Here is a 71,204-nt window from a genome sequence, read left to right on the forward strand (position 1 = left end):
GATGACACCAGACAGTAATTCAAAGCCACATGAACGCAGACAAATGTGAAAACCAGTATTACTATAATTTTGATTTGTAACTACACTTACGGGTGCTGAACACATCAATGTGGTGGGAGGGTGGCATGCCTAAGAGAGGGCATGGAAGCTCTGTACCCCTCCCACCCTCCCATACTTTGCTTTTTGGCTGTTTTTGTTTTATTCTTTAAAATAAAACTGTAAGGCCAGGCGCAGTGGCTCACGCCTGTAATCGCAGGACTTTGGGAGGCCAAAGTGGGTAGATCACGAGGTCAAGAGACAGAGACCATCCTGGCTAACATAGTAAAACCCCATCTCTCCTAAAAATACAAAAAATTAGCCAGGCATGGTGGTATGCGCCTGTAGTCCCAGCTACTCAGGAGGGTGAGGCAGGAGAATTGCTTGAACCTGGGAGGCAGAGGTTGCAGTGAGCCAAGATCACGCCACTGCACTCCAGCCTGGCAACAAAGCAAGACTCTGTCTCAAAAAAAAAAAAAAAAAGTCCAATGAGGACAGGTGTGGTGGCTCAATGCCTGTATGTAATCCAGCACTTTGGGAGGCCAAGGCAGGAGGATCACTTAGAGCTCAGGAGTTTGAGACCAGCCTGGGCAACATGGCAATTCCCCATATTTATTAAAAATAATTATTTTAAAAGTCTAATAAATGTTACCTATAAAGGTTATATTATATCATTATTAATAAAGAAAACTTTGTGGGGTTGATAGAGAGCATGAGGAAGAATAGCTAATGGATGCTGGGCTTAATACCTAGGTAATGGGTCAATCTGTGTAGCAAACCACCATGGCACATGTTTACCTATAAAACAAACCTGCACATCCTGCACATGTAGCCTGGAACTTAAAATAAAAGTTGAAGGAAAAGATAAAAAAAGAAAGAAAACTTTGTGCCAAGACTACCTGGTGCTAAACCTAAATCACAGATAATACTCTAGGTAAATATTTCTGTTTCTTCTGAAGAATGAATAAGAACTAGAATGCATACTTTAGGAGACTGAGGTGGGAGTATAACTTGAGCCCAGGAGTTTGAGACAAACCTGGGCAACATAGCAAGACCCTATCTCTAAAATTAAACATAAAAAAAATCAGCTGGATATGGTGGCACATTCCTATAGCCCTAGTTATTCAGCAGGCTGAGATGGGAGGATTGCTTGGGCCCAAGAGTTCGAGGCTGCAGGGAGCTACGATCGTGCCACTGCTCCAGCCTGGGCAACAGAGCAAGACCCTACCTCTAAAAAAACAAAACCAGAAAAGAAAAAAACCCAAAAAACTGGAATTCAAAAAAATAATAGGCCGGGCATGGTGGCTCACACCTATAATCCCAGCACTTTGAGAGGCCGAGGTGGATAGATCACTTAAGATCAGGAGTTTGAGACCAGCCTGGCCAACATGGTGAAACCCTGTCTTTACTGAAAGAACACAAAAATTAGCTGGGCATGGTGGTGGGCACCTGTAATCCCAACCACTCAGGAGGCTGAGGCAGGAGAATCGCTTGAGTCCAGGAGACAGAGGTTGCAGTGAACCGAGATCGTGCTACTGCATGCCAGCCTGGGCAACACAACGAGACTCTGTCTCAAAAATAACAAAAAGAATAAATGAGAACTACAAAGCATAAGGGCTTATGGTATTGCACAATTATCTTTTTTTCTCCTATGTTTCTAGGTCCCAAAACTATTTTGTAAGCTCTCTAGCTGAAAGATTCTGTGGCTTTATGAAAATATCTAGGAAAACTAGATAAGTAAACCTTTTGGAAATACTGATTTGAGCCATTGCTTAATATTTTGTCTGTTTTAGTGCATTCAACAGCTGAAATCACTGAGTTTGCAGCTAAGAATTCTATTAGTCCCTTGGGCTGTTTCTGAAATTGTTTCCACATGTCCTCTATGGCACAAATGAAAGAGTCCTCAGATCCCTGCAAGATCAGGAAGCAAGAAATCAAGGAATATGGAACAACAAACACCCTCTGAATAAAAGGTTTTATTTGCTCATGAAGCTTACACAATTGCTCTTTCTCTGCAGTTCTTCAGGCCTCTCTTCATTCTCCAGAACCACCTGGACTCAGTTGAGTGCACTGCCAAGACTGAAACGTGCCTGCCTGTACTTTGAAATGTTATCAATGCAGTCCTGAATTGTAAACACCACTTTTGTAAAACGTCTTTACTCAGTTCTAATCTCTGTAAGTTACATAAGAATGGTCCCTTGTTTGTGTATACCTTAGCTTAGTATCATAAGTTTATCTTTAACCCACTTTGAACGTCATGGTGAGAGCTTACGGATACCTATGTCCTGGCTATTAGCTCACCTAAACTAATATTTGCTTATTTGCTTGTTAGAGACAATGATTTGCTTCAAAGAGACTCAGGGCAGGTGGGATCTCAACAAAAGTTTCCTGGCCATCCCCTAAAAGCTTGAGGCTGACTTAAATTATACAAAAAAAAAAAAAAAAAAAAGGGTCAGGACGCTGTGGCTCACGCCTATAATCTCAGAACTCTTGGGAGGCCAAGGCAGGTGGATCCCTTGAGTCCAGGAGTTCAAGATCAGCCTGGGCAACATGGCAAAAACTGTCTCTATGTAAAAAGCAAACAAAAACAAAAACAAGGCCTTCATTTAGAAAGAAAAATATGAAAGGCAAGGATTAGAGCTGACTAAAATGTAAGATAAGAGTTGGAGAGAGATTCCAAGCAAATATCCAAATACATCCTAAAACCCCCAGAAACTACTCAGTCACTATCTCTGAAACAAGGCTATAAACACTCTAAGATACACATTCTTTTTTTTTTTTTTTTTTTTTTTTTGAGACAGTTTCACTCTTGTTGCCCAGGCTGGAGTGCAATGGCGCAATCTCAGCTCCCTGCAACCTCCGCCTCCTGGGTTCAAGCAATTCTCCTGCCTCAGCCTACCAAGTAGCTGGGATTACAGGCACATGCCACCATGCCTGGCTAATTTTGTATTTTTAGTAGAGATGGGGTTTCTCCATGTTGATCAGGCTGCCTTGAACTCCTGACCTCAGGTGATCCGCCAGCCTTGGCCTCCTAAAATGCTGTGATTACAGGCATGAGCCACCACACCCGGCCCACTCTTTCCCTTTTTAAATTCTCTTGCATCACACAGGAAATCCTTGTTCATTTTATAATGGGTAAAATGCACATAAAATATTCTATTTTAACTATTTGGGGATGTATAGTTCAGTGGCGTTATATACATCCAAAGTATTGTGCAGTCATCACCACTGTTCCTCTCCAGAACATTTTCATGTTGCAAACTGAAACTATGTACCCATTAAACAGTAACTCCCATTTCCCCTCCCCCAGCCCTTGGTAAACTCTATTTTAATTTATTAGTTATTTATTTTGTTTTTAATAGAGACAGGTTATTACTATTTTGCCCAGGCTGATTTCAAACTCCTGGGCTCAAGCAATCTGTCCGCTGTGGCCTCCCTAAGTGCTGGGATTACAGGTGTGAGCCACCATGCCTGGCTGGTAACTTATATTTAAATTTCTGTCTCTGTGAATTTGCTTATTCTGGGTACTTCATATGAGTGGAATCATACATTATTTATCCTTCTATATCTGGTGTATTTCACTTTACATAATGTCTTTAAGTTTCATCTGTGTTGTATGTAGCATGTGTTACAATTTCCTTTCTTTTTAAGGACGATTAATTTTTTTTTTCTTTTTGAGATGGAGCCTCACGCTGTTGCCCAGGCTGGAATGCAGTGGCATGATCCTGGCTCACTGCAACCTCCGCCATCTGAGTTCAAGCAATCTCCTGCCTTAGCCTCCCAAGTAGCTGGAATTACAGGCACGCACCACCGTGCCCGGCTAATTTTTGTATTTTTAGTAGAGAAGAGGTTTCATCATGTTGGCCAGGGTGGTCTTAAACTCCTGACCTGGGCCACTCACCTCAGCCTCCCAAAGTGCTGGGATTATAGGCGTGAGCCACTTCACCCAGCCTGATTAATATTTCTTGTGTATACCACATTTTGTTTACCCACTCATCTGACAATGGACATTTGGGTTGTTTCCCCCTTTTAGCAGTTGCGATAATGCCGTGATGAGCATTAGTATATAATTATCTGTTCAAGTCTCAGCTTTCAATTCTTTCGTGATATACCCAGAAATGAAATTGCTAGATCATGTGACCATTCTAGATTTCTTCATTAAAATTTACTTTTATTATTTAAAAAATTTCTTAAAACTCTGAAATTACCTTAAACAAAAAGAAAAATTTGTCACCAATAATCCCACCACTCAAAGATAATCACTATTAACAATGGTCAGGCATGGTGGCATGCAGCTGTAGACCCAACTACTTGGGAGGCTGAAGGGGATTAATTGCTTGAGTTCAGAGTTTGAGGGTGTAGTAAGATGATCATGCCACTGCACTCCTGCCTGGATGACAGAGGGAGACCCCATCTCAAAAACAAAAACAAAAACCCACAGAAAACAATAGAGTGTTAATCCTTTCAGATTTCCTAATCTATCCAAATATCCATAAGAAAAATAAAAATTTAAAATCTCATCTCTAATTTTCTCAGCAACCCTTTGAGGCAGGTACCATAGTCACTCTCACTGATCGGCAGGGAAACAGAGGCTCAATGAATAGAGGCGGTGGCTGTGACTCAGGGAGTCAGTTGAGTTGGAAGGGGAGGCTGTACATCTTAAAGCTTCTCAGAAGAGCAAGTAACTGGAAGTCAGGTAGAAGTGTAGGCGGTGCTGCAGAAGAGGCAAAGGTGGGGACAGCCCTGGCTCCAAGTCATACCAAAGATTGTTAACAAATTTGGAATCAGAATTCAGACCTCCCAAAGAGACACACTCTGCACCTGGTCCTGCACCTGGATTTCTCAAACTTTAGTGCATTTCAGAATCCTAATTACAGGAAAATTCCTGGGCCAACCCAACCCTGGAATTTCAGAATTTCAGAATTTCAGCAAGTCTGGGGCAAGACTCTGGAATCCGCATTTTAAGCGAATGCTCAGGTGATCCTTGGACACTTTAGAATCACTGTCCTGGACCATGAGCCAAGGCATTTGTTTAATTACAGCCCTCATTTTTTTTTTTTTTTTTTTTTTTTTGAGGCAAGTTATTGCTCTGTTACCCAGGTTAAAGTGCAGTGGCACAATCATGCTCACTGCAGCCTAGAACTTCTGGATTCAAGTGATTCCCCTGCCTCAGCCTCCTGTATAGGTAGGACTATAGGTACACACCACCACGCCCAGCTAATTTTTTAATTTGTAGAGATGGGTCTCCTGTTTCCCAGGCTGATCTTCAACTCCTGCCCTCAGGGATCCTCCTGCCTGGGCATCCCAAAGCACTGGGATTACAGGTATGAGCCAGCACAACTGGCTGACAGCACTAACTTCCATCAGGCTCTCTTGGGGGCAAGGGACTAAGAGTTACCTTTGAAAGAGTTCACCAAGCCTCCACGCCAGGCACAGTCTGGCATTCTGGGAGGTTAGCAGTCCCTCCTTGCAGTCCCACAGTGCCCATCTGCTCTTCTCAGAAGATTCTCTCACTTTCTGTTCTGCTCTGTGGTTATTTATGAACAGCCCTCACTGCCTCCAAGGACAGGGTAGCTTGCATTCTTGGGGGCTTCCCTTAGCATACTTACCTACACCACTCAGCTCCTGCTGGACTGCAGATATCTTGAAAGCATGGACCTTACAGAATCTACAGCCTCATCCACTCAACATTTTATCGAAGACCTGTATGCCAGGTAATATGCTGGGCGTTGGGGACACAGAAGAACCTATCCATTTCTCATCCCCCACACTCTCGTCCAGGCCAATGTTGGACCCTGTTGGAGCCACAATTCATCCTCCTGCAGCCTCCCTTGTACCCCTCCATTCCATCCTCCATACAACAGAATTTAAAACAGGAACCTGATCATGTCAGTCCCCTGCTTTAAGCTTTCCAGAGACTTCCATTTATTCTTAGGATGAAGACCAAAATTCTTACATTCAGGACCTGGCCTGCCTGTCCTGACACTGCTCACCCTGCTGACTCCTGTTTTGCTTAACTATTTGCCCTGCAGTCACTCTGGCCTTCTTGGAGTCCCTCAGGGTCTTCAGTGGTCCCAGACCAGGAAGCTGTCCATCTCACCACTGACACTGAGATGGAATGTGAGGTGCAAGATGGGTGCTAGGGATCAACTTTTGCAAGAGGTAGGAAAAAGTAGGATTGGACAGAGAATGAGAAATAGGCCTGACAAAGCCTCAGGTAACCTGTTGGGGAAGCCCTGGAGCTATGGAAATGGCTGGATTCTTATATGCTGAGTGCCTGCCTCTTCACTTAGGGTACAAGAGCAATCCCAGGCTAGGCGCATCTCCACACTGGCCAGGAGTGATGTCTCTTATCAGCCTTCCAGGGCTGGGGTGGGAGCAGCTCATGGGCCATCTCATTTAGGATATCTTTGCTCAGACATCTGAACTCTCAGAAAACTCCATCCTTTTTCTCTCCAACGGTTATCACAGTTTGTAATCACATGTGATGATGTCTGCCTTCCCTAAGAAACTGTATGTTCTATGCAGGCAGGAACAAGCAGCTCGATTCCTCGTAGTCCCAGAGCTCAGCCTCATGCCTGGCACAGGGTAAATGCCCAAGAAGAATTTGTTAAATTATAGAATAAAGACAGGTATTGTGTCTTTATTCTATAATGACTCTCCAGCTGTGTGGGTTGACAGGACCTTGCTGTGTATTTGAAGCTCTCATTCAGCCTATAGGGAGGGCTTTAATAATTTCAATCAGGTTTTAGCTTTAATATTTAGGAGCCAGCTCCTATCCATCCACACTGGTCTAGAGGGCAAAATAAAAGCAAATCATTAGGCCGGGTAAGGTGGCTCACCCCTGTAATCCCAACACTTTGGGAGGCTGAGGTGGGTGGATCACTTGAGGCTAGGAGTTTTGAGAACAGCCTGGCCAATACTGGGAAACCCCATTTCTACTAAAAACACCTCCCCCAAAAGAATTAGCCAGGTGTGGTGGTATGCGCCTGTAATGCCAGCTACTCAGGAGGCTGAGGCAGAAGAATTGCTTGAACCTAGGAGGCAAAGGTTGCAGTGAGCTGAGATCGTGCCATTGCATTCCAGCCTGGGTGGCAGTAACAAGTCTCTGTCTCAAAAAAAAAAAAAAAAAAAAGAAAAAAAAAATCAGACGAGAACAACAAAACAAAATGAACACACACAAACACACAAAAAGCTCTTGGACTGGGTTAGATATGTAAAAAAAATAAAAAATAAAAGCAAAGTTCATGCTATTGCCACTATTGTCATTACAACCACCACCCAAAAGCTTTTCAAAGGCTCTGTGCATTGCAACAGCAAGCTCAAATTTCCAAACCCAGAGAGCTCTACAAGACTGGTCCCTGCATGCATGGGCTGCAGCACTGGGTCAGAAATCACAATTCCTGCTCTCCATTTAGCTGTACCATCTGAATAACTCACCCAACCTTTCTGAGCCTCATCTATATAGTAGGTATAACACTGCCTGTGCTTTTGGGTAAGAAAGCGCTTTGCAAATTGTACAGTGGTTCACAAGAAACCAAGGATGCTTTTTTTCCTCATATAATCTCAGAGAGATGGGTTGGCAAAGGGCATATCAGGCACTCGACGTGTTTTTCAGTGCTGACGTGGGAGCACACATAAGAAGGTTGTGTGCTTGTTGTTGCTTTTCCCAGTGGTGGAAATAGATTTATGACCACCTTTCTAAGCCCCTCCTCCCCTGTCCCTACCGATCAGGGACAGAGACAACAGAAGAACATAGTGTGCTGACCCGTGGGTGGACAGCAAAGGACTGCATGGACATCACAAGCAGGTCAAGGTCAAGCGTGTTTTGGAGGTGGAGGGTTATGTTTCTGTCTCCTCAACTGGGCAGGTGATAATGACGACACTGAAGAAGGAACTAAGCTCACTGGGGGAGATTTTTACCTGGAGACTGAATACCTGGCCATCAAGACCTAGTGTAGACACAGGTGTGGGGGTGGAAGCAGTACATAAGAAGCCCAAATAACTTTGCAGGGCCCTTGGTGGGCCAAGCCAGGTTGCTAACATGGGAATACTCAATGCTATCTTTGGTTTCTGTTGTTCTCCCCACCTCCTTTCCGCCTTTATTGGCAACCAATGTATTTAATCACAGTATGAGGTAGATGTTACCCTGATTTTACGCACGGGGAAACTAGGCTTTATTAAGTCAAGGTAGTACGAAGTCAGATAAACAGTGCATGGCTGTATCCAACTGTGGATATTCTGACTCAGGTCTACCTTCCTCCCTACACTGGGGCTCCCAACTTTAACAAACCTAATGGGTGTGTGTGTGTTGGGATGTGGGAGCTCTGGGCTGTTTTTCTGCTTGAAAACAGCCAGACTCACAGAATTTCCAAGGGAAAGGACCTTAGAGGCTACTTAACCCAATTTATTTTGCACATGGAGAATCTGGGACTGACAGGGGATTTTGTAGATTCTGTATTTGTATTTTTTGATTTTGTAGATTTTGGTGTCTCCATTAGACCTGGAGTCTTCCAGAACTCCGCTTTGCGCCACCCTAGGCCACCTCCAGTCTTGCCCTGCTCTTGCTCTGGGCGAGCCAGGAAGCCTTTCGCTTGTAGACACCGTTACCAAACATAATAGCCCCCTTGTGCTGGGCATTTATTCCTCAACAAATATTTACTGAGTGGCTCCTCTGTGGTGGAAACTGTTGAGGTGCTGCGAATGCCATGAACAAGAAAAACACTGCCCCTGCCCCTCTGGAGCTTGCACGGTTAGTTGGGGGAGGTAAACCATAAGCCAGTAAAACGTAACCAAAGATAATTTCAGATGCTAGGCAGGAATTAAAACAGAAGTGATGGAGGTCGGGGGGTTAGATGGAGCGGTCGGGAAAAGCTGACCGCCTGGCAGATGGTTCTTGAAGTCTCACAACAACCCTCAGAGGCAGTGGGCAGATCCCCGTTTTGCTGAGAAGGAAGCTGGCGTTCGGGAGTCGGGGCGGCATGACCAAGTCCCAGACTCCTCACCCACCTTTCAGCCAGCCCGGGTGGGCGGCGCAGGCACCGTGTGGCCCTGAATGATGAAACTCGGGGGAAGACTGCACCATCTAGCATGCGGCTTCCTTGCAGGTGCTGGCACTGAGAACGGAGGGGGCGGCGGACACGCCTCTGGGAGAGAGGCTGCAAACAGCTCTTGCTTCGCAGACCTGACCGAGAGCACGGCCACCGCCCGGCCCCTCCGGTCTCTCCAGTCCCTCAGCTGGGACAAAGAGCCCGCCCAGCCCTGACCACGTTCCGCCAAGCTCTCCCGCCTCCTGTCCGGCCCCCGTCCGGCCCCCGTCCGGCCCGGCGCGGGGCGTTGTGGGACTTGTAGTTCGCGTCGCTCTCCGCAACCTCTCCGTAGCGGCCAGGAAAACTTCAGGACCCAGGAGGCAGCGCGCAGGTCCGGGGCGGCCCCGACGGCGGTGGGTGTGCGAGCGCAGGGGCCGGGCTGCACGGGCACTGGGCGCTGGGATGCGGCTGCTGGCACAGAGGCCGGGGATCTGCTCCAGGCGCACGAGCTAGGGCGCGGCGAGGGCCGGTCAGGGGCGATAGGCACGTTGGATACCTGCCCTGGGCGCAGCCTTTGCGAAACCCGGTTGGGTGCGCGTTGGTGCTTTCAGCGGCGCAGTGGAGGGTCCCGGTCGCCGGGGGATGGGCAGCAGCGCCGGAGCCAGGCTGGCACCGCTTGCTGAAAGAGCCCTTGGCTGGGCTTGTGTGGGAGACAACTGCCCGCCTAGGGCAGTTCGCGACGTGTTTGTTCTCTTTCTCCTTTTGTCCCAAGGTTTCCCTCCGCAAGCGCGCGATGCAGCGGGCGGCGGCGCTGGTCCGGCGGGGCTGTGGTCCCCGGACCCCTGGCTCCTGGGGCCGCAGCCAGAGCAGCGTGGCCGCCGAGGCCTCGGCGGTGCTCAAGGTGCGGCCCGAGCGCAGCCGGCGCGAGCGCATCCTCACGCTGGAGTCCATGAACCCGCAGGTGAAGGCGGTGGAGTACGCGGTGCGGGGACCCATAGTGCTCAAGGCCGGTGAGATCGAACTCGAGCTGCAGCGGGTGAGCGCGCGCCGGGCGCCGTGCGCCGCGGCCCGGGGCCCGGGAGGCTGGGGCAGCTGAGCAAGGGGAGAACCGCAGCAGCCCCAGCTGGGGTTCTCCCCACGATGTCCACCTCCATGGCCAGCTCCTCATTAAGCCAAGCTTGGCTAAAACGAGAGAATGACTCCTCCCGCCCCTTCATCCACTAGTGCCCAGCACCCGGCACTCAGTGAGGCCTTTCAATACGGTTCACTTGTTGAATTGTATTCGTCAATTGTTCAGCGGCCCATGCTGCCAGGCACCGCGCGTTGTGTGTTTGCCCTACCCTCGTGGAACCAAGATCCACGGAGGGAGGAACATAAGTGAATGAAGAAAGAAGCAAGAGAGTCTCAGTGATAAGTTGTTGGAAGAAAGCAATAACGAAAGAGGGTTGGAATGGGGATGGTGGGAGGGAAACCATTTTAGGTAGAGGGGAGACAGGGGGCTCTGTGGAAACTTGGGTCTGTTCCCCAGCCTCTTTCTCCGTGTCTTTGGCCTTTAGGGTCTTTGCTAGTCCTGATTCCCAGAGGAGTCGTCAGAATTCCTTCCTTTAGGCCCCTCTGAAGCCTTGGCTGACTGGCCACTTCTCTAGTTTGGGGACAGTCACCGAGGTGGGGAACCAGAGGGTTGGGCCTGTTGGGCTTTGGTAAGGAGGCCTTGGGACTTTCTTCGTCTTGGCGGGCCTGCCTGGCTGGAATCTTGGCTTGAATTTATAGCTTCATGTATGGTGACCCCCACAGCCAGGAGGGATTTCTGCCTCCCTGCAACCAGGATGCCTGGGGGTAGGTGATAGAGGCGTCCCTGTAAGATAAAGTTCTAGCCTGGGTGGAATTCAGGAGGCAGAGCAAAGAGGGGTTATCTTAAAAAGTAAACACTCCTAAGATTTGTAAGAAGCTAATAATCACCCAACTGCTTGCTAGAGAGAATCTGACTGAAAATAGAGGTGGGAGGGAGGATTCCTTGATTTTGCCCTTAGACGGGTCACTTAGTGTCCCATGAATGCATGGCAGTAAGTTTCAGGGGTATCATGACACTTGGCCCCATTCCCGTGGGGATGTGGGGGGTTTAATGAGCTCCTGGTCTCCTGAGACCTTGTTGGGACACCCAGTTCTGCCGACTCAACTGAGCTGGAAAAGTCAAAGTCCAGTGTCTCCTGCCGACTCCTTGCAGGGCTAAGTTTAAAGCTGGCTGGGAGGAGGCTGGCTTTGTTTCTGTGCCTCCCTGGCCCAGAGGTGGGCCAGGCAGAGAACATAGGCTGTTGCCGTCTGGCAGGCCGGAGCTGGCCCTCCTTGAGGCAACAGCGTCCCTGCTAAAACACAGCTGGGATTAACGTGCTCCTGGTGTATCACATTACAGCTGATTTCGCTGGTTCCAGAGCTGGCAGGGATTCCAGGAATTACCTCTGCCTTTTGCTAAATAGCAACTCCTTTGTCCACCCAGTGAGGCTTGAGGATAATGAGGACAGAGGGGCACTGTCTTTGCTTTTGCATTGTTCTCTGAGCCTGAGTTCCCCTCCCCCGATTCTTTAAGAATGTGGTGGGATTTTTTAGCAGGCAGAATATGTGAGAGCCTTCCAAGTGGGAGCAGTGCTGTGAGCAACAGCAGGAAGTTGGGGAGTTGTGGGCATTTGGGGAAGGGGGCTGGTGTTGTTAGTGGAACACTAACAGAGGGATGTGGGAGGTGAATGAGACAGAGAAGGTGGACTGGAGTCTTGTGTGCTGGGATTAGGACTTCATGGTACGTTTTGGTGAGAGGTGGGAACCAGGAAGGGTTTCCAGCAGTGGTGTGGGTTAATGATTGCAGGTGGGCAAATTTCTTGGTCACTGGGCCAGTGGCATCTCTGATTTCTGAGACAGAAGCTCCACATCCCCATATACTACTCCTGAGTTAGTTGAGCAGTTTTTTTGGCCACCTACGTTTTGTGGTGCTTTCATTCAAGTGTGTTCTTTTTCATTCTCTTCTCACTGTGAGTCTCAGTTCCCTGGCTGTGGCTGCTGGCCAGACCAGCTTAGATAGCCTCACTGAAACCCTTCCCTCTTGGGAGACAGCCCCGCTTCTGTTTGCTAGCTTAAACAGTGCCCCTTCTGTGAGAACCACATTTCCCCAGTCTTTTCTTTTTATTTATTTATGGCTTGCCTTAACTTTGCACAGCTTTGGTTTTTCTACTCCTGTATTGAATTGTTGTGATCAAAACTGGTTGGTTGGAGGCTGGCCGCGGTGGCTCACACCTGTAATCCCAACGCTTTGGGAGCCTTAGGTGGATGGATCACTTGAGGTCAGGAATTTGAGACCAGCCTGGCCAACATGATGAGACCCCATCTCTACTAAAAACACAAAAATTAGTTGGGCATGGTGGCACACGCCTATAATCCCAGCTACTCTGCAGGCTGAGTTAGGAGAATTGCTTGAACCTGGGAGGTGGAGGTGGCAGTGAGCCGAGATCGTGCCACTGCACTCCAGTCTGGGCAATAGAGTGAGACTCCAACTCAAAAAAACACAAAAAAACAAAAACCTGGTTGGTTAGAGATGGGATGGGTTATGATTTATAGGGAGTAGGGTGACTTAGGATGAATCCTATATCCATTCTGGGCCTCAGTTTCCCTAAACAGATGTGGCCTGGCTAGGCCAGGGTTCCCTCCTGTCCTCAGTTTTATACCTCCTTGTCCATTCAAAACTGTCCTTGGGGACTCAAGGTGACTCGTAGTGGTACCAAGGCCTTCATGCTGTATATGGAATTCTTTTATCAGGTGCTCTGCAAATAGTACGGGCTGTTTGGCTGGACATATGGCTTTGGTGTTTGACTTTGGGTGGCTGGCAGAGCTGAGTCCCTGTCCTTTATGATTCTCTAGGAACAGAGCCTGAAGGAGGTGGGGAGGTGAGCTAAGGGCTGTGAAAGGGGCCGTTCTCTTGCAGCCCCAACTCTGTGCTCTTAGAGGGGCCCTGCTTCTCTCTGACAGCAGCTCCAAGGGGAGAACCTATCTTAGCTTTTCAGATCCTGGTGTTCACTGTGAGCAGCACTTAAAAATAAGCTGCAATTAAAAGGAGTTTTGAAAAGATCTGACAGTTCTTTCTCAACCTACTTTTTCCCTTGCTTCGTTGGGGGATGGGTGTTGGGGATTGGTACAAGTGGAGACAGGAATGGCTTTGCTTCTAGTTGTAAGGCAATAGTCAGGGCAAACATTCAGAACTGACGGGAAGACTGATGATTACTGGTCACGTCTACGTGTGTTGTATCCAAACAAAAGTAAAAGCAGAGGGTGCAAAGGCACGTGGCTATAGTTAGCTGAGAACTAAGATTGGAAACCCTGGATGTGCCAAGCACAGGTGGTGAATCTCATTCGTTTTCTATGGTGTTTAGATGCTACTTTATTTATTTTTGCTTGTTTGTTTTTGAGACAGAGTTTTGCTCTTGTTGCCCAGGCTGGAGTGCAATGATGTGATCTCGGCTCACTGCAACCTCAGCCTCCCGGGTTCAAGCAATTCTCCTGCCTCAGCCTCCTGAGTAGCTGGGATTACAGGCATGCACCACCACGCCTGGCTAATTTTGTATTTTTAGTAGAGACTGGGTTTCTCCATGTTGATCAGGCTGGTCTCGAACTCCTGACCTCAGGTGATCCACCTGCCTTGGCCTCCCAAAGTGCTGGGATTACAGGCATGAGCCACCCTGCCCAGCCTTTATTTTTTTGAGACAGGCTCTTGTTCTGTTGCTTAGGTTGGAATGCAGTGGCACAGTCATGGCCCACTGCAGCCTTGAACTCCTAGGCTCAAGCCATTGTCCAACCTCAGTCTCTTGAGCAGCTTGGACTACAGATGTGCGCCACCATGCCTGGCTAATTTTTAAATTTTTTGTAGAGACCAGGTCTTAGTATGTTGCTTAGGGTGGTCTCAAACTCCTGGCTTCAAGCAGTCCTCCCACCTTGGCCTCCCAAAGTACTGGGTGGGTGGGTGTGAGCCACCACACTCAGCTACTTTTTCTTGTGTAATTATTGTTAAATAATAATACTAATTATTGTTGATTATAGCTGTTCAGCCAAACAGCCCATACTGTTTGCAGAGCACCTGGCAAAAGGATTCCATAGCTCTGTCGCCCCGACAGGCGTGCAGTGGCACAATCTCAGCTTACTGCAGCCTCGACTTCCTGGGTTCAAGCAATCCTTACACCTTAGTCTCCTGAGCAAATTACACCATGCCTGGCTAATTTTTGCATTTTTTTGTAGAGACAAGGTTTTGCCATGTTGCCCAGGCTATTAATTTTTTTTTTTTTTTTAAGAGACAGGGTCTCGCCCTTTCTCCTAGGCTGGAGTGCAGTGGCGCAGTCATAGCTCACTGTAACCTCAAATTACTGGGCTTAAGCAATCCTCCTGCCTCAGCCTCTTCAGAAGCTAGGACTCAGGCGTGTGCTACCATGTTGGCTACTTTTCTGTTTTTGTAGAGATGGGATCTTGCTTATGTTGTCCCAGCTTGTCTCAAACTGCTAGCCTTGGGCGATCCTCCCACCTCAGCCTCCCAAAGTGCCAGGATTACTTGTGTGTGAACCACTGTGCCTGGTCTAGATTCTACTTTAAAATTTGTAGTGCAGGCTTCCAACAGGATGAACCCTTCACCTACCCAGCCTTTCCAAGTCAGTCACCACACATGTCCTGGGCTCTGCCTTTGTGTGCTATGGGCCTCAGGCAAATCATTTACCCTTCTGCAAAATGAGGCCAGTTTATTTCTCTGAAAGACTAGTTTGAAATGTTAGTGATAAAATAATACACACACAGAAAAATAAAATAAAATATAAAGAGATGTTAGTGATAATGCTTTGAACAGCTGTGAAGCTAATTAGAACTGCCAGGTCTTGGTTCTCAAGCTAATGAGAATGGCCTGGGGATGAGGTGCTGAGGGTCCTTGTCTTTCCTACCTCCTGAGGCTCTGGGTGTGGGAGGTGCTCCGTGGGGTTTGCTTTTTCCTCCCGGGCCTCTGCCTTGCTGTTCAGAGCAACTCCCACTATCCTGTTTGGAATTTGGAGTTTATCCTTTCATCTCTGCTTCTGCCTTTCGAATCTAGGCTTCTATAGTTGACCACCCCGCAGATGCCCAGAGTTTAGGGGCCTGCACCTGGCCTGCCCTGCCTCAGTGATCAGATAGCTCCGCCCTGGGGTCTCTTGCCTGCAGTCTCAGCCACAGATAGTGTGGCTGCAGCTCCAGTTTTTTCTGGCTTCACTTGTCTTTCTGTTTTGGGACCAGATCTTGTGCAGAGTCTCCGCTGTTAAATGGACCTGTTTCTGGGACCAGGGGGTCTAGTTGGCATTTGTCTCTGGGGCCTCTTGCTAGAGCTGTCTGTAGGACTTTCTGCCCATCCCAGCCCCAGTCAGTGCACTTTTTGGGGTCAGGAACCCAGGGGCACTTTCACATCATGCTCCCAGGCCTGGGGCCAGCGGGTCCTCTCTCCCACAGCCTGCCCTTCTCCTTCCGCCCACCCTCTTCTTATTCTTCACCAGCCTAGACTCTGGAGGGTGGCCGTCTCATCTGTGCTGCTCATGGCTGTCACTGGGGCATGGGTGACCAGTATTTGTTGAATGGGAGGAAAGTTCTCTGCCAGCCTTTCCGCCCACAGGCCATATGAAGTGACCAGAGCCATTCCTTGCATAAGGAAATGGCCTTGTGCCTGTTTTTTCTCTCCATTTTTATTGAGGGGGAGACAAATATAATTGACAAAGAAAAATTGTATATATTCAAGGGACACATTGTGATGGTTTGATATTTATGTACATTGTATATGTAATATGACATGGAAATGATTACCACGCTCAATTATTAATATTCCATCCTTTACCACACATAGTCACCATCTGTGTGTGTGTGTTGAGGACACTTACCCTGTTCTCAGCAAATTTCAAGTAAAAAATATAGTTTTTTTTGAGACAGAGTTTTGCTTTTGTTGCCCAGGCTGGAGTGCAATGGCATGATCTCCACCTCCATGGCTCAAGGGATTCTCCTGCCTCAGCCTCCTGAGTAGCTGGGATTACAGGCATGTGCCGCCACACCCAGTTAATTTTGTATTTTTAGTAGAGACGGAGTTTCTCCACGTCGGTCAGGCTGGTCTTGAACTCCCAAACTCAGGTGATTCGCCCGCCTTGGCCTCCCAAAGTGCTGGGATACAGGTGTGAGACACTGCACCTGGCCAAAAATACAGTTTTCTTAACTATAGTCACCATGCTGTACGTTAGATCCCCGGGTCTTACTCATCTTTATAAAAAGTATTTTTAAATTTTTGTGGTTATATGGTAGGTGTTTTTTTGGTTTGGTTTTGTTTTTTGAGATGGAGTCTTGCTCTGTCACTAGGCTAGAGTGCAGTGGTGTGATCTCGGCTCACTGCAGTCTCCGCCTCTCGGATTCCAGCCATTCCCCCACCTCAGCCTCCTGAGTAGCTGGAACTATAGGTGTGCACCACCACACCCTGCTAATTTCTTGTATTTTAGTAGAGTCGGGGTTTCACCATGCTGGCCAGGATGGTCTCAATCTCCTGACCTCATGATCTGCCTGCCTCAGCCTCTCAAAGTGCTGGGATTACAGGTGTGAGCCACCGCACCTGGCTGTTAGGTATATTAATTATGGGGTACACCAGACATTTTGGTACAGGCATGTAGTGTGTAATAATTTCATCAAAGTACAGTTCAAGATGAGATTTGGGAAGAAAAAAACAATAAGTAAAAAAAATAATCCCATCAAGGTAAATGAGGTATCTGTCCCCTCCAGCATTTATCCTTTATCTTACAAACAATCCAGTCATGCTCTTTTAGTTATTTTTAAATGTGCAATTAAATTATTATTGACTATAGTTACCCTGCTGTGCTGTCAAATACTAGATCATTCTCTCTACTTTTTGGTACCCATTAACCATTCCCACTTTCCCCCACTGCCCTTAACAGACTCTGGGAATCATCCTTTTACTGTCCATCTTCATGAGTTTAGTTTTTAAAAATTTTTAGCTCCCATAAATAAGTGAGAACATGCAAAATATGTCATCTTATGACCGAAAGTTTGTACCCTTTGATCAACATTGCTGCATTTCCACTCCCACCACCCCTGCTTTTATTAGTTCAACTTTTTTTTTTTTTTTAAGCAGAGTTTCGCTCTTGTTGCCCAGGCTGGAGTGCAATGCTGCAATCCTGGCTCACCGCAACCTCTGCCTCCCAGGTTCTAGTGATTCTCCTGCCTCAGCCTCCCAAGTAGCTAGGATTACAGGCATGCGTCACCATGCCCAGCTAATTTTGTAATTTTGGTAGAGACAGGGTTTCTCCATGTTGGTCAGGCTGGTCTCAAGTTAAACTTTTTTAGATTCTACATATAAGTGAGATTATACAGTGTTTGTCTTTCTGTGTCTGGCTTATTTCACTTCACATAGTGTCCTCCAAGTTCATCCATATTGTTGCAAATGGCAGGATTTTCTTTTTCTTTTTTTAAATGGCTGAATAATAGTCCATTGTATATAATAGTCCATTGTACCATATCTTTATCCGTTCACCTGTTGACGGACACTTAGGTTGGTTCTATATCTTGGCTCTTAGAAATAGTGCTGCAGTGAACAAGGGAGTGCAGACAACTCTTCAAGATAGTTATTTCATTTCCTTCAGATCTGTACCCAGCAGTGGGATTGCTGGATCCTAGGGTAATTCTATATTTAATTTTTTGAGGAACATCCAAACTGTTTTCCATAATGGAAATGTAAATTGGTGGGAATGTAAATTGGTATGGATTTGCTAAATCCAAGGATGCTTGAGTCCCTGATGTAAATGGTGTAGTATTTGCCTATGACCTATGCATATCCTCCTGTATACTTTAAATCATCTCTACAGCCTCTATAGATTACTTATAATATGTAGTACATACTGTGTACATAATCGTTCTACTCTTTTTTAGGGAACAATGACAAGAAAAGTCGGTGTTGAGTACAGGTGCAGGGTTTTTTCCTGAGTATTTTTGACCCGCGGTTGGTTGAGTCCGTGGATGCTGGATCCACGGATATGGAGGCTGACGGCATCCCCTTCCTAGGGCCGCCTTTTTGTTTGTTTCCTTTGCTGTGCCTTGTACTTGTTAGAATCATCCATCCACCTGTGACCCCCATGCTGGTGCCGGGCCTGTGGGCTGGGGAGGACATTTTTTTCTTCTCTCTGCTATCACTCTCTGAAATATGCCATCGCCAGAGCTCAGGGTGGTTGGGGGGTGTGGCCTCCCCTGATCCCTGCTTGAGCCAAAGTGGCGGGAGGGGACCCTTCCCTGGGAAGGACCTTCCCTCCGTGCTGCACAAGGGAGGCAGGACGTATGCAGGTGAATTCGAAGGCGGCTCTAGAATGCCGTCAGAGGAATCAGGATGCTATGGCTCGTTAGTCCCTCTGAGCTGGCAGGGCCCTGAGGGCAGGGTGGGGATGAGGTTCCCATGGGTGCTGTGCCTGTGGGCCCTGGGCCAGTCACTGTAAGAGTCACTATGAGGAGTCTACCCCAGGCTCTTGGTATTTCCTGCCCCATGTAGATCTTGAGTGCCCAGATGCAAGAGTATGCTCAGAACAGTCTCCTCTGCATGGTGGTCCTTGTCTGGGTGGGATGGTTTCTTTGTCCATTCAGGGCAGCCAGTGTCCTGATCCCCAGCTCATCCGTCATGGCAAAGTGTCTGGGGTCTGCAGGCACCAAGACCCAAGAATGGAGATGCTGCATTCCCAGGTTCCCCAGTGGCAAGCCCTCCATTGGTTGAGCAGTGCAGGGGAGGGCATGGGAAAGGAGCATTCAGGGCTCTGTTCCAGGTGTTATTCTCTCACTGTGTTGGGCTGGCCCAGGGCCCACAGCTGTGTGTTGGTTCCTGGGCCTCACAACTGTGACACATTTACTCCCTATGAAGAATGAGTTGTAGCCACACCCCAGAAATCTCCTAGATTCAGCAAGCTAGGCCTGGGGGCTACAGCAATTTTGTCAGGCTGAGCAAGGGCCTTATTGCCGGGAACCCAGGCCAGTGCCAAGGGGTGGATCGGGCCTGCCTCTTTGCACAGAGAGTCTTGGGTAACTGCCCACACCCTCAGCCTTCTGGGCTCCTGCCTGTGGGATGAGCATGGGGTAGCCTAGAAGCTTCCGTTTCTAGGTAAAGGGGGAAGCAGTGTGGATTCTTTAGTGTGTTCTGATAGCCATTGTCACTATGCACTTCTTTGAGTCTTTACATCTCCTTCTGCATTTTAAAGCATTTTCATAGTAAGTAGTTTGGCCTAATAAAACATTTTTATAGCAAAAAAAAAAATCAGCCAAATGCGGTGGTGGGTGCCTGTAGCCGGAGCCTCTCCAGAGTGCTTGCTCCCCGCTCCAGCCTACCCCTGTGCAGTGGGCAGTGCTGCCCTGGCCTTGACTCTTCAGACATAGTGGCTGCATCTGGATGCCACTGGGAATCTTTATCCATGTTGGTGAGACACTGAAGAACTCAGTAGACGGGGCACAAGGGGCTCAGAGGGCCCCTTCTCCCAGAAACATAGCTTGTGGGACTTATGCCCTGCTTATGAAGGTCCAGAGTCACTTCTGTGGCATCTTCCTCTGTCCCCAGTGCCTCCTCAGTTAGGGCTTAGGGGTGGCACACTAGAGCCAGAAAAGCTGCTTTTGATTCTCAAGTCCACTGGTTTGTTGTTGTTTTTAAGAGCCAGGGTCAGGCCAGGTGTGGTGGCACACACCTATAATCCCAGCACTTGGGGAGGCTGAGGCTGGCAGATCACTTGAGCTTAGGATTTTGAGACCAGCCTTGGAAACATGGTGAAACCCCATGTTTCTATTAAAATACAAAATACCAAAAAAAAAAATACAAAGTCTCCATTAAAAATTAAATTGGCAAGGCATGGTGATGCCTGCCTATAGTCCACATGGGAGGCCGAGGCATGAGATCACTTGAACCCGGGAGGTGGAGGTTGCAGTGACGGAGATCACACCACTGCACTCCAGCCTGGGCAACAAAGGGAAACCCTCTCTCAAAAAAAAAAAAAAAAGACAGGGTCTCACTCTGATGCCCAGGATGGAATGTAGTGACACAATCACAGCTCACTGAAACTGTGAACTCTTGGGCTCAAGTGATACTTTCACTTCAGCCTCCCCATAGCTGGGGCTATAGGCATGTGCCACCATGCCTGGCTACTGTTAATTTTTTGTAGAAATGAGGTCTTGATGTGTTGCCCAGGCTGTTGTTGGACTCCTGGCCTCAAGGGATCTTCCTGCCTTGGTCTCCCAAAGTGCTGGAATTACAGGTGTGAGTCACCATGTCCAGTCACTGTTGTTTTACTTAAGGTGTATATGACTAATTCTGAAAAAGCCATGTCTTCTAAAGTTGCCTTTTTTTTTTTTTTTTTTTTTTTTGAGATGGAGTCTTGCGCCCAGGCTAGAGAGCAGTGGTGCAATATCTCAGCTCACAGCAACCTCTGCCTCCCAGGTTTGAGCAATTTTCCTCCCACAGCTTCTTGAGTAGCTGGGATTACAGGCACCCACCACTGCACTTGGCTAATTTTTTTGTGTTTTTAATACAGATGGGGTTTCACCATCTTGGCCAGGCTGGTCTCAAACTCCTGACTTTGTGATCCACCCACCTCGCCCTCTCAAAGTGCTGGGATTACAGGCGTGAGCCACCATGCCTGGCCTTAAAGTTGCTTTTATTCACACATTGCCTGAAAAGGAGAAAAGACAAGTGTCGCAAGCACAGAGTTACATCTATCAAATTTGTATTTGGGATACCTTTGGGGAAGGGAGACAGGACAATGGCCAGGCCCTCCCACCTGGGCCGTGGCCACCACCTTGCCGAGCTCATTTTTCTTCCTGCTGTGACTCTGGCAACCTTGTTCCTGGGCTGGCTTTTGTAAGATGATATTCATACTTTGCCCAGGGCTTTCACTGTTTGTCTCAGGTAATCCTCTCAGCTGCCCTGGGAAGTCCTTGAACTGTTGTTGACTGCAGTTTTTCCAGTGGCTAATTCTGGATTTGTCAGGGAAATGTTTAGGATTCCCACATTTCCAGGTCCCTGTAATTTTCCATGTCACACTCTGCTTTCACCTTTGCAGCAGCCAAGATATCCTTCTGTCACTTCCCCAGTGACATCGCAAGGGTCTTGGAGTTCTCTCTGTGTTCTCTCTTCTGTGCTACACATGTTGCTCAGGCAGTGGCCTCAATTTTGCTCTTCAATCAGTCTTTTTATCCCTGATGCTTTTTTTAAAAAATGTGAAAATCAGCCCACATTTTTCATTCTGCAAAGCGCAGGTCGCAAGAGAATGACCCTGAGGATTCCCTGCTGATCCGTATCTTCTGGTGGGGAGGGTGTCTTCAGTGTCCCTGGCCATTAACTTAGGCCATCGAGGTAAAGCTGCACCTGGGACAGGGTGCAGGGGAGTCTGGGACCCTGTGTCCCTGACATTTGGCATGATCTACTGCTGGCCCCTGCCTCCCTCCCACACATCTGGCCTGGAGCTGTCTTTTAGATTTCCCTGTGTGGTGGCAGTCAGGCCATGGAGCAGCAGCTGTTCAGGATCCTTGGGCAGCCAGGAAAGCTCTTCCAGCCCTTCTGGAAAGTGGGAGGCAGAGGAGGAGCATAGTGGTTAAGAAGAGTGAACTTGGAATCCGGCTTCCTGTGCTTATAGTCAATCCCAGCACTTAACATTAATCAGTTGTGTGGCTGGGCACAGTGGCTCACCCCTGTAATTCCAATACTTTGGGAGGCCAAGGCGGAGGATCGCCTGAGCCCAGAAGGTCGGGGCTGCAGTGAACCAAGATCACACCACTGCACTCCAGCCTGAGTGACAGAGTGAGACCCTGTTTCTACAAAATAGTAATAATAAGTAATAAATAAAATTATGTTGGCCGGGTGTGATGGCTCATGCCTATACTCTCAGCAGTTTGGGAGGCCGGGGTGGATGGATCACATGAGGCCAGGAGTTGGAGACCAGCCTGGCCAACATGGTGAAATTCTGTCTCTACTAAAAATATAAAAATTAGCCAGGCGTGATGATGCACATCTGTAATCCCAGCTACTCAGGAGGTTGAGGCTTCAGAATCGTTTGAACCGGGAGGTAGAGGTTGCATTGAGCCAAGATGGTACCACTGTACTCCAGCCTGGGTGACAGAGCAAGACTCTGTCTCAAAAAAATAAAATAAAAGGCCGGGCACGGTGGCTCAAGCCTGTAATCCCAGCACTTTGGGAGGCCGAGGCGGGTGGATCACGAGGTCAAGAGATCGAGACCATCCCGGTCAACATGGTGAAACCCCGTCTCTACTAAAAATACAAAAATATAAGCTGGGCATGGTGGCGCGTGCCTGTAATCCCAGCTACTCAGGAGGCTGAGGCAGGAGAATTGCCTGAGCCCAGGAGGCGGAGGTTGCGGTGAGCCGAGATCGTGCCATTGCACTCCAGCCTGGGTAACAAGAGTGAAACTCCGTCTCAAAAAAAAAAATAAATAAAAAATAAAATAAAATAAAATTGGCCAGGTTAGGTGGCTAACAGCTATAATCCCAGCACTTTGGGAGGCTGATGTGGGCAGATCATGAGGTTAGGAGTTCAAGACCAGCCTGGCCAACATGGTGAAACCGCGTCCCTACTAAAAAAAATAGAGAAATTAGCTGGGCATGGTGGCTCGTGCCTGTAATCCCAGCTACTTGGGAGGGTGAGGTAGGAGAATTGCTTGAACCAGGACCCGGGAGGTGGAGGTTGCAGTGAGCCCAGATTGCGCCACTGCACTCCAGTGTGGGCTACAGAGCAAGACTCCATCTCAAAAAATAAATAAAATAAAATTATGTGACCTTGAGCAAGTTTTCTAGTCTTTTAGAGTCTTGATCTCCTTATCTGTCAAATGGGATTAATAATAGTTCTTCCTCATGGGGTGGCGGTGAAGGTTAAACGAGACCAGGCATGTCAGAGGTCTGACACTAAATCAGATACTTGGTAAGGCTCAAAATAGGGCTGTTTATTAATATCCTGCAGGAACCCTGCCTGGCCTCTGGAATCCAGGGTCTAAGAGTTTCTAATAAGTAACCACCTGTTGCTTTTTCTCTGCCCAGGGTATCAAAAAGCCGTTCACAGAGGTCATCCGAGCCAACATCGGGGATGCCCAGGCTATGGGGCAGCAGCCAATCACCTTCCTCCGGCAGGTGAGCCGCCCCTAGGAGCAGAGGCTGCAGGAGGGCAGGGCTCTAGGCTGGGCGGGCCGTCGTGGGGGCTGTCCTTAACCCCCTCTCTGTCCAGGCCGTCCCAGGCCTGATGCCCTCTGGCTGTCTCCCTTAGCCTCCTTCCTGCCTTTCTCAGGTTGTTGGAAATTCCCAGACACGTTTTGGGGTTGCTCTGGTGTAGGAGGCTCCCAGGGAGACTCTTCCACAGGGTGGGGTCCTGGAAGCTGAGTTACAAGCTTGTTGGGAAAAGGCAGTGGTGGGGTAGGCGGCAGCCCAGGGGACAGGGAAAGGCTGGCTGGGCTGGGGGTAGCGTGGGTGGGGGCAGGAGGTGGCTTCCCACTTGAGGCCCTCCCGGGTGTGAGTGTGGACTCTGCTGGGTACCAGCTGTGTGGCTTTGGGCAGGTGGAAGTGGGCAGAGCACTGCCTTGGGGGACTGCTGGGCCTTGAGGTGATAAGTGCAGAGGCCTCCTGGGGCCCAGCACAGGAGCTCGAGGTTGGGGGCGGCCAGTGTGAGCCACTGTGCCCCTGGCTGCCTCTTCAGTGACCTGGCTCCAGGAGAAGGTGGCTTCTGTGTTTCAGTCTGAGCACTAACCTCGAGAGTGCCGCCTGGCCAGGACTGTGGGATCTGTGGGCTGGAGGAGGACGGGTGGGAGATGCCCCAGGGCAGAGGCCTGTTTTGTTTTATTTAGTTTTTTGTTTGTTTGTTTGTTTTTGAGATGAAGTCTCTTTCTGTTGCCCAGGCTGGAGTGCAGTGGCATGTTCTCAGCATACAGCAATCTCCACCTCCTGGGTTCTTGCAGTTTTCCTGCCTCAGCCTCCCAAGTAGCTCCAATTACAGCCATGCACCACCATGCCTGGCTAATTTTTGTATTTTTGGTAGAGACACAGTTTCACCACGTTGGCCAGGCGCGTCTCAAACTCCTGACCTCAAGTGATCTGCCTGCCTTAGCTTCCCAAAGTGCTGAGATTACGGGTGTGAGCCACCATGCCCAGCCTGTTTTGTTTTGTTTTAAATTTTTAATTATTATTATTTTTTAGAGCCAGGGTCTTGCTCTGTTGCCCAGGCTGGAGTACACTTGAAACGATCACAGCTCTCTATAACCTCAAACTCCTGGGCTGAAGCAATCCTCCTGCCTCAGCCTCCTGAGTATCTGGGACTATAGGTGTGTGCCACCACACCTGGCTAATTTTTAAAATTCTTGGTAAACACAGGGTCTCGCTGTGTTCCCCAGGCTGGTCTCGAACTCCTGGGCTCAAGCAATCCTTTCCTGCCTCAACCTCCTGAGCCACTGGGATTGAGGCCCTTTTTGAATCAAAATGTGGTGCTGTGTGTGGTTAAGTTTCATGGGGTGGGGCCATCAGGGAAGTTGAGCCCTGTGAACCTCAATTCCCTGTTCCCCGCCTTGCTCTCTGGGGCAGAGGGCTGGGAGGGGCTGGGAAGGCTCAGCTCACAGCCCCTGAGGGATTTGTCACAGGGCAGTGAGAGAGAGGAGCTGAGTGTGGCCCTGGTCTGGGGGCGCCCACTGTGCCTCCCTCCCATGGCCACTGCTGCTGACCCTCGGAGCAGGCCCATGGCCATGGATGTTAGAGTCCCCATGCTGGGCCCAGGAAGGGGAAATGAATGAGACCACACGGTGGCTCTGCCAGGGAAACAAGGTGGGAGGAGGCCAGAGGGCCCGGACTGCCCTGGAGCGTGCGCATTGGAGGGGAGGGCCAAGCGAAAGTGGCCTCTCAGTAGAGGTCCCTGCACAGGTCTGGGTTGTGGTTGTGGCAGGCTCCAGGACAGGCCTCACTCTGCCTTACTTGCTGGAGATGTGTTCCCAGGTCTAGCCCTGCCACTGTGCATGGCAGGCCCAGCCTCCCCAGCCTGGTGCCAGTTGCATCCGGCCTTCCCATGTCTCCTCTGACCTGCGTAGGTGCCCCTGGGAGGTGGACAGGCAGCTCACTGCTCATTGTGCAGATGAAGAGAAGCCAGGCTCCATGAACCCAGATGCTTGCTGGTCACCTGGCTGGTGTCAGAGCCACGAGCCCTGACCCCCTCAGTGTACCTGGCTCTGCTCCTCTACACCAGCCTCAACTTTCTGGGCGAGCTGGGGTTACTGGCACTTTTGTACACATTTTCTTGCTAATTCTCTTAATGTGTGGGTTTGGGGTGATGTTCTCTGTTACAGAGCAGAGAAAGCTGGCCGTTTTCATCTGGGGAGGAAAGGGGGTGGGGAATGCAGGGGGAGAGGGCCTAGGGCATTGGGGGAGTTCAGGCTGGAAGTCGGAGGGTCTGCAGCCCTGCTCCACTTGCCTTCTGCCCTGCAGACCCCTGATTGTGCCTTGGATGCGTGAGCCCGCTGTCCCTAGTGGAAGAGCTTGGGCCAGGGGCTGAGTAGCAGCCTCACTCTGATCGTTGACTCCTCTTTTAGCAGCCCAGGTCATAGTACATCCCAACTCTCAGCTTCTGTTCTGCTGCAGAGATCCCAGCATCCTCCCCACCTGTCCCCAAGCTCCCACAGGCGAAGTCCTTGCAGAGCAGTTTGTGGCAGCCCCATCCCTGGGAGCTGTTTTCTTTCCAGTGGCCTCTGTGTCCCTCCCAGAGCTCTGGGAGTCGGGCTGCTGGGAGCCCAGCCTGTGCCTTGTTCCCCCAGGTGATGGCACTGTGCACCTACCCAAACCTCCTGGACAGCCCCAGCTTCCCAGAAGATGCTAAGAAACGAGCCCGGCGGATCCTGCAGGCTTGTGGAGGGAACAGCCTTGGTGAGGCCCCAACTTGCCAGGCCCCCGGGCGTGAAATGAATGGATGCTCCCAGCGGCCCTGGCCTCGAGTGGAGGGTCCTGCATGCGAATGAGTGTGTGAACGTGTGTGGGTGGCTGACAGCACGCAGAGTAAACGAAAAATAGCGTCCTCTTCCCACTCACGCCTTGCTGGCCTCCTGTTTATTAAGTGGGCGGTGCCAGCGCCACCTTTAGGTACAAGTGCCTGCATCATGCCAGGTGTGGAGCCTGCCCCTGGCAGCCAGCCTCATTGGACAGCAGCTGAGCCTGCCTTTGTCACAGCAGGTTTCACCCAGCAGTAGGAGGCTGGGTAGCAGTGCAGTGCTCAGTTTTGTTCAGTGTCCTTGCCTCTCAGTGGCCCCCAGCTCTGAACGTGTCCCTGTACCGTCTTGGAGATGGCAGCCAATTGCTGGGGGAAGGGAAGCACCTTGGGACCCCTCCGGCTCCTTTCTGTATCTTTCTTCAGTCCAATGGTGCCAGTTCCCCCTGGTACTTCATGGTGTCCCCCTGGCACTCAAGCCAGCCCTCACTCCCTCTTTTGGCAACCCATGCCCCAGTGTCTGCCTCCTGACAGGGCACCAGGCACTGGGGCTCCGTGAAGGGAACCTGGAACTTGGCCCCTGTGATGTGAAGATGGTTCTCTCCCTCCCCTGCGGGGATGGAGTTCCAGCCTCCAGGGCTCTGGCTCTTTGCTCTCTCATTTTCTTTCCTCTATTTATTTTTGCTGGTTCCTTCATGCAGCTCCCACGCTGGGAATCCAGTTTCCCTCGACCTGAGGAAAGCTGCTGTTCTTAGAGTCTTCCTAGGATGTAAGCACTGATGTTCCGGAAAGCGGAGCTGAGGGTGGGGAACGGGACGAATTCTGGTGGCTTGCTCAGCAGGGGAGCGGCCCCCCTTGTTGTGGCTATCTCTCCCCTCCCCCCAACTTTTTCTGCTCCAGCCCTCGTTAATGGCCCTGTACTCACTCTCCTGGCTGTGGCCTCTGAGTCCGAGCACTGTCCCTTTCAGGAAGGGGCCAGCCACCCCTTGCTTTTCCAAAGCCTGCCAGCCTGGATGGGGTATGTGCCAGGGCCTTGAGTGCCAAGACCTAAACCACAGGCTGGCAGAAAGCAGCCCTGTAGCACAGAGGCCTGGCTCCTCTTCCCCCACACTCTTTGCCTGGCCCCAAAGGCAAAGGTATTTCTCAAAGATTCCATGCCTGTGGCTCTGAGACTGCTGGAATCCCCAACTGAGAGGCAGAGGTGGGGAATGTGCCTTCTGTGTGTCTGATGTGAGTGTCCCGGGACGGGGCAGGGATTTTTGTTCCACATACTAAGTCTCATCCACTGCGTGTTTTTGCAACTTCGTGTCAGTCAGAGCTGGAGTAGTGGGGCTGAGAGGCTGTGTCACTGTGAGTCCCCTCTTGGGGTATTACAGCAAAAGACCAGTGGCCTTCATGGTTTTTGGGACGCACCCTGGGTCCTGCTCCAGAACCTCATGAACACAGGTGAGATGGGAGTATTTGGAGTCTCTCTCATCCTTCAGCTGGAATTACTTTGTACCCACCTCCTGGGCTTGCAAGAAAGATTGACATGTGTGCTAAAGCCCCTTGTTAGAGAAGCCCTGCCCATTCTAGGGGGCAGGACAGTGTGGTTCATCCCATGACAGGGACATGGTGGTGTCGCTCTCTGTCACCTACTCTGGGCAGCTTGAACACTTTTCTGCCCACAGGAGTAAAAGGAAATTGAGTATGTCACGATGCCCCAGGGCCACCCTGACCCGCAGGGAGATTATTAAATATGTATACAAAGTCTTGAAGCTCACCCAGGATGTGTTTTTATCATGCCCTTTAAAATTATTTCTTGGGCTGGGTGTGGTGACTCATACCTGTAATCCCAGCACTTTGGGAGGCCGAGGCAGGTGGATCACCTGAGGTCACGAGTTCAAGATTAGCCTGGCCAACATGGCAAAACCCTGTCTCTACTAAAAATAAAAGAAATAACCAGTCATTGTGGCAGGCGCTTGTAATCCTAGCTACTCAGGTAGCTGAGGCAGGAGAATCCCTTGAACCCAGGAGGCAGAGATTACAGTGAGCTGAGATTGCGCCATTGCACTCCAGCCTGGGTGACGAGAGTGAAACTCCATCCCCTCCAGAAAAAAAAAAAAAAAAAATTATTTCTTACCAGGGCTTCATTTTCTTTTCCTCTGTTTTCTAAGAGAGGGGGTCTTGCTTGGTTACCCAGGCTGGAATGCAGTGGTGAGATCATAGCTCACTGTAACCTTGACCTCCTAGGCTCAGGCAGTCCTCCTTCATCAGCCTCCCGAATAGCTGGGACTACGGGCACACACCACCACACTCAGCCAATTTTTAAATTTTTTGTAGACATGGGGTCTCACTATTGTGTAGGCTGCTCTTGAACTCCTGGACTCAAGCGATCATCTTGCCTCAGCCTCCAGAGTAGCTGGGATTGTAGGCATGAACCACCACACCCAGCCACTTCATTTATTTCCTATTTGACAAGCTATTTGGTTCTCAGGTGTGTCCTGGATCTGAATGGGGTTGAGGTAAAACCTAGCACCTGCCTGGTGGGGGGTAGGCAGGAGCTGTGTGCCCTTGTTCAGCCCCTCCCTCAGCATGCACCATGGACCAGGCTGTGTTCTAGACACCAAAGACACTGATGAGCAAGGCGGGGGAGCTTCTGTGCTCATTAAGCTATCAGATTCAGGAGAAACAAACATGAAAAAGAATTTATACAAATCTGCAATCCCCAGCTCTCATGAGATCTTGGAGAGAGCTGCAGGATTATAACAAGGGGCTCTAATGGAGAGGGGAAGCGCTTAAGGGGAAATGTGGCATTGACACTTATGGGGAGGTTAAGTATGAACCTGTAAATGAGTGCTGGACCAGCAAACAGTGAGTGTGTGCAGAGGCCCTGAGGTTGGGACCTGTGTGTGACTGAATGAAGGGGCCCTAGGGTAGTAGTGTTTGATGAGGTGGGAGTTTGGCAGTTGGTCCTCAGCAGGATGTAGTGGAGCGCAGCCCACAGTGGGCAACGTGCTCCAGGAGGGATGCACAGAAGAAACGGGGAACAGCCCCTGCCCTGGAGTCAGCATGGGGAGGCAGGGCTGCTTCTGTACAGAACAACGGGAGGGGCCAGCGCAGTGGCTCACACCTGTAATCCTAGCACTTGGGGATGCTGAGGTGGGAGAATTGCTCCAGCCCAGGAGTTCAAGGCTGCAGTGAACTACTATCTTGCCACTGCACACCAGCCTGAGCAACAAAGTGAGACCCTGTCTCTTAAAAAAAAAAAAAAAAACTAATAAATAACTGGAGAAATAGGCTGAGAGAGAGGCTGGGGATGGAGCAGAATCTTTAGAGCAGGCCTCTTGGAGACAGACTAGAAATGAGCCTGGAGGGATTAGAGTGATTTGGAGCATGATGTGAGATGTAAAGAAAAAGAAACCCAGGAGCCTCCTTGGAAGGGTGGAATGTCTGTGACCTGCAGAGGGATTGCTAATGGGTCAATCCAGGCCTGGGTGTTCAGGGAAGTGGATGCACTTAGAGGCAGGAAGAAGAGGAGGCCCTGAGGAGGAAAAGGTGGGGCATTGAAAAGAGGCGAAGGGAAGCAAGGAGTCCTAGTCTCTGTGTAGAGAAGCTCAGAAATATCAACTAAATCACCGAGTGGAGGAGGGCTCTGACACCAGCATCTGTACCTCACCTCTTTTAAACTTACAAAATACTTAAATGTATTAGAATACTCAAAATAATGTGACAGAAGCCCATGTCCACCTCCCAGAGTGACGTGAGTTAACGTTTGCCATGTGGCACCTTAGAGTGTTGGTCTGGCCTCTCCTCTTACAGCTGTGCAGAGCCCAGTGCTGTGCAGAGAGGCTGAGGCAGAGCTGGGGCGGGCATTCCAGTTCATTGTTTTTTTTTTTTTTTTTTTTTGTTAGGGTTTTACTCTGTCGCCCAGGCTGGAGTGCAGTGGTGTGATCTCAGCTCACTGCAACCTCCACCTCCAGGGTTCAAGCGAGTCTCTTGCCTCAGCCTCCCAAGTAGCTGGGATTACAGGCACCCAACACCACACCCGGCTGATTTTTGTACTTTTAGTAGAGAGAGGGTTTCACTATGTTGGCCAGGCTGGTCTTGAACTCCTGACCTCAGGTGATCTGCCTGCCTTGACCTCCCAAAGTGATTACAGGTGGGAACCATTGCGCCTGGCCCCAGTTCAGAGCATTTGACCTCCTGGATGCCAGGCCTGGACCGATGCAGGCTGAAGCCCCAGAGAAGAATCAGCTGCTTTCAATCACCACCCTGCCTCCTGGGGGCAGTTTTTGCAGTAGCACAGAAGGAATAGTCTGGTTTTCTTTAAATGTGATATAGAATTCAAAAGGTCTAAAAGAATATGCAATGAAATGTCTGCCTTCCATGTCTGACCCCTGGTCCCTGTGCACTTCCCCAGGGAATTCACCAGTTTGAGTGTTTTTACAGAGAGATCTTGTACCTGTACAAATACATCTTTCCAGTTTATTTTTAAAAACCAAAATAGCAGCCTGACATTAAACAAAAACTTTATGGAGGTATGACGTATGGTAAAATGTACCACTACTAACATATAGCTGGAATACCTTTCATGCATGTACACATCAATGTCATTCCACCCGGCTCTGGATACGGAGCTGCCAGCCCCCCACCCTGCACACTCTCTTGTGCATCTTTCTAGTCAATGCCCCCACCCCAGAGCAGTTACCACTGCTCAGCTTCCAGCACCATACATTAGTTTTGCCTGTTTTTGAACTTAGTATGAATGACTTCCAACCCTAAATGGCAGTGAGAGGGTATGTTCACATGGGACTGGGGACTGGGGGACACCCTCCAGTCCCAGGGATCTGCGGTTGGTGCTGGTCAGAGCCCTGGGCTCCTGGGGCTGGCCGGTGGTGCTACTGTGGAGTTGTTTTTTTTTTTTTTAAGACGGAGTTTCGCTCTTGTTGCCCAGGCTGGAGTGCAATGGCGCGATCTCGGCTCACTGCAACCTCCGCCTCCTGGGTTCAGGCAATTCTCCTGCCTCAGCCTCCTGAGTAGCTGGGATTATAGGCATGCGCCACCATGCCCAGCTGATTTTTTGTATTTTTAGTAGAGACGGGGTTTCACCATGTTGACCAGGATGGTCTCGATCTCTTGACCTTGTGATCCACCCGCCTCGGCCTCCCAAAGTGCTGGGATTACAGGCGTGAGCCACCGCGCCCGGCGGAGTTTTTGTTTTTATTTTTATTTTTTTTGAGAGACAGTTTCACTCCAGGCTGGAGTGCAGTGGTGCCATCATAGCTCACTGCAGCCTGTACCTCCTGAGTTCAAGTGATCCTCCCGCACAGTGTCCAAGTAGTTGGAACTATAGGTGCAAGCCACCACGCCCGGCTGATTTTTGTTATTTTTTGTAGAGATGAGATTTTGCCACATTGCCAAGGCTCATCTCAAACTTCTGGGCTCAAGTGATTCTCCTGCCTCAGCCTCCCAAAATGCTGGGATTTACAGATGTGAGCCACTGCGCCCAGACCAGGGGTACTATTTTGGAGCCTAATGTTGGCCCACTCTCTCAAGTCCTGTCGAACTATGTGTAGGCAACCATGATAAAAGCCTGGGAATCCCAGCTCTAGTGACTGACATTGTCACAGAACACATAAATTCCAGGAGGGTGGGTGGAACAGATGTGGACACCATTTGATTGAGTAGAAGCCAGGGCTTAGAATAATGGGTAACACATAGTAGGTACTCAGTTAATCCTGGGTGAGTGAGTGGATGAGTGGATGGATGCATGGGTGGATGGATAAAGGGGTGGGTGGATGAAACCCAGACAGGCAGTTAAGCAGCTTGCCACAGCTCCAGAGCAATGGGAGTTGGGCTCCACCCGAGACCCTCACCCCAAACAGGCATCCCTCTCATTACATGGATATCAATTATATTGACCCTGTGGAGCCAGATGTCCTGCTTTTGTCACTGTCTTGCCTGCTGTCTTATAGGGTCCTACAGTGCCAGCCAGGGCGTCAACTGCATCCGTGAAGATGTGGCTGCCTACATCACCAGGAGGGATGGCGGCGTGCCTGCGGACCCCGACAACATCTACCTGACCACAGGAGCTAGTGACGGCATTTCTGTATGTGTGAGGGTGGCTCATTATCTGGCGTTTACCCACATGAAGAGCAGCCTTGCCTGTTAGGGCCCAGCATGGGAACTGGCTAGCAGGGAGACAGGCTTGGGTGGCAGCATGGGTGGCCACCCTCTGGTTCCCTTGCCCTGGCACCCTGCAGTCTTGGCCTCTTTTAGTCTTCATGAGCCTGGACGTTACTGCAGCCTTGATTTTTCTCTGGAGTACACAGTGGCAGGTCCGGCTGCAGAGGAGCCAGGGGACACCCGAGGGTGGCCATTGGCCTTTCTGTGGTTCTGCATGCACTGCTGTTCCTCATGTGCCAGGTGCTGGGGACATAACGGGGAACCAAACACATCATTTGGCCTCTGCCTACAGAAGCAGAGCAGACCAGCTGATATCACAAAAATAAATGCATATCACATGCTTTTAGTTTCTCTTCTGCAGTGGAGAAGGAAAGGCTGCCATAGGAGGGAGCGGCAGGGACTCCGACCTGGTGGGGCAGGGGCGGGAAGGCTTCTCCAAGGAAGACTGAGCAGACACTGACCTGAGGGACATGCAGGAGTGAACTGGGAGAGAGGGTGTGCTCTGAGCCGAAGGTCACTGCAGAGGCCAGGAGCTGGCAGGAGGCTGAGTGCCGGGAACTGGAGATACTGGGGGATGAGTGCATGGCAAGGGATGGAGCTACCAGGCATGGGCTGGCGAGGCAGCTGGCGCCAGTACAGGGCCTTAGAGGCCACCCTGAGGATTTGGGTCATTGTGCTAAGAACAACAGGGAGCCACTGAAGGGTCTGAAGGAGAAGGAAGTGGGGCAGTTGGATTTCTGTTCCTAAGTTTAAATTTTGGCTGGGAGGGGCACAGAAGCCATGAGGAGGTGGCTTGGCTGCGGCCAGTGATTACTTGGCTGGTGGAGCCTGCAGTCGTGGGCTTGGACTGGTGGAACCAGCAGTCCTGGGCTTAGGGGACTGATGGAGCCTGCAGTCCTGGGCTTGGGAGACCAGTTGAGCCTGCAGTCCTGGGCTTGGGAGACCAGTTGAGCCTGCAGTCCTGGGCTTGGGAGACCAGTTGAGCCTGCAGTCCTGTGCTTGGGGGACCGGTGGAACCTGCAGTCCTGGGCTTGGGGGACCTGCGGAGCCTGCAGTCCTGGGCTTGGGGGACTGGTGGCCTGCCTCTCCCTTTCTGCACACCCCTCCCAGGGGTCTCGTGTGGTGCTGGATGCTGTCAACTTATCTATGCTCAGGGAACCATGTGCTGTCTGAACACTTTCTTCTTTAATGGGGCTGTCTTTGTTTCCTGACCTGTAAGGCTCGTTTGTTGAGTGCTTTGTTCCTTTCCCAAAGCCTTTCCTACACATTCAGCCCATGGGAAATGGAGGTCCAGAGACATTAAATGGTCTGCCTGCCTTGAGTCAGTTCTTGTGACATTTGGGATTCTAACATTGGGGCTCCAACCACCAATCACAGCATCTTCCATTGCCTTCTGCTGTCAAGGCCTCTCTTGAATCCCAGAAATGCCCAGTGTGGGAAGAGGTTCCGGTGGAGGGAAGGGGGTGTGTCCACAAGATTCAGTGGAAAGAATCAAGTCATAAAATCTCATGGCATTTTTGCAGCAAGGAACTGAATCTGAGAAAGGACCTATGCCAGTGTTTAAGGTGGAGACTCTCCCTGCAGGGGGTTTTGGCTAATTAATTCAATGAATTACTGGCACCTCCACCAGTACCCTATAGGAATCCCATGGCCTGGTTTCTCAGCATTCTTAAAAGCATCCACTCAGCTTGGAAAATGGGTCAAAGCGCCACCTGGTGGCAGTAAATGGGTATTTTATCCCATTTTAAGAGTCCCCTGTTGGGGTGAGTGAGGATGGGGTCTTTCCAGCCTTGCGCACTGATACTTAGTGATGACACACATTCCCCACCAGGTCAGAATCCCCAGACATAGGCAATCGGGATTACAAGGGCAAGGTCAGAATAATTCTGAGACAGAGTGAGTGTGGGAACTACTATTTTAGAAGTATTAAAAATACAAGCATTGAGTCTTTTTAAAAATATATTCTTTTAGGCCAGGTGCAGTGGCTCACGCCTATAATCCCAGCACTCTCAGGAGTTCGAGACCGGTCTGACCAACATAGAGAAACCCTGTCTCTATTAAAAAAGATATTTGGACACGGGGACAAGGGCTTCTCTCTCTTCCTTTGTTGAGATAAGCTGGGTCAGGGCCAAAATGCATTGAAGTTGATTGTGGAATCTGTTTCTCGGGAACAGCAAATGATGCTTCAGTCAGCTGAAAACAACCCTTGAAGGCCAAGGCAGGTGGATCACCTGAGGTCAGGAGTTCGAGACCAGTCAGACCAACATGGAGAAACCCCATCTCTACTAAAAATAGAAAATTAGCCAGGTGTTGTGGCACATGCCTGTAATCCCAGCTACTCGGGAAGGCTGAGGCAGGAGACTTGCTTAAACCCGGGAGGTTGTGAAGAGGTTGTGAAGCCAAGATTGTGCCGTTGCACTCCAGCCTAGGCAATGAGCAAAATTCCGTTTAAAAAAAAATATATATATATATGTGTGTGTATATATATGAGAGAAGAAAAATAAATGTATATTTTTAAATTTTGAAATAAGGACATGGGAGTCTCACTGTGTTGCCCAGGCTGGTCTCGAACTCCTAGCCTCAAGCGATTTGGCTGCCTCAGTCTCCCAAAGTGTTGGGATTTTAGGCATGAGCCACGTGCCTGGCCTAAGTACTAAGTCATTAACTACATGTTCTACACTGTGCTGAGAACTTTAGAACATTGTATTTTGTTTACTCCTTGCGGCTGCCCTCATTTTACAGATGAGGAAACAGAATCAGGGAAGTAAAGTGACTTGCACAGAGGTGTACTGGAGGCACGCAGTGGGGCCCACAGATGAAAGGCTGGGGTCAGGGATGGGGAATGGTGCTGGCTTTCTAGATGCAACTTCTCTGTTGCAGACGATCCTGAAGATCCTCGTCTCTGGGGGTGGCAAGTCACGAACAGGTGTGATGATCCCCATCCCACAGTATCCCCTCTATTCAGCCGTCATCTCTGAGCTTGACGCCATCCAAGTGAACTACTACCTGGATGAGGAGAACTGCTGGTCCCTGAATGTGAATGAGCTCCGGCGGGCAGTGCAGGAGGCCAAAGACCACTGTGACCCTAAGGTGCTCTGCATAATCAACCCTGGGAACCCCACAGGTCTGCACTTTACTTCCTCACCAGTTTCGTAGAGGGTGGGGGTGGCTGATACACTGGCTGTCTAGAAACCAAAGAGTTAAATAATTGGTAGTTCTCTCTGCTCCTGGTTTCCTAATCTACTTTCAGTTTTGCTAACCTAAAGCCATAAAATTGCCACAGGCCACCTCAAGAGGCGAGTAGTCCAGGCATGGTAGGTAGCTCACGATTCCCTGTACTTGGGGAGGCCAGGGCAGGTGGATCACTTGAAGTCAGGAGTTTGAGACCAGTCTGGCCAACATGGTGAAATCCATCTCTACTAAAAATACAAAAATTAGCAGGGCATGGTGGTATGTGCCTATAGTCCCAGCTGCTCAGGAGGCTGAGGCACGAGATTTGCTTGAACTTGGGAGGCGGAGATTGCAGTGAGCTGAGATCATGCCACTGCACTCTAGCCTGGGTGACAGAGCGAGACTCTGTCAATAAAAAAAAGCCAGTGTGGTGGTGCATGCAGTCCCAGCTACTAGGGAGGCTGATGTGGAAGGATTGCTTGAACCCAGGAGGCAGAGGTTGCAGTGAGCCGAGATTGTGCCACTGCACTCCAGCCTGGGCAATAGAATGAGACACTGTCTAAAAAAAAAAAAAAAAAAAAAAAAAGGGAGTAATTGCAGACATTTTCTTGGGCAGGTGGAATAGTAATAAAAAATATTATTATTTTATAGAGATTGGGTCTTGCTCTGTTGCTCCAGACCTGGCTGAAGTGCAGGTGGTATGATCATAACTCACTGCAGCCTTGAAATCCTGGCAATCTTCCTGCCTCCACTTCCTGAGTAGCTAGGACTACAGGCAGCACCACCACACCCAGCTAATATGTCAATTTTTTATTTTTGTAGAGACAAGATCTCTCTGTGTGTTCCAGGCTGGTCTTAAACTCTTGGCCTCAAGCAATCCTCCCAAAGCATTGGGATTACAGGCCTGAGCCACTGCACCCAGCCAGGATTGTATTGTTATTTTTAAATTGGTTTTTTGTGTGTGCATGTTTTTACCCTGTTCTTACATTTGCAAAGACTTGCCTCGAGAATATCTACCCACAAACTTACCGTTAATCATAGGCCTCATTTTACCTTTACTCCTCCTTATTTTTCTGAACTGGTTTTGAGAACGCTGGTGTGGTTGTTTTCTTTCACACAGCATTGCTGTGTACCTTTAAGACCTGAGAAAAAACATAACATTTAAAACAAAAGCAACTAAACAAAAAAAACCCACCAGTTTCCAGAAGCTGCAAAGCACCCCCAATTTTGCATATTTTTCTTTTTAAAAAAGTCCACAGTCCTGCCTGTTTTGGTCTTTTTGGGCCGCTGGCTTCATATGCCCCCAGTGCTATTTGGACACAGGGAACAAGGGCTCCTCTCTCTTCCTTTGTTGAGATAAATTGGGGTAGGGCCAAAATGCATTGGAGTTGATTGTGGAATCTGTTTCTCGGGAACATCAAATGATACTTCAGTCAGCTGAAAACACCTCTTGAATTCCTGAGTGCAGAAAATGGGTGCAGCTGGCGATACCACTGGCTTATTTACCCCAGCTCTTGGGGGTGAGGGGGATGAAGATTCCGTAGGAAAATCACATAGAGCTGGCTTCTCAATCTTGGTTGTACATTAGAATCACAAAGGGAGCTTTGAAAAATCTCAAAATCACACCTGGATAATATTTTTATTGTAGAAATGAGGTGAGCCTAAGCTGGTCTGGAACTCAGCTCAAGTGATCCCCCCACCTTGGCTTCCAAAAACACTGGGGTTACAGGCGTGAGCCACTGTGCCAGCATTTTCTCCCTGATCTTTATGATGCTTTCAAGCCTTTCTGACCTGCAGGGCAGACATACCACACACATACCACACACACCACACACGCACAGACACCACACACATCAGAGACACGCACACCACGCACAGACACCCAAACCCATATGTATGCACATGCACGTCACACACATACCACACACACAGACACACGTGTGTGCACACACATACCATACCTACACACTACACACAAATGCACATGCTTGTGCACACACCCCGCTCCTACACACACCACAGACACGTGTGCACACACCCCACGCCTACACACACCAGACCCCACGCCTACACACACCCCTCACACCTACACACACACATGCATATGTGCGTGCACATACCCCCAGCACGCCACACACACCCACACACACCACATCTACACACCACACACAAACATCATGCACATGTGCATGCACACATACCTCCAACACACCTACATACCACACAGACACATGGACATGTGCATGCACACACACCCTACCACACCTACACAAACACCACACAGACATACACATATGCACGTGTGTGCACACACACCAGACCAGACCTACACACCCACCCCACCACACCTCCACACACCACATACATCCCACCATACCTACACATACCACACATACACATATGCACATGCACACACACCCCATCACACCTACACACACCACACACAGACACACACGTGTGTGCACACATACCCTACCATACCTACACACCACACACAAATGCACCTGTGTGCACACCCCACACCTACACATACAGACACATATGCACATGTGTGCACACACACTCCACCACGCCTACACACACCAGACACCCCATGCCTACACACACCCCTCACACCTACACACATGCATATGTGCATGCACACACCCCACCCCACCACACACACATTTACACACCACACACAGAAATGCACATGTGCATGCACACATACCTCCACCACACCTACATACCACACACAACACATGCACATGTGCATGCACACACACCCCACTACACCTACACAGACACACATATGTATGTGCGTGTGCACACACACCAGATCAGACCTACACACACACCCTGCCACACATGCACCACACACATCCCACCACACCTACACACACCACACATACACATATGCACATGTGCATGCACATACACCCTGCCACACCTACACAAACCACACACACATATGCACATGCATGTGCACACACACCAGACCTACACACACCCACCTCACACCTCTACACACCACACGCATCCCACCACACCTACACACATCACATACACATATGCACATGCACACACCACACACACCCCTACCCCCACACCTACACACACACCACACACACATATGCACATGCGTGTGCACACACACACCCCACCACACCTACACACAGCTTTCATAGAAATAAGAGAGTGAGGTGGGAACCCCTTCTTTCTTGCATAACTGGCTGAGGAGAGTCAGACACGGGCTGCTCTTCTGGGTGTCCCTGGAGGCCAACTACGCCATCATGCATGGCAGCCAGGGACAGGGGGGTCTCTGGGGGATCTGGGAGTCTCAAGGGAACACAGGGCACCAAGTGATTCTGAATGGGCTTCTGACCTGGGGACAGTTTAAACAGCATTACAACCGACATTTTTATTTTCTTGGGGATTTTATAGGCCAGGTACAAAGCAGAAAGTGCATAGAAGATGTGATCCATTTTGCCTGGGAAGAGAAGCTCTTTCTCTTGGCTGATGAGGTAAGTGTCCCAACTCAGAGGGGGTGGGCACAAGCTTTTCTCCTCTTGTGGGGGGACCCAGGACCCACTGTTCTGCAGCCAGAGAGAACTGTCTTGGTGTTGGAAGAATGATTCTGGCCCAGGGTGAGGATGTTCAGTGTTACAACTTGTGGGACTGCGACCTAAATTATCCCTTTATTGGTTTGTACTCTTGGTTATAAATTTCAGAAATTCAGCCCAAATCACTTATGCTCCAAAAAATGAAAAGAAAAAAGAAAAAATGCTGATGGGGTCATAGGTGCACAGCTGGATCCAGGGACTCAGACGTTATCTTCCAGGTCCTCTTTCTCTTTTCCACCTCTCTGTGTTGGGCCTTATACACAGGCCTGTTACCTTCCCAACCTAGAGCTTCCCAGCTTAGAAAGAGTGCTTTCTGCCCTGGTGGTTCCAGCAATTCTCAGAATTGAGCCTCATTGGTTCAGCCTGAGTAACGTGCCCGTTGCTGAACCAATCACTGTGATATAGGGGTTCCAGTATGCAAATTGGCCAGGCCCAGAGCATAGGATGGGCTCTCTGCTTTCTTCTCCCAAACCTCCAGATGGAGAACCAAGGAGGGTTATTCCCTGAGGGCCAATTGAGGGGCTCCTACCCAACAAGGGAGGGTGGGTGCCCAGTGGCAGAAATGACTGACGCCCACTCCTCATAAAGCTGCAGTTCTGTGCCTCCCCGTACTTCCGTATCTGCTGTTGCATTTAATTCATTTACATCTCAGGAAGGGATCTTAATTAACCCCCCGTACCTGTTGCTTCTTGAATTCCAGTTCTGGAACCAAGGTCTGCTTATTCTTTTAATGTTTTGTAAGAAAGAAACTGAGGCTCCATCAAATCCTCTTTTTATTTCCTCATTTCTGCATGGTTTCCAGTAAGCTGCAGCTTCTAGCCCACTGCCTTCATTTCTCTGCTCCTTGTCACCCTCCCACACACACATACAGACACACACATGCATACAGACACACATATATACAGACATATACACATAAAAAGATACATACATACATGTACACACAGACACACACACACACACACACACACACACACACACACACACACACAGAGCTTACCCATCAAATTGTTGCCTTAATTAGTAGTGGATGAACCTGACATCTTTATTTCTAAAGGAGAGAAGGGTCAGAGAGAGACCCATGGTTTTCCTCATGACCTGGTACATGGAACTCCCCTCTGGGTCTGGGAAGAGGAGAACAAGGAGGACAGGGCCTGGCTTGGTTGATGGAGCAAGCCCAACCTTCCAACTGATCCCCAGGGCCCCAGAAAGCCTCAGTTTCTCTGATCTCCAAAATAGATGGGGAATTAACCTCAAAGGCCAGGGTAGGTGCCTGCCTGCTGTGAGTGCTGGTCTCTGGGGACTGGAAAGAACCAAACAGGTGCAGGTGCTGCTCTGGCAGGGAAGAGTGGGCGGAAGAAAACAGTGATTCCACTCTGAGGGGGTAAGTGTTGCAAAGGAAACCCAACAGTGTTAGCTCTTCAAATAGGAGGTCAGAGGAAAGGAGCACTAATGCTGTCCTCACCGGTGTTGGTAAAGTAAGGAAGCACCATGCTTTAGGAGGAGAGTCTGCTTGGGAGGATGGGGGTCTCAGCACCATCACTGGTCAGGTGAGGTGGAAGGGAACTCTGGAGATTGGGTGGGGACAAGTGTGAGAGAAATCAAGTGAGCTCCTGAGCTGTCTCGGTGTCTGGCCTGAGGACTTGCCTCCTTGCTTATTCTAGAAAGTTCCTTCAGGCACACTTGGGCTCGTCCCTGAAAGTGGCACAGGAGGCTGGTCTGGCTGGTCTGTCCAGGGTTGGGCCTCATGGCCCACAGCATCTGTGCCCTCCCTTGCCTTAGTCACACTGGGCAGCAGCCTTTCTGAGGCCCTTTGGTGGTGACTGGGTGACTGTCCCTGTTGTGCCCCCACAGGTGTACCAGGACAACGTGTACTCTCCAGACTGTCGGTTCCATTCCTTCAAGAAGGTGCTGTACGAGATGGGGCCTGAATACTCCAGCAACGTGGAGCTCGCCTCTTTCCACTCCACCTCCAAGGGCTACATGGGCGAGTATGTGCGCCTCCTTTCCCTCCCTCCAATGCTAGGCCCGCCAGGTCCTCACGCTGCCGGCTCCTCTGCCTTGCCCCATGGTCCACCCAGTTGGATGGAAAGAAGGCCGCCCTTATCTTTTGCTTTTGCTGCATCTCCCCAGGGGAGGAGCCGTGGTATGAGAACAGGCCTGGTGCAGAGGCTTAAATCAAATAAGGACGTACTTGGAGAAGCCAGATGACGGACAAATGATGGGGTGGAAACAGGACCTCGAGGCAGCTTGTGACACCTGGTGCTTTCTCCCTATCACTGTTGTTCCAAGGTTGATTGATAGCTGAGGGGTCAGGGAGGGCCGATGGAGCAGACAGACAACTGCTCTTAGGCTGACAGGGCGTGCTCTGGGTGCAGGGCTGCCTTAGGTACTGCATGACCTCAGAGGCTAAAAGGTCAGCTGTAATCCTGTGTCTGTTCATTCAGCTAATATTTACTGAGCACTTTTGATGAGTCCAGCGCTGATCTCCGTCCTGGGGATGCTGCCATGAACACACCTTCCTGCCAGCATACAGCGTGGGTTCTAGTGAGGGGAGAGAGCCGTAGGCAAATGAGTAAATCATGCGTCCCATGGAGAACAGTCATTAGGAGAGAGGTAGGGGCGGGGTCGAAGGCCGAAGAGGTGCAGCCTCACTGAGGAGTTGGCTTCTGAGTTAAACGCCGAAGGAGTGTGGCAGTGAACTGCAGATACCGGGGAAGAGCGTTTGCGGGCAGCAGGAGCAGCCTGAGCAAAGGTCCCTGTCGTGGCAGCACACCTGCCATGTTGGTGGAGCAGCGGGGGCTAGAAAGCAGTGTGTGAGGGGCGGTGGCAGAAGTGGAGACCTGAGAATCACAGGAGGCTGGGTCACCGGGGCCACTTTGGCAATTGTATTTTTCACGTATGCCCAGCATGATATGGGATCTGTTGGAGGGGGTGCAGCCTTGCCTAGCTGGTATGCTGCTCCTCCTGGCTGCTGTGTGGTAGGAGATGGGGTACAGATGGGAAGAGAGGCCAGGAGCCTATTAGAGTCCCACAGGTGAGCTATCGTGCACCAGGTGGAGATGGGGAGAGGATCCTGGATGTATTTGAAGGTGGAGTTGATAGGAGTTGTGGATAGAAAAGACAAGTGTGGGAGAGAAGAGTCAAAGATGAATCGTGGCCAGGCATGGTGGTTCATGCCTAAGATCTGAGAACTTTGGGAGGCTGAGGTGGGAGGATCACTGGAGTCCAAGAGTTTGAGATCAGCCTGGGTAATATAGCAAGACCCCTTCTCTACAAAAAATGTTTTAAAAATCAGCCAGGTTTGGTGGTGCATGCCTCTAGCTATTCAGGAGGCTGAGGTGGACCGGTTGAGCCCAGGAGTTCCAGGCTGCGGTGAGCTGTGATTACGCCACCACACAATGAATCCTGAATTGTTTGTTCAAACAACAGGAGGGACGGTGTTGCAGTCAACAGATGAAGAAGGCTGGGGGTAAAGCAGGTTTAGGGGGAAAGAGCAGGAGTTTGGTTTTGGACCTGTTAAACTGAAACATGCCAGCTTGGTGTCCAGGTGGAGAGAGATGTGTAAGTCTCCAGGCACGCTGACATCTGGTGGGAAGTTTTAAGTTTGGGAGATTTCTGGGTGTGAATTGTGAGACTGTCGGAGCTCGAAGCCTGGACACGTCTCCTACTCACATGGAGTGAGGTCTGGGCCTGGGCCCCCACTGCTGGGAGGTTGGGGGAAAGAGAAGGAAGCTGCAGAGACCGAGGAGAGACCAGTGGGTTTGCAGCAAAGAGCATGTGTTCCCAACATGGTGGGGTCCTATTTTGTGCCACGTGTTGGCATGGGGAGGGCTCTTGGTCATTAGGCTGGAACAGTGTGTCTGTGAAGCTCCAAGGAATACTTCCACCAGGCCAAGGGAGCAGTCCCCTTGGGATGGCTGCCAAACTATTACTGGGCTGCACAGATCTGGGCGCACGCTAATGTATGCTGGTCTTTCTGGTCTACCTCTGCCTCCTTGGCTTTCTGGTCTAGCAGTCCTGGCTCCTTGCTTGACTTCTTTTTGCTGTGTAGCTCTTCTCCTAAACAAATCTGTTCTCTGTGAACTCAGTTTTCAAACTTAAGCATGTTTACCACACACTTATCTATTGCCCCGTCTCAGTTATTGATGACGCTACCAGCCAGGGTCCTGATGTTGGTATCCTGAGTCGTGTCCCTTTGTTCTCAGATCTGGATGAGTTAGGATCTGACTGCTTTACTTAATTTGATTCTCTGCTCATCAGCAGAGGATTAAGCAGAAAGTTCTTTCTTTCCATTTTTGTCATGAGACACTTTTCTGAGATGTTAGAATCTTCCCACCTTGGAACATCCAGTCCAGGGATCAGATGGGAATCTTTGCCAGCTCTGTTCAGCAGTGTGACCCCAAAAGCATGTTATGAAGCATCTCATCGTGTCAGGTGCTCTGAGGCTGGGGGTGGGGGATGCATGGAGGAAGGTGACCAGGTTCGTGCCTCCGGACGTCTGTGTTCCTATGGTTGTTAGTGTGAACGTTTGCAGCTACATGCCAGAGGAGATGTATGTTGCTGATTTGGTTTGCAAAAGTTTTTTTTTTTTTTAACTCATCACATGTCCTCAGCTTATTTTCACGTAATTTGAGTGTATCAATGAGAATTCTTTTGGCTGTAAATTACAGAAACGTGGCTGGGCATGATAGCTCATGCCTGTAGTTCCAGCACTTTGGGAAGCTGAGGCATGAGGGTTGCTTGAGGCTGGGAGTTCGAGACCAGACTGGGCGACATGGCAAAACCCTATCTCTACAAACATAAAATTATTTAAAAACATAAAAAAATTAGCCAGGTGTGGTGGCACACACCTGTAGTCCCAGCTATTTGAGAGGCCAACATGGGACTATTGCTTGAGCCTAGGTGGTTGCAGCTACAGTGAGCTAAGATCACACCACTGCACTCCAGCCTGGGTGACAGAGCAAGATCCTATCTCTTAAAAAAAAAGATACGAATTTGTACATAGTCATCACTGCCGTTCACCTTCCATTGGCAAGAACTCAGCCACACCTGGCCAGTAGGTGTTGGGTGTGGGGATGCTTTCAAATTCTGGCTGTCCAAATGGTACTTTGTTGAGGTCTTTCTGTAACTGGTAGCCCTCTTCCTCTTCTTGGCCCTCCAGGTGTGGTTACAGAGGAGGCTACATGGAGGTGGTCAACCTGCACCCCGAGATCAAGGGTCAGCTGGTGAAGCTGCTGTCGGTGCGCCTGTGCCCCCCAGTGTCTGGGCAGGCTGCCATGGACATCGTCGTGAACCCCCCAGTGCCAGGAGAGGAGTCCTTTGAGCAGTTCAGCCGGGTGAGTCCACTGTGACACATCCACACCACTGCAGCCAGGGTCATGCTTTGAGCAGTTCAGCCGGGTGAGTCCACTGTGACGCATCCACACCACTGCAGCTGGGGTCATGGACGGTTCCTACTGTGCCAGTGGCAAGCCTATCTGCAAATGGCCAGACAGCAGCCTCCTGGGGGTGTGTGGCCTGCAGAGGCGCTCATGGCTCCTCAGAGCCTGAACTACCCCCAAGTGTTGAAGTCCGGAGGTGTATCTGGGCATTGTTTGGAAGTTAGGACTGTGAGTGTGTGTGGGCAGGTGAACCCTTCCTTTTCCTGACGGCAAGTGTCAAGGAGGGAAGGGCATTGTGTCCTGATAACATACTGGGTGGACTCATGAAACTGAAAAGAAGGTGAGGAGGTGGACGGGCACAGCATCAATCCCAGGCCCTGGCCTGCCTCTGCTACCCCATGTTCTCACAGCTTGATAGGGTCCTCCACCTCTGACCAGTTCAAACAAAGGAATTTATGGGTTGTGTAACCTAGAAGTCAGCTTCCAACGGGTCCAGGCTCACTTCTTTTTTAAAAACATTGTGATAAAATGCACATAAAGTTGACCATTTTAACCTTTATGAAGTGCTTCGTTCCGTGGCATTCAGGACATTCACACTGTCGTGCAGCCATCACCACCATCCGTCTCTGGAGCTGCCCCATGATCCCACACTGACCTCTGCCTGTTACCCACGAACACCCCAGCCTGCCCTCGCCTTAGCCCCGGCAGCCACCCTTCTACCCCCTTCTCTCCACTCACCTCCTCGAGGTTCCTCATAGAAATGGAGTCATGTCGGCTGGGCGCAGTGGCTCACGCCTATAATCCCAGCACTTTGAGAGGTTGAGGCAGGTGGATCACCTGAGGTCAGGAGTTTGAGACCAGCCTGGCCAACATGGTCAAACCTCATCTCTACTAAAAATACAAAAATTAGCTGGGCGTGGTGGTGCATGCCTGTTATCCCAGCTACTCACTTGAACCCGGAAGGCAGAGGTTGCAGTGAGCTGAGATTGTGCCACTGCACTCTAGCCTGGGTGACAGAGCCAGACTATGTCTCAAAAAAAAAAAAGGGGGGGGAGTTGTGCCTTTTTTGTCTTTTTGTGACTGGCTTATTTTCCTCAGCATGGTATCCTCCAGGTCCATCCGGTGTTGTGGCCCGGGTCGTGATTCCAGGCTGCACCATGCTCCCCATGTGGACAGGCCACGTGTTTATGCCTCCATCTGCAGCCCACACCTTCCACACCGCTTGGCTGGCAGCTCCTGTGGAAGCCCTGGATGGCGACTGCTCCAGCCGTGAACACACTGGACACACGCCCAGCTCAGGCCCAGTCACCGACCCTGACTTGCTCTGCTTGGGCCTGTGCTGCATGCGCACCACACAGACAGATTCTGTGGGGTGGGGAGGGTGGGGAGCACTGGTCCCCGCAAATGCATTGGTGAGGGCTTGTCTTCAGAAGAATGGGCATACATCCTAGAAGTATGTTCTAAGGAATTGTGTCCAGAGCCAAGTCCATGCAGACTGACAGGCAATGACTGCTTTTTCTTGTTTTCTGGAAAGACATCCTGGTATGAGAATAGAAGCCATGACACAGGCTGCTGGGCTCTACCCCCTAGCCTAGAACTCTCTGGTGTCTGTGTACACCACACCCCAGGGCACATGGCAGTCTCCCAGGGTGAGCGCTGTGGAAGAAATCCTGCCAGGAGACGTGTTCCACTCACCTCCTGGTTTTGCTGTGCTTGCGCTCACATGAGCTCTTTGGTCAGTCTGTCTGATACCCCAGTGTTGAAGGAACAGACCACCCCACCCATTCCATCTGTGTGGTATGCATGGGGCACATGACCCAGGCAGAGCAAATCTGAGTCAGCGCCTGGGTCAGTGGGGACATATGTTCAAAGCTGGAGCAAAGTCATCTTCCAGGATTTCCGTAAGTGCTGCAGGAAAGATTAGTGGCTGGAGCGAATCTATCCAGAGATACTGACTGCTGTTTCTGTCTCTCATCAGGAGAAGGAGTCGGTCCTGGGTAATCTGGCCAAAAAAGCCAAGCTGACAGAAGACCTCTTTAACCAAGTCCCAGGAATTCACTGCAACCCCTTGCAGGGTGCCATGTATGCCTTTCCTCGGATCTTCCTTCCTGCCAAAGCTGTGGAGGCTGCTCAGGTCTGGGACATGGGCCGGGCTGGCTCTCTCTTACCAGGTTCACTTGAGATGCTGGGTTGGGGGTCCCTTCTTATCTTGGGGAGCAGAAGCTGTCCCTGGAGGTGCTGAACTGTGTGTACCTCTCAGCCAGACGGTGTTGACTATGTAAAGATGACAGGTTCTCGGAGGCCCAGCCATGTGCTGTGATGATGGGCAAACATGAGGTGGGCCCCAGGGGAGAGGAGCTGATCTCAACTCTGAACACTGCTGCTCCCAAGGGAGGTACCCGGGTGAGATGCCTTCGGGAGAAGCAGCAGGAGCTGCTGCTTCCACCTAGCCACTGTGTCCTGGAGCAGCGCTTCACAAACTTCAGTGTGTGCACCCATCACATGGGGCCTTTTTTTTTTTTTTCCTTTTTATGGAGAACGGGGTCTCGCTATATTGCCCAGGCGGTCTCAAACTCCTGGGCTCAAGCTATCCTCCTGCCTCTGCCTCCCTAAGAGTTGGGATTATAGGCTTGAGCCACCATGCCTGGCTTTTTTTTGTTTGAATTACATTTTTATAGAGAGAGATGGTGTCTTACTTTGTTGCCCAGGCTGGTCTCAAACTCCTGGGCCTCAAGGGAACCTCCCACCTCAGCCTCCCAAAGTGCTGGGATTGCAGGCGTGAGCCACTGCGCCTGGCTTGTTGTTTTTGTTGTTTGTTTTTGTTTTGTTTTGTTTCTTAAAGGGTCTTATATCTGCAAGGGACCTAAGACTCTGTGTTTCCACCAAGCTCTTGAGTGCCACAGACCCCACTTGGAGGCTCACAGGGAGCACAGTTTCTGCAGGTGGCATCCTCACCTACCCCCAAGCCTCCTGAATACCTGTTAAACACTCAAGTCTAGGCCCCACCCTAGACCTCCAGAATCAGAATTCCTGGTATTAGGCCAGGTGCCCTGGCGCACACCTGAGGGCTCAGCATTTTGGGAGGCTGAAGTGGGACGATCATTTGAGCCCAGGAGTTTGAACCAGCCTGGGCAACATGGTAAAACCCTCCCTACAAAAAATTTAAAAATTAGCTGGGTGGTGTATGCCAGTGGTCCCAGCTGCTTGAGAGGCTGAGGTGGGTGGATTGCCTGAGCTTGGGAGGTTGAGGCTGCAGTGAGCTATGATCATGTTACAGCACTTCATCCTGGGTGAGAGCAAGACCTCTTCTCTTATATAAGTTAAAAAAAAAAAAAAAAAGCCCTTGGCCAGGTGCGATGGCTCATGCCTGTAATCCTGGCACTTTGGGAAGCCAAGGTGGGTGGATCACTTGAGGTCAGGAGTTCAAGACCAGCCTGGCCAACATGGTGAAACCCCATCTCTACTAAAACTACAAAAAAGCCAGGTGTGGTGGCCCATGCCTGTAATCCCAGCTACTCTGGAGGCCGAGGCAGGGAGAACTGCTTGAACCCAGGAGGCAGAGGTTGCAGTGAGCCAAGATCACACCATTGCACTCCAGCCTGGGTGACAGAGTAAGACTCCGTCTTAAAAAAAAAAAAAAAAAAAAAAAAGAAAAAGAAAAAAGACTCCTTGGTGATAGAAGCTGAGAATCTGTGGTTAACAGGCTCCCTGGGTGGTCGTGCAAACCAGTTTGTGGGCAGCAGTATTGAGAGTGCCCCAGAGAAGCTTGTTCCATGAAAGTTGCATGCAGACCCCAAGGCCCCGTTTTCAGAGGATTACATGGCTTGACATGTAGGAAGCCACTGCTGATGCCTGTTGAGTGGCTGCCTGGGGATGGGCACTCCCTGATGACAGGCAGGAGCACCACTACCCTGGCTGTCCTGCGGTAGTTTTCAGGTGTCTGCCCAGCACCAGCCACCAGCAGTATCCCAGCATCCAGCCCCGGTTCTTTAGGAGTAGAAGGGGAGAAGGGCATGCCATGGGAGAGAACCTGCTGTTTAGATTACATTTGGCTTTGAGGGTTGAACGGTGTGTTTGCAAAGCCAGGAATGATCATGATCTCTGTCTGCTCCCACAGGCCCATCAAATGGCCCCAGACATGTTCTACTGCATGAAGCTCCTGGAGGAGACCGGCATCTGCGTTGTGCCTGGCAGTGGCTTTGGGCAGAGGGAAGGCACTTACCACTTCAGGTACGACTTCCTCTCCATACCAGGGGTTGGTCCGGGGCTTGTCCAGGGAGATGTGGGCTTCTTGACATGGAGCAGAGGACTACTTCGGAGAAACAGAGGTGTGGAGCCCCTGTCTTCCCTCAAGTCGCCCCACTCTGTCCTGCTGCAGAGGCAAGCTCAGACCAGGGATTAAGAAAAACTGGGTGGTTGTCTGCTCGGGGTCTTGTTTCCTTAGAGGTCTTCCTTGGCTATTCTGTCTCTCCCCTCCGCCATCATCATCTGCAATGTTTCTAGTTGGGTGCTCTTTATTTCGCTGTCCATTTTCAACTCTGTGATGGCAGCACACAGCTGCCAGTGCCTGGAGCGGTGCTGGCATGTGCTCGGTAGCTCCTGGCTACACCCTGGGCCGCAGCGCTGCCTGTGATCCTAGAGCCTGCTGAGGAGCTGCAGTGGAATCTGCTCCACTCATGCCTAGGGCATACCCCCCTCTGGCCCTGTGTGGATGGGAATGACAGCACCCAGAGCTGAGCTGACTGGAGCAGAGGTTTCCCACTGTGGCCAGTTCTCTTCAGAACAGCATCTTCCCTGCACGTGTTGCTCGCGGATGTCTCCCATGGCAGATGCTAAGAAAAGAAATGGCATGAGCTGTTAGCACCTGGAGCCAAGTCTTGACTTAGGCAAGGTTGTGGGTCGTGTTCCCTGTATAGACAAACCTTGTCCAGTTGGCCTTCCCACCCCTGGTCAGGCTTATCTCAATGGCTTGTTCAGAAAGTGATTTAAGCAAGAGGGCTGCCGGGAGGGTCAGGGTGCATATTGGTGGACCAGAGGGAAGTGTTAGTTACTGTGGCAACTTGGGAATTCCTTTGGAGGGAGAGTTGTGACTAGAGGGTGTGTCATTGTCAGACTGGAGATAAAAAAGGCCCCTCCGGCAGGAGTAAAATCTCTATGATTCTAGGAAAGACCAAGAGTCATACTCTAGAGAAAGTTATGTTCAGTGGTCAAACATTGTAGAGAGCCGGGCACAGTGGCTCACACACTTCAGGAGGCCGAATTCAGGATGGCTTGAGTCCAAGAGTTCAAGACCAGCCTGGGCGACATTACTGAGACTCTGTCTCTACAAAAAATTGTTTAAAAATCAGTCAGGGAGGGCCGGGCGCGGTGGCTCAAGCCTGTAATCCCAGCACTTTGGGAGGCCGAGGCGGGTGGATCACGAGGTCAAGAGATCGAGACCATCCTGGTCAACGTGGTGAAACCCCGTCTCTACTAAAAATACAAAAAAAAATTAGCTGGGCATGGTGGTGCGTGCCTGTAATCCCAGCTACTCAGGAGGTTGAGGCAGGAGAATTGCCTGAACCCAGGAGGCGGAGGTTGCAGTGAGCCGAGATCGCACCATTGCACTCCAGCCTGGGTAACAAGAGTGAAACTCCGTCTCAAAAAAAAAAAAAAAAATCAGTCAGGGATGTTGACATCTGCCCGTAATCCCAGCTACTTGGGAGACTGAGATGGGAGGATCGCCTGAGCCCAAGAGTTGGAGAGGCTGCAGTGAGCTATGATCACTACTGCACTCAAGCTGGGGGAGCGAAGTGAGACCCTGTCTCCAAAAAAAAAAAAAAAAAAAAAATGTGATTCAGGCCTTCTGCAGTAACAGGTGGATATGTCTTAGCCCAAATTCTGCTCTGGCTTATTGCTTTCGTTCATGTGTATTAGTTGGGTGAACAACATGAATGAAAGAGAAAGCGGTCCAAGTGCCGGGCGCTGTCCTGGCTGGAGCTGTTGAAGTTGACCAGGGCAGACCTCCCTTCTCCACTCCTAGAGGTGATGGAGCTGCTGGATTTGCTCCTCTCCCCTCTTGCAGAGCAGCCAGGTTGACGCTGTTGTCTCTCCAACCAGGATGACCATCCTCCCTCCAGTGGAGAAGCTGAAGACAGTGCTGCAGAAGGTGAAGGACTTCCACATAAACTTCCTGGAGAAGTATGCGTGAGATCGCCTGGGCCCCAGCGGGAGGCCCATCCTCAGCTCTTCCTCCCGATGCCCACCCAGGCCAGGCTGATCTCGCCTCTCCCATGACTCTGCCTCAGGCCTCGCAGAGGCTGCTGGTCACTTCATCATTTTGCCCCCGAGACGTCTTTCTTTGTGCCTTGATGTTGAGAGCGCCTCTCTTTTGAGCAAACAAAGGTTCTGTATGCAACCAGAGTAGAGGGGACTTGCTCAGCAGGTGTGGCCAGGGTTCTCTGAATCTGTTACTGTTTTTGCTTCTGGAAAGTTCATTTGGGGCTTACACCAACTAGGCTGTGTCGGGTGAGATGTTTCAGATCTGGAGAAATGAGCAGGTATTGGTAAATGTGTGACTTAACCATGGTGAGGGCTGGAAATCCAAACTTACCACCATGATCTGTGAATAAAGCCCTTAGTGGTGTGAAGCATCCAGTCCTTTGAACAGAAGGGCCTGGAGGGCCGGCAGTGCTGAGAGAGGGGTCTGTCCTGTGGCCTGGAGGCAGGTGCAGGGAGCACAGTAGCACATGGACTGGGCAGGATGCGGCACTCGCTTGGGGTAGATGCTGGGGGCTGGGGCTGTGGCCCTGGTCAGAGGGCCCCACCGTGAGGCGTGGGAGTGAGTCAGGCTGCAGGAAGAACCTGGTCTCCCCTTCCAGCTCAGTCGGGCCTGAGAATTCTGTGTACCCGGCGGACTTTGGGAATGAGGGGTTCTCTTGAACATGCTTAGGCTGGAACCCCATCTGAGAGGTCTCGCTGAACTTCAGGGAAACAGAGTGCAGCCCGGCAGCATCCCAGTTCTGTGGAGAGTCCCGCTGGAATGGTGTGGACCCGTCCCGCGGGTGACCGGTGCCCGTTCTCCCCGGGGCCTGACCCAGCCTGTGTGCACACCGCCCCCTGCTGGCGGCAGCGGGGAAATGAGGGCTGGAAATGTCCTCCCCGCAAGAGCAATCGCCTGGACCTGCCAAGCAGCGAAGGCCTTGGCCTTTCTTGAGCGATGGCAAGCTGAATCTGATTGGTTTCCTAGCTCTAAGGTGGTAAAAGTGCCTGGCAGCTTGGTTGCTGTGGAGGAGTCAGTGAGTCGTGACTGGCGGTTTATTGGCATGCTTTCGTGCAGAGTGTTTTGCCTTCATGTTAGCTTCCAGCTCCTCTCCCAGGCTGCAGACTCTAACCTGTGGCATCAGTCCTTTCCCGGGCCAGGAGGGCGCCTTCCCCCAGCATGCAGCCTCCCTGCCATTAGCAACCCTGGGCGGGCCGACCATATTCGAGGCCCCGGTGCTACGGGCTTAGCCCTCACCTCCCTCACTGGGAGCCTCCCCATCACCCCTGCCTTCCCCAGTGGGAAGTTAAGGAAGCTCAGGAGCCTGGGACCCCGTATGTCCCAAAGTGTGATTGGAGCGAGCTGGAGAGAAAGCAGAAGGGACCAAGGAGTGAGGCTTAGAGCAGCCTCTGCTGTGATTTCCACACCAGGTCTGTGCAGAGGAAACAAACTCCAAACTGTCCTTACCCACCGACATCACAGCCCCCACGAAGAAAGTAGCCACAATCTCAAATAATAAAGGGGAATGTTCTAAAACTTTTCCTTCCTTAAAAAATGAAAAAAATTGCACTTGTGCTTGCTGAGTGGTATATAAACCAGGATGTATCCCAGAGTCCTGAGGTTGGTTTCTGGTGGAAAGGTTAAATCGTTGAAGCTAGTCTATTTTTTATATTTTTGTAACAATTGCTTTTTTCATGGGGAAGGCGGGGTTAGTATTTATAGTCCTAACAAGTCCAGTAATTTTTTATAAATCTCTTCAGATTATAACCAGTACCTAAAAACTTTACAACGTTTACATAATTTTTTAAAAGAGACTGTATACACTTGATTTGCTTTCAAAATAAATAATAAGGTCAGCTAGTTTAGGAGGTTAACTTTGGGTAAGAATGCTGATCATGATAGGTTTGATTTTCTACAGATTCTGTTCCAGTACTTTTCCTGTCCGGGCACCACCCAAGAAAGTTGTCATTTGAGGTCGCACTTGGAAGTTACATCTGTGAAGTTTCTGTCATTCATCCAGATCTGTGTGTGTAGCATGAGCCGGGGAAGCACAGCAGGGCTGTGCCTCAGACGGCCCGTTGCTGTGCACCCAGAGGCTCAGCTGGCTGTTCCTGTTTTGATGTGTGTGGAGTTTGGGGGAGGAACAGACACAGATCAACCTGTGGCTGTTTTCATGTCTAGGTTCTCACAGGCATCTCCTGACAATGGCTCTGCTGGAAATTTCCATAAATAAAATGTCCAAATGGTGACTGTGTTTAACTTTCATTGTAGTTTGAATCTGAACATCGAGGACATTACTAACTTTACACCTTCACTCTTTGTAATTTATGTTTCTGTAACAATAATGGGCATTTCCACCAAACATGACAAACTTGTCATGGCTTCTCAGCTTCTGTATCTTCTTAGGGTCATTCCTAAGACGCCTGTGCTGCTTTTTTGTTCACTTGTGGAGAAACTTCATGGATTCTTTGAAATAGAGTATAGTTAAAATGAACACTGGTGGAAGAGAAATAAGAACTGACAGCCTTGGCCGGGCGCGGTGGCTCACGCCTATAATCCCAGCACTTTGGGAGGTCAAGGCAGGCAGATCACAAGATCAGGAGTTTAAGACCAGCCTGACCATGACCAACATGGCTGAAACCCTGTCTCTTAAAAAAAAAAAAAAAAAAAAAAAAAAAAAAAAAAGAGCCTCTTCCCTGGGCCTGGGGAGGGTGGGCAGGTGAGGGAGCACTGGAGGCCTGTGGGCAAAGGGGGAATTGCTCATACGAGGGATTTCCTTCATTTCCCATATTGATGTTGATTTTGATGTATGGTTTTGGAATTCAGGACTTTTTCTCAAAACTAAAATTTTTGTCTTCACTGAAGAAAATTTGGTGGCCGGACACGGTGGCTCATGCCTATAATCCCAGCACTTTGGAAGGCCAAAGTGGGAAGATCGCTGGAGCCCAGGAGTTCAAGACCAGCCTGGGCAACCAGGTAAGATGATATCTCTAAAAAAATTTGAAAAATTAACTGGGCATAATGGTATGCACCAGTGGTCCTGTCTACATGGGAGGCTGAGGCAGAAGGATCACTTGGGCCCAACAGTTGAGAACAGTCTGGGCAACACAGACTGTCTCTACCAAAAAAAAAAAAAATTCAAAAAATTGGCCAGGCACAGGGGCACACACCTATTATAGCCCCAGATACTTGAGAGGCTGAGGTGGGAGGGTCACTTGAGCCATGATCACACCACTGTATGCTAGCCTGAATGATACAGTGAGACCCAGTCTCTTAAAATTTGGAAAACATGAAAAAATCACTTCATTTGGAAGTGACAGAAATCCACTCAGAGCAGTGTCAGCAGAAAAGAGGAAGTATGACTTCATGTACCTGGGAGGGAAGCCTACTTTGGTTCTCAGATTTACTCTCTTATAGACAAAGTCTGTCTTGTCCAACTCCACTTGGAAAAATCACAAGGGAGGATTCTGATTGGCTCCCTGGGCCCATGTGCCTTTCCCTGAGCCCACCTCTGACCCACGAGAATAGGGAGCTTTAGCTGGCCCTGTGCACAGAGCAGGAGGTGGAAACGGAATTACCCAGCCCCACTGGAGCCCAAACATTGGAAGAGGAGAAGCTGCTTCCCAAAGGAAAGGGAGTTGGATGTGGTGCTGCCCCAGCAAAACCCATTTACCACAGGGCCCTTTCAGAAAGAGATGGAGGACGTAGAGAGGGGTTCAGGGTGGGTTGAGGGGCTGAGCATGGTGGCTCACCCTTGTAATCCCAGTTCTTTGGGAGGCTGAGACAGGAGGTTTTTTTTGACATTGGGAGTTCAAAACTATCCTGGGCAATAGTGAGAACTCACCTCTGCAAAAAGCATTTTCTAAAATTACCCAGGCTTGGTCCCAGTTACTCAGGAGGCCAAGGCCAGAGGACTGCTTGATGCCCAGGAGCTCAAGGCTGCAGGAAATCATGGCACCGCTGCACGTCAACCTAAGCCACAGAACAGGACCCAGTCTCTTAAATAAAAGTGAGGTGTTGGGGGCGGAGGTGGCAGTGAGCCGAGATTGTGTCACTGCGCTCCAGCCTGGGTGACAGAGCCAGACCTTGTCTCAAAAAGAAAAAATGTACGTGGGTGATGTGTAGAAGGGAGGGGGATGATACTGTTTTCTACTGGTGGGCGCCTGCCCACTTCTCAGTGTGTCTGCCAATATCCTGTCACCCTGCCCCCAAGCCAGGAGACCTCCAAGAAGGAGGAAGATGAAGCTTACTGCTAGCCATGCACCAGTTCTCTTCCTTAGGAGGCACAGGTCAGCTGGAGAGTCAGAGAGAGACTTTATTTTCCACTTAAAGACATACTGACCTTTTTGGTCTCCAATTTCATCTCCTTTGCTCTGAATGCAAATATTGGGGCATACTTCAAAGTCCCTTTGAAGATACTAAATTTTAAAATGTTAAAAATTGATTCATACACAGCTTAATAAAAACATCATCTCTCCAAAAAACTCAGGAGTCTCTATGGCCATACCACCCTGAACGCACCCAATGTCGTCTGATCTCGGAAAGGCCTGGTTAGTACTTGGATGGGAGACTGCCTGGGAATACCGGCTGCTGTAGGATTTTTAGCTTAAAAAAAAAAAAAAAAAAAAACAAAAACTCAGGAGTTCGAGACCAGCCTAGCCAATATGGTGAAACCCCATCTCTAACATGGTGAAACCCCATCTCTACTAAAAATACAAAAAATTAGCTGGGTGTGGTGGCAGGCGCCTGTAATCTCAGCTACTCTGGAGGCTGAGGCAGGAGAATCACTTGAACCTGAGAGGTCAGAGGTTGCAGTGAGACGAGATTGCACCATTGCACTCCAGCCTGGGCGACAAGTGTGAAACTTCATCTCAAAAACAATAACAAAAACCAATCTACTTATCCCTGTAGTCCCAGCACTACAGGATGCTGAGGCAGGTTGATTGCTTGAACCCAGAGTTCAAGACCGTCCTGGGCAATATGGCAAAACCCCATCTCTACAAAAACACAAAAATTAGGCCTGGTGGTGCATACCTGTAGTCCCAGCTGCTCAGGAGACTGAGGAGAGAGGATCGCTTGAGCCTGGGAGGTTGAGGCTGCAGTGAGTTGAGATCGTGCCACTGTACTCCAGCCTGGGCAACAGAACAAGATCCTATCTCTTAGAAAAAAAAAAGAAGCAACCTAGAATCCCAGTAATGTTTAGAACAAAGAGCATAAAAGTGTACATTACATAAAAGTCTGAAACTCTAAAAAAATTTTTATCAAACTTGTTTATGTGGAAAAATCAGAAAATATAAAAAGAAAATGTGAAACTCACTGTGATCCTCTAACCAGGGTTAATAAAGTCTAACATTCTGGTACTATTTCTTTACTGCCCTTTTCCTAAGAATATATATATTTTTTTTTTTGAGACAGAGTTTCGCTCTTGTTACCCAGGCTGGAGTGCAATGGCGCGATCTCGGCTCACCGCAACCTCCGCCTCCTGGGTTCAGGCAATTCTCCTGCCTCAGCCTCCTGAGTAGCTGGGATTACAGGCACGCGCCACCATGCCCAGCTAATTTTTTGTAGTTTTTAGTAGAGACGGTGTTTCACCATGTTGACCAGGATGGTCTCGATCTCTTGACCTCGTGATCCACCCGCCTCAGCCTCCCAAAGTGCTGGGATTACAGGCTTGAGCCACCGCGCCCGGCCCTAAGAATATTTTTATGTGGTTGACAGTGTTGTGTAGTTCTGAGTCCTGTTTCCCTTTTAATGTTAGAACATGTTAATAAAAATGCCTCATGAAAAACAAATTAGCTGGGTGTGGTAGCAGGTGCCTGTAATCTCAGCTACTGAGGAGGCTGAGGCAGGAGAATTGCTTTAACCTGGCAGGCGGAGGCTACTTTGAGCCAAGATCACGCCACTGCACTCCAGCCTGGGAGACAGAGCAAAACTTTGTCTCAAAAAAAAAAAAAAAAAAAATGCCAGGTGGGCAATTTCTATGGCTGTCTCGGCCATTCTATGGATGACTCATTTAGTTAACAGCACCTCCAGCATTTAGGTTCTGTACAGTTCTTGGTTTCTAAAATAATGCTGTATAAGGAACATTCTTACATAAAAAGGGTATTTCTCTCTCCCATCCTTGTGTTTAGGATCATTGCGGGCCATTCTTAGCAGTTCCATTGTTGCGGGGGAAGGTCTGAGCAAACGGTAGTGAATCCCTACAGGACTGTAGTCACTTTAATTCTTGCCACCTAGAAGAAAGAAAGCGACTGAGGGGCATAAGGCAGAAAAAGAGACAGAGGCAGGTTTCAGAGCAGGAATGGAAATTTATTTAAAAGGCTTAGAAGGCCGGGCGCGGTGGCTCAAGCCTGTAATCCCAGCACTTTGGGAGGCCGAGGTGGGTGGATCACAAGGTCAAGAGATCAAGACCGTCCTGGTCAACATGGTGAAACCCCGTCTCTACTAAAAATACAAAAATTCAGCTGGGCATGGTGGCGTGTGCCTGTAATCCCAGCTACTCAGGAGGCTGAGGCAGGAGAATTGCCTGAACCCAGGAGGCGGAGGTTGCGGTGAGCCGAGATCGCGCCATTGCACTCCAGCCTGGGTAACAAGAGCAAAACTCCGTCTCAAAAAAAAAAAAAAAAAGGCTTAGAACAGGAAAGAAAGGAAAGGATGCTTGGAAGAGACCCAAGTGGGCACCCAGGTTAAGTGTCATATTTAATCATGATCCTAGGACTTTATAGACTGGCCCCTTTCCCATGAGCCTTCCCTTAGGGTGGGCTGCCCATGTGCGCAGTGCCCTCTTACCCTTGCAAGGTAAGCATGTGCAGTGCGTTTAGGAAGTTGCATGCATGCCCAGTTGAGGCTTTCTATTTCCGGTGGAGTGCCCTGGAACAACATATTCCACCATTTTCTCTCTCTCTTTATATATATATATAAAAAATATATATATTTTATATATAATCTAATATATAATTATATATTTTATATTTATAATATATTTTATAAATATATTTTATTGCACTTTAGGTTCTGGGTTACATGTGCAGAACATGCAGGATTGTTGCATAGGTACATACATGGCAATGAGGCTTGCTGCCTCCATTCCTGTCACCTATATCTGGCATTTCTCCCCATGTTATCCTTCCCCAACTCCCTACCCCCTGCTGTCCTTTCCCTAGTCCCCCCAACAGACCCCAGTGTGTGATGCTCCCCTCCCTGTGTCCATGTGTTCTCATTGTTCAATACCCACCTATGAGTGAGAACATGCAGTGTTTGATTTTCTGTTCTTGTGTCAGTTTGCTGAGTATGATGGTTTCCAGATTCATCCATGTCCCTACAAAGCACACAAACTCATTGTTTTTTATGGCTGCATAGTATTCCATGGTGTATATGTGCCACATTTTCCTTGTCCTGTCTATCATTGATGGGCATTTGGGTTGGTTCCAGGTCTTTGCTATTGTAAACAGTGCCACAATTAACATATGTGTGCATGTGTCTTTATAATAGAACGATTTATAATCCTTTGGATATATACCCAGTAATGGGATTGCTGGGTTAAATGGAATTTCTATTTCTAGGTTCTTGAGGAATCGCCACACTGTCTTTCACAGTGGTTGAACTAATTTACACTCCTACCAACAGTGTAAAAGTGTTCCTATTTCTCCACATCCTCTCCAGCATCATTGTCTCCAGATTTTTTAATGATCGCCATTCTAACTGGCGTGAGATGGTATCTCAATGTGGTTTTGATTGGCATTTCTCTAATGACCATTGATGATGAGCATTTTTCTTATGTTTATTGGCCTCATATATGTCTTATTTTGAAAAGTGTCCAAGTCCTTCACCCACTTTTGAATGGGTTTGTTTTTTTTCTTGTAAATCTGTTTTAGTTCTTTGTAGATTCTGGATATTAGCCCTTTGTCAGATGGGTAGATTGCAAAAATTTTTGCCCATTCTGTTGGTTGCTGGTTCACTCTAATGATTGTTTCCTTTGCTGTGCAGAAGCTCTGGAGTTTAATTAGGTCCCACTTGTCTATTTTGGCTTTTGTTGCCAATGGTTTTGGTGTTTTAGTCCTTGCCTAGCCATTTTCTCTCTTAATGCACATGTTCAGGAATTGCTTCTTCCCAGTGCCTGCATTCAATTAACACTTTAGTGCAACAGGTGTGGACCATCAGGAAATGTCCTCTCCTTGGCATGGGCTCCCAGTTTATCACTTTTAGAGAAGCAGTGTTATCACCTGACATTCCTAGTGGGTGGGAGAGAGCCATCTCCTGCTTGGCTCAGGCCTAACTACCGGTAACACCATGAACTCTTCCAGGCCAGTGTTCCCTGCTAGGGCATGACACCTCTTCTTCACTATGGTCTGGGAGGCAGAACACCAAAGGGACTGTCCTGAGAGCAGCGTCCAGGGTGGGTGGACCATAGCGTGAACCTTGGCTCTAGCCCTTACCAGCTGTAGGAGTACTCAGTGTTAACACAGTATAATGAGACTAATACTCCTCATTGGGTAATAGAATAAGTGTGAGCGGCTGGGCACATGGCTTATGCCTGTAATCCCACCACTTAAGGAAGCTAAGGCAGGAAGATCATTTAAGCCCAGGAGTTCGAGACCAACCTGGGCAACAAAGTGAGACCCCATCCTCCAAAAAATACAAAAATTACTCAGGCATAGCTGCACATGTCTGTAGTCCCAGTTACTTGGGAGGCTGAGGTGGGAGGATCCTTTAAGCCTGGGATTGCAGAGGTTGCAGTGAGACAAGATGGTGCCCCTGCATGCACTCCAGTCTGGGGAACAGAGCAAGACTCTGTCTCAACATAAAGAAACACAAATAGAATAAATATGAGAATTAAACAGAAGAAAAAAATGTATGTGTTATGTAACTTAGCATAGTTCCTAGCAAGTAGATGCGTTTGTTGAGCACTTTTGCTGATTATCTTTGGTTTAGAGCAGTGCTGATGTAAGTGTTCAGTATATGTTCAAATTGAAAGAAAAAATGTGCCCTTAGTATGCCAAATACATTCTGAAAATGACATTTAGAGGCAGCTAAAACCATTTTCCAACATTTCTAACACATGAACATATTCTGCTAGCCAGTGTCAGAGGGATTTGAACCAGAGTGACTCTTATCTTGAATAGGGGCTAGATAAAAGAAGGCTGAGACCTACTGGGCTGCATTCCCAGGAGATGAGGCATTCTAAGTCAAAGATGAGATAGGAGGTTGGCACAAGGTACAGGTTACAAAGACCCTACTGATAAAACAGGACGCAGTAAAGAAGTGGCTGAGGGTTGGGTGCAGTGGCTCACACCTAATCCTAGCACTTTGGGAGGCCGAGGCAGGCGGATCACTTGAAGTCAGGAGTTCAAAACCAGCCTGGGCAACATGGTGAAACCCCATCTCTACTAAAAATACAAAAAAAAAAAATTAGCTGGGCGTGGTGGTGGGCACCTGTAATCCCAGCCACTCAGGAGGCTGAGGCAGGAGAATTGCTTGAACCTGGGAGGCAGAGGTTGCAGTGAGCCAAGGTTGAGACACTTCACTCTAGTCTAGGTGATGAGGAAAAAAAAAAAAAACGCAGCTAAAACCCACCAAAACCAAGATGCCCATGAAAGTGACTTCTGGTGGTCCTCACTGCTCATTATATGCTAATTATAATGTATTAGCATGCTAACAGTTCCACCAGCACCATGACAGTTACAAATGCCATGGCAATGTCAGGAAGTTATCCTACACGGTCTAAAAGGGGGAGCAACCCTTCAGTTCTGGGAATTGCCCACCCCTTTCCCAGAAAACTCTTGAATAATCCACCCGTTGTCTAGCATATAATCAAGAAATAATCATAAACATAGCTAACCGTAGCCCTCACGGCTGCTCTATGGAGTATCCATTCTTTTATTTTTTTAATTTCTTAATAAACTTGCTTTCACATTACTCTATGGATTCACCTTGAATTATTTCTTGCAGAAGATTCAAGAACCCTCTTTTGGGGCCTGGATCAGGACCCCTTTCCGGTAAGACAAGTACACAGGTTTGTTATTTTTTTAATTTAGTTATTTAGTTCTTTTTTATTTTTTTGGAGACAGGGTCATGCTGTGTCCCCCAGGCTGCAATCATAGCTCACTGCAGCCTTGACTTCCTGGGTTCAAGTGACGCACCCACCTCAGCCTCCTGAGTATCTGGGACTACAGGCTCATGTTACCACACTTGGCTAATTTTAAAATTTTTTGTAGAGACAGGGTGTCACCATTTTACCCAGGCTAGTCTTGAACTTCTGGGCTCAAGCAATTCCCCCGCCTGGTTCTTCCAAAGTGCTAGGATTCAAGCATGAGCCATCTTGCCTGGTTTGCCTTCTTTTTTGGCCGGCGGTGTGGAGGCGGTCACAGTTTCTGAAATAAAAAGTGCATTGGATCCAGTTACACTATAATTGCAAAAAATGTGTTCTTAAATTGAACTTACTGGTCGTACAGTGGCTTATGCCTGTAATCTCAATGCTTTGGGTAACTGAGGTAGGAGGATCACTTGAGTCCAGGAGTTTGAGACCAGACTGGGCAACATAGTGAGACTCTGTCTCTACAGAAATAAAATAATTAGCCGGGCATGGTGGTGCATACTTGTAGTCCTAGCTACTCTAGACTACGTATTGAGGCAGAAAGATGGTTTAAGCCCAGGAGTTGGAGGCTGCTGTAAGCTATGATCACACCACTGTACTCCAGCCTGGATAACAGAGCAAGGCCCCATCTTTAAGTACACAAAGAGACCCAAAACTAAATTAACTGGGCCTACCTAATGAAGACTGGTGCCATGGACATTTGTTTTTGGTGCAGATCTCTCTTGACATGCTGACTCCAGTTAGGAACTAGGACCATTTGGACTACTTGGCATTTATACAAGGTAAAGTCTTTCCGCAAAAGATCTTTGTGGGACTTTCTCCTTTTATGATTAAGTTAAGCTGCTGTTTGTCATTTTTAAACTAAAGCTTTAAAGCAAAATGTGCCCAATCTTTTGGACCAGCATCATGATCCCACTGGGTACCAAAACCCCACTCGAATGGGGTGTATAAGTGTGAGGGGCTGGGCACATGAGCCACCGCACCCAGATGCCTGGAGTTTCATTTAATGGTCTCATCTTTGTTACCTACCAGGGCATCTGAATGAGTGTTGGCTCATTTGCAGATGTACTAAAGCTTCATGTCATTCATTCATCAAACACTGGCTTAGCAGCTAGTCTTATTCACTGATGTGTCCCCATCACTTAGCCTCCCAAGTAGCTGGGATTACAGGTGCCCGTGACCACACCTGGCTAATTTTTGTATTTTTAGTAGAGACAAGGTTTCACCATGTTGGGCAGGCTGGTTGCGAACTCCTGACCTCAGGTGATCCATCTACCTTGGCCTCCCAAAGTGCTGGGATTACAGACATGAACTACCATGCCCATCTGAATTTTTCAACTTTTTGAGAGAGCATTTTGGTATCATTAACATTTAATATACATATGCTTGCTCTAGGCCAGGTAAGGTGGCTCACGCCTGTAATCCCAGCATGTTGGGAAGCCAAGGCGGGCTGATCACCTGAGGTCAGAAGTTCGAGACCTGACTGGCCAAACATGGTGAAACACTGTCTCTACTAAAAATACGAAAATTAGCCAGGCATGGAGGTGGGCGCCTGTAATCTCAGCTACTTGGGAGACTAAGGCACAAGAATCACTTGAACCTGGGAGGCAGAGGTTGCAGTCAGCTGAGATCATGCCACTGTACTCCAGCCTGGGCGACAGAGCAAGACTCCATCTCAAGAACAAAAACAAACAAAGAGCCGTATGCCTGTTCTAAAGCTATAGTAATCATCAGCCAGTTGCAATGGTGCACACCTGTAATCCCAGCAGTTTGGGACGCCAAGGCTGGTAGATCCCTTGAGCCCAGGAGTTTGAGACCAGCCTAGGCAACATGGCTAAACCCCATCTCTACAAAAGATACAAAAATTAGCCAGGTGTGGTAGCATGAGGCTGTAGCCCCAGCTACTTGGGAGGCTGAGGTAAGAGGATCACTTTAGTCCGCGAGGTGGAGGCTGCAATGAGCTGAGATTGTGCTACAGAGCTCTAGCTCGGGCGACAGAGTGAGACCCTGTCTCAAAAATAAAATAAATAAAACCATAGTAATCAAGATAGTCTGGTGTTGCTGAAAGGGCAGACAAATAATGGAACAGAATAGAGTCCAGAAATAGACTCCTACGCATTTATCACTTTGGCATAAAATAGACAACACGTGTGTGTGCATGCAATCACACACATGCATATATCTTTGACAAGAATGCCAAAGTAATGCAGTGGGAAAGGAAAGCCTCTTCAATAAACGGCGCTAAAACACTTGATGCTAAAGCATCCATATGGGGAAAAAATAAGCCTCAATGCCTACCTCTACATATGCAATATTTTAGATGAATTGCAGACCTAAAATTCAGGAGCTAAAACTATAAAGCTTCTAGAAGAAGACATGAGAGAATATCTTTGCAACTTTGAGATTGTATATATATATATATATATATATATATATATATGGCTGGGTGTGGTGGCAGGTGCCTGTAATCTCAGCCACTCAGGAGGACGAGGCAGGAAAATCATGGAAGTCTACGAGGCAGAGGTTGCAGTGAGATGAGATCACGGATTGCACTCCAGCCTTGCTGACAAGAGTGAAACCCCATCTTAAAAAAAAAAAAGGAATTTCTGATCTTTAACAGACACCAAGAAAATGAAAAGACAAGCCACAGACTGGCCAAAAACATATTTAGAACATAAATCGGATAAAGAACTTGTATCCAGAATACATGAAGAACTTCAACAACTCCATAATAATAAGAAAAACAATTGTGGAGCCAGGTGCAGTGTTGCACACCTGCAATCCCAGCACTTTCAGAGACCCAGGCAGGAGGATCACTTGAGCCCAGGAGTTCAAGACCAGCCTGGGCAATATAGCAAGACCTCATCTCTACAGAAAAATTTAAAGATGGCCGGGCGTGGTGGCTCACGCCTGTAATCCTAACACTTTGGGAGGCCATGGTGGGTGGATCACCTGAGGTCAGGAGTTCAAGACCAGCCTGGCCATCATGGGGAAACCCCGTCTTAAAAAAAAAAAAAAAAAGATTAGCCAGGTGTGGTGGTGGTGTTAACAGATACATGTTCTGATCCAGACCCCAAGAGAGGGTTCTTGGATCTCATGCAAGAAAATTCAGGGCAAGTCTATGGAGTAAAGTGAAAGCAAGTTTATTAGAGAAGTAAAGAAAAAATTGAATAGCTGCTCCACAGGCAGCACCGTCCCGAGAGCTGCTGGTTGGCTATTTTTATGGTTATTTCTTGATTTTTTTTTTTTTTTTTTTTGAGATGGAGTCTCACTCTGTCTCCTGGGCTGGAGTGCAGTGGCACAATATCAGCTCACTGTCAGCCTCTGCCTCCCAGGTTAAAGTAATTCTCCTGCCTCAGCCCCCTGAGTAGCGGGGATTACAGGTATGCGCCACCATGCCAGGCTAATTTCTGTAATTTTAGTACAGATGAGGTTTCACCATGTTGCCCAGGCTGCCCTTAAACTTCTGTCCTCAAGTGATCTGCCTGCCGCAACCTCCCAAACTGCTGGGATTACAGGCATGAGCCACCACGCTGGCCTATTTCTTGATTACATGCTAGACAAGGGGTGGATTATTCATGAGTTTTCCAGGAAAGGAGTGGGATTTCCAGGAACTGGTGGTTCCTCCCTTTTTTAGACCATATAGTGTAACTTCCTGGTGTTGCTATGGCATTTGTAAACTGTCATGGCGCTGAAGTGTCTCTTACATGCTAATGTATTACGATTAGGGTATAATGAGCAGTGAAGACGAACAGAGGCCACTTCTGTCACCATCTTGGTTTTGGTGGGTTTTGGCTGGCTTCTGCCCTGCATCCTGTTTTATCAGCAGAGTCTTTATGACCTGTGTCTTGTGATACCAATTTTGGCGACCTCCGGTCTCATTCTGTGACTAAGAATGCCTAACCTCAGCCAGGTGCTGTGGCTCACACCTGTAATACCAGCAGTTTGGGATGCCAAGTCAGGTGGATCTCCTGAGGTCAGGAGTTCGAGACTAGCCTGGCCAGCATGGTGAAACCCCATCTCTACTAAAAGTACAAAAACTAGCCAGGCATGGTGGCGGGCACCTGTAATCCCAGCTACTCGGGAGGCTGAGGCAGGCGAACCGCTTTAACCCGGGAGATGGAGGGGGCACTGAGCCAAGATCATGCCACTGTACTCTAGCCTGGGTGACAGAAGGAGACTCTGTCTCAAAAAAAAAGAATGCCTAACCTCCTGGGAATGCAGCCCAGCCAGTCTTAGCCTCATGTTACCCACCTGCTATTCAAGATGGAGTCACTCTAGTTTGAAAAACCCCACTGACAGTGCTGTGCACCTACAGTCCCAGCAACTGGGGAGGCGAGGCGGGAGAATCACTTGAGTCCAAGGGTTCAAGGCTGCAGTGAGCTGTGATCACGGCACTACACTCCAGCCTGGGCAACAGAGTGAAACCCTATCTCTTAAAAAACAAAACAGTTTTTAAAAAAGTAGGGGCGGGGTGGGGGGAAGATTTGAACAGACACTTCATAACGTAAGATGTACACAGGTCCAGTAATACCATGGAAATATCTGAGCTTCAAGTCAGGGACAAGTAAAAAATTAAAAAGGAGCATGGAAAGATGCTCAACATCAGCAGTCCTGGAAAGGAATGCAAATTTGGAGCACTAGGGACCAGCTGAAATGACTGAAATGAGAAAGCTTGACAATGTTTTTTGTCCACAAGGATGTGGAGCAATAGAAATCCCGGTGGTAGGAATGAAAACATGATAAATCGACTTCAAAAAATAATAATAGAAAAGAAAAAATGATAAATCACATTTGAAAACTGGCGACTTCTTGCAAAGTTAAACATACATCTACCCATGACCCTGCAATCCCACTCCTAACTAGGTATTCACCCCAAATAAAAGTATGTCCCCACCAAAGCCTTGTGTGAGAAGGCTCTGATGCCGGGCACGGTGGCTCACACTTGTGCCGGGGGCGCCATGGCTGGAGTGCAGTGGCACGATCTTGGCTCACTGCAACCTCTGCCTCCCAGGTTCAAGTAATTCCCTGCCTCAGCCTCCCCAGTAGCTGGGATTACAGGCACCTGCCACTATGCCTGGCTAATTTTTGTATTTTTAGTAGAGACAGGGTTTCACCATGTTGGCCAGGCTGGTCTCGAACTCCTGACCTCAAGTGATCCACCCGCCTTGGCCTCCCTAAGTGCTGGGATTACAGGCATGAGCTCCCATGCCTGGCACTCCTTATGGTTTTGATTTGCATTTCCTTGATGACAAGCAATTAGCATTTTTTCATACACCTGTAGGTCATTTTTAGGTTTCTTTTGAGAAATGTCTGTTCAGATCTTTTGCGCCTTTTAGTTTTTTTTCTATTGAGTTCTTTGAGCTTCTTATACACTCTGGTTATTAATTCTGTGTCAGATGGACAGTCTGCAGTATTTTCTTCCACTCTGAGTTGTCTCTTTACTTACGTCTTTATGCATTCAGCCATTGTATGCCTTTTTGTTTATTTTCACACAGGGTCTCAACATTGCTTTTTAAAAACTACACATTGGTTTTTAATAACTACTACAATTTTGGATATAACAAAATTTAATGGGAGATGTTCAGGTTTATTTCCAGCTTCTCATCATTTTTGGCAGTCTTTCAATAACCATTCTTGTGTTCAATCTTGTTGCACAGCCATAACTTCCCATGGTAAAAGTCTAGAAAGGAAACTTTTGGATGAAAAACTGTTTAAGCACCAGGGGGTGCTGGTCACCTATGTGATCCCCACCTGCAGTTCTGTGGAGTTAAAAAAAAATTTTTTGAGACAGAGTCTCACTCTGCACAGGCTGGATTGCAGTGGCAAGATCTCTGCTCACTGTAACCTCTACCTCCTGGGTTCAAGCGATCCTCCTGCCTCAGCCTCCCAAGTAGCTGAAACTATAGGTGTGTGCCACCACATCTGGCTAATTTCTGTATTTTTAGTAGAGATGGGGTTTCACCGTGTTGGCCAGGCTGGTCTGGAACTCCTGGCCTCAAGTGATCTGCCTGTCTTGGCTTCCCAATGTGCTGGGATTATCGGCGTGAGCCACCATCCCCAGTCTGTTTCATTTTTAAGCAAACCCATCCTCTACCTTAGCAGTTTCAGCTTCCTAAGATGAAAGTACAAAATGTCTGGGCACACAGCTTGTTAACAGTACCGGGCATCCAGGAATGCTCAACAGAGCCTTTTGTCTTTGAAATACTACCCCTCCCTGCTGCATTTTTTAATGTGGACAATAGATGTTTCTCCAACTCATACATTGCTGTATGCTTCAAGTCCCAAGTCCCTTTTACATGGAAAGGCTGGCACTGCCACTGTCAGATCATTTAGAAGAGCATAGGCCCACCTCAGGCTCATGGTTGGGCATGTGACCCAGGCCCTGCCATTCAACGCACCATGTGCACCTTAACCGCAGTGATTGTTGCAAGAATGGTATATAACCCACACCAGACCAATGAAACCCTACCCAGGACCTTCGCTGAAGCGTAGAGAAAGAGTTTCCACTTCTTCAGGGTTTGTTGACTTGGTTGTAAAGCATCGTGTTGAAGCACATTGACTCTGGAGTTTGGGCTTGAATTGGAATCCCATCTTGATCACTTCCTGGCCATGTGACCTTTCTGAAATTCCTCAATATCTCAGATATTTGGTTTTTGTTTGTTCATTTATTTGTTTTAGACAGAGTCTCACTCTGTCTCGCCCAGGCTGGAGTACAGTGGCACAATCTTGCCTCACTGTAGCCTCCACCTCCCAGGCTCAAGTGATTCTCCTGTCTCAGCCTCCTGAGTAGCTGGGATTACAGGCATGTGCCACCACACTGGGATAATTTTGCATTTTTAGTAGAGACAGAGTTTCACCACGTTGGCCAGGCTGGTCTCAAACTCCTGACCTCAGGTGAACTACCCACCGCAGCCTCCCAAAGTGCTGGGATTACAGGCGTGAGCCACCACCCGGCCAATATCTCAGATATTTGGCTTCCCTCTCTGTAAACTGGAGCAGTAATAATTTCTACCTTACAGGGTTGTCGTGGGTTTCATGTGACATAATTCGTGTAAAACACTAAGTGCTGAGCTGCTGCAGACAAATTATTCTGTGTTGGTGGCTGGCTGTTGTGACACAATCCACGCCCCGAGATGTGGAGGCAGCCAGCATCCATCTTGCTCCGCCTGTTAGTCCACAGCTACTGCTCACTCATCAAATACACCCACCTATCCTTTTCCACTGTCAGCACATAAATGAGCCATCACCAGTTGGCGACCATAACCTGCCATTTTCTGGGAAATTCCCTATTTCAAGTATTTGATTCTGTTAGCAGAAAACAAGTTGCAGTTCTGGGAAAAGGAACATAATTCCTGCCCATCTATGATGCCATTTCTCTGGGCAGGTGTTTTTTTTAAGCCATCACAGGAGAAAGAGTGATTTGTGCTTTGCCAACCTTATATCAAGTAGGACTCAACTGGTTGCCAAGTGACAGAAAACCCAACTCAAACAGAAGAGGAAATTTATTAGTGGATGAATTACAGGGTAGTTCTGATTCACAAGGATTGAGAGTCAGTGAGGCTGTGGTCCCCTAGAGCAGAGTGGCAAATCTTTCCTATATACAGAGCCAGATAGTAAATATTTTAGGCTTTGCAGAACGTATGGTCTTTGTTGCAGCTGCTCCGCCCTCCTACTGTAGCATGCAAGCATCACAGTAAATATGTAAAAGAATGAGCATGGCCGTGTTCCAGTACAATTTATTTACAGTAGTGAGTGGTAGGCTGCATTTGGCCATGGACTGTGATTTGCTGACCCCTGACTTGAGAGGAAAATCAGAATGCAATTAGCCAAAGAAAGGGGATTGAATACAGGTGGCAAAAATACAAAAATAACTACCATGTTAAGCTCCAAATTCTCCTGGCATAATCTTTTCTGTCCTCTTAAAGCAAACAAAGGGAAGTGAGGTGACTAGCCTGGTCCAGGGATCCGCTTATTTGGGTGGAACAAAATTCTTTCTCTCTGTGGATCTATTTAGTATATCAGGGGTTTAAGCCCAGGGCCTTCAAGATAAGTATGGTATATGCTGGGAAGCTCATGCGCTGAGCTTGAGCTTTCTTAGGCCACTCTAATTTCTTAGGCCGACCTCTGGATTTTTTTTTTTTTTTTAAGATGGGGTTTCACCATGTTGGTCAGGCTGGTCTTGAACTCCCAACCTCAGGTGATCTGCCTGCCTTGGCCTCCAAAGTGCTTGGATTACAGGCGTGAGCCATTACGCCCAGCCGACCTCTGGATTTTTTTGTTTGAGATGGAGTCTCACTCTTATTGGTCAGGCTGGAATGCGATGGTGCAATCTTGGCTCACTGCAATTTCTGCCTCCTGAGTTCATGGGATTTTTCTTGCCTCAGCCTCCTGAGTAGTTAGGATTATAGGCATGCGCCACCATGCCCAGCTGATTTTTTGTATTTTTAGTAGAGATGGGGTTTCACTATGTTGGCCAGGCTGGTCTCAAAATTCAGGCCTCAGCTGATCCATCCACCTCGGCCTCCTGAAGTGCTGGGATTATAGATGTGAGCCACCATGCCTGGCCCAACCTCTGGATTTATGATTGTCCATGGATCAAGATCCTTAGACTTTCAATGATACAAGATAATGCATTATGGATTCCTCACCTTCCAGATGTGCCTTGCTGCTGTTATGATGGGTGTGCTTTTTATTCACTGGACTCACAAGATGTGTTAGATGTATGTACTGATCAATGTTAGCAGAATGTTAATGAGCCATTAAGTACTCATGCTTTAGAATGTCTTGGTCAGATAAAAACTTTGCCAATATAGCACTGGCAAAGGAATTCTAAAGATTTTATGCTGACCAAATATTAAATAGTTTGAGGCATCTTGTGTTGAGCAAATGTAGTCAGCGGTCCTCTGTGAGAAGATAAGGAAACTCTGTGGACAGTCTTTGAGATCTAAGCCACCCTAAAGGAAAGAAGTCAGAGGGTTTCTTTTTTTTCTTTTTTTTGAGACAAAGTCTCACTCTGTTGTCCAAGCTGGAGTGCAGTGGCACGATCTCGGCTCACTGCAACCTCCACTTCCCGGATTCAAGCGACTCTCCTGCCTTGGCCTCCCAATAGCTGGGACTACAGGCATGGGCCACCATGCCCGGCTAATTTTTGTATTTTTATTAGAGACGGGGTTTCACTATGTTGGCCAGACCAGTCTTGAACTCCTGACCTCATGATCCTCCCACCTCAGTCTCCCAAAGTGCTGAGATTCAGGCGTGAGCCACTGCACCCAGCCCAGTCAGAGAGTTTCTAAAGGAGGCCAGGCATGGTGGCTCATGTCTGGAATCCAGTACTTTGGGAGGCTGAAGTGGGAGGATCACTTGGGTCCAGGAGTTGAGACCAGTTGGTCTCAACTGGTGACATACTGAAACCCCATCTTTATTTAAAAAAAAAAATACAAAAATTAGCCAGGTGTGATGGTGTGTACCTGTGGTCCTAGGTACTCAGGAGGCTGAGGGGGTAGGATTGCTTAAGCTTGAGAGGCGGAGGCTGAGTGAGCTGAGATAGCACCACTGCACTCCCACCTGGGCGACAGAGCGAGACCCTGTCTCAAAAAAAAAAAAAAAAATTGTTGAATTTCCTTTCTTTGATAGCAAGTAATGAAGCATTCAAATCTTAAACTTCTGTAGTGAATCCATTGTCATGAACATCTCTAGACTGTCAGGATACGCGTGGAAGATCCAACACTGTTTCTCTGTTATTCCTGGAAGGATGATTCTGGGTATCCAGCTACTGACTGATGTCCAGGATCACACCTGATCTCCCTAGCTCAGAGGTGTCTGGTCCTAAGGTCAGATCTTAGGATCTAGAACCTAGGGAGTTTCAGCCATAAGACATGTCCCTGAGCCCATGAGGTGAGAAAAGAATTGGATGGAGTTTCACCATGTTGTTCTATCATGCCACTGCTACCCACATTAACAGGCTTGTTTGGAAAGCCTAGGAATCAGGAGGCCCTGGGGCTAGGGACAGGCTATACCTTCAGAGGGAATAGCTCAACCCTCCTGATGAGCTCCCGGGAATCGATCTTTAAATGCCTGGGCAAGGCTAGAACATTGCAGATGAGTCCAGCTGCAATCAGTTGCCATCAGGGGAACCCAGCTTCCCAATGACATCAGGATTAGTACATAAGGCTTGGTACTGGGCTATCTTCGGGTGGATGTTTCCCTGCAAGAGTACCTGTATTTTCTTTAGAGGTGTCTAATACAGGCCTTCTCCTTCATTGAATCTTGCATTCTCTAAAATTAAGTAGATCCCTTTAAACACAGATCCCCATTTTATAGGCTTGATTTTACTGAGTCACATCATAGCTTTCAGGACTTAAAATTGTGCCTTAATAAAGTAAAAACATTAACTGGGCATGGTGGCATGCACCTGTGGTCCCAGTGACACAGGAGGCTGAGGCAGGAGAATCACTGGAGCCCAGGAGGTT

The 71,204-nt window shown here is 48.9% G+C and overlaps 1 protein-coding gene across 1 annotated transcript; it reads left to right on the forward strand.

Moving 5' to 3' along the window:
- The first annotated feature begins 9,485 nt into the window (after window positions 1–9,485).
- On the forward strand, window positions 9,486–52,888 carry GPT2 (glutamic--pyruvic transaminase 2). The gene is made up of 12 exons (XM_032255623.1): window positions 9,486–9,608; window positions 9,838–10,101; window positions 23,163–23,252; window positions 25,907–26,015; window positions 32,031–32,164; window positions 35,122–35,365; window positions 38,836–38,915; window positions 40,869–41,005; window positions 44,179–44,353; window positions 46,377–46,532; window positions 48,516–48,628; window positions 50,498–52,888. The coding sequence occupies exons 2-12, from the start codon at window positions 9,859–9,861 to the stop codon at window positions 50,586–50,588; spliced, it is 1,572 nt and encodes a 523-aa protein (XP_032111514.1). The 5' UTR covers window positions 9,486–9,608; window positions 9,838–9,858; the 3' UTR covers window positions 50,589–52,888.
- The last annotated feature ends 18,316 nt before the right edge of the window (window positions 52,889–71,204 follow it).

The sequence above is a fragment of the Sapajus apella genome, unplaced genomic scaffold (assembly GCF_009761245.1).
Source record: "Sapajus apella isolate SASKATOON/1434 unplaced genomic scaffold, GSC_monkey_1.0 scaffold90, whole genome shotgun sequence".
Lineage (NCBI taxonomy): Eukaryota > Metazoa > Chordata > Mammalia > Primates > Cebidae > Sapajus > Sapajus apella.

What these genes read in the sequence shown, in the direction of transcription:
- GPT2 (XM_032255623.1), top strand. Translation starts at nt 9,859, where the DNA reads ATGCAGCGGGCGGCGGCGCTGGTCCGGCGGGGCTGTGGTCCCCGGACC. An exon ending in CAATCACCTTCCTCCGGCAG is followed by an intron (nt 23,253 to 25,906) that starts GTGAGCCGCCCC and finishes TTGTTCCCCCAG; the next exon opens with GTGATGGCACTGTGCACCTA. An exon ending in CCTTTGAGCAGTTCAGCCGG is followed by an intron (nt 44,354 to 46,376) that starts GTGAGTCCACTG and finishes GTCTCTCATCAG; the next exon opens with GAGAAGGAGTCGGTCCTGGG.